We start from the raw sequence: 72089 nt of genomic DNA, 5'->3' as shown, positions 1-72089 counted from the left end.
ATCATCAATCGTCAGAATCGTCGGTCATTGCGTCAATCAACCATTGACAGTTTTTTCAGGCCCGTGACCCCCGCTGTGCCCAGCCCTGGCTCCACTCCGTTGCCTCCCCAAGACAGGCCCTCATGCTCCAAGTCACAGCCCAGCACATCAGCCACAGTGGAGTCACCGCTCGACGTGAGTTTGCGGCTGTCTTCAGAGTCGTCTGCAGTGGGTACGCCATCACCACAACCCAGCGATGCACCCCTAGGTCACCTGCCAGTGATACTCTCGAACTCTGACAGTGAATAAACAGCAAGAACTTCTCCACTAGACCACACGGGAATTTAGAGTGTTGTGCAGTGAAAAAAACAGTGTGTTGTGTTGAGGATTTAAAGTTGTGAGAGAAAAGACTCAATAGAAAAAAAATTTAACGTAAATAGACTTGTTTGTTTTGGCTTTGGAAAATTATATGAATGGGAAAAGTTAAAGTGCAACACTTAGCAAGTTACAATGGAGCATTATTTAAACAAGAGTGCACACTGTGAAGAGAACGGACTTCTGTGTGTGATTGACTAAGTTCAGTGCAAGACTTCAGGAACAGTGTACTGCAAGTGCTTCAGGAAATCCTTCTTACTGTCAGAGTCCGAGAGGAAGCGGTTATTCATCAAGGTGGCCAGGGACTTGCTGTAAGTAGGCAGAATGTTTCATACTGTACTTTTTTCCATACTATACTTACCTCATTTCACTCTTTAACCCCTTAAACGCGGCTGTGTACAGTCGTTCCCCCCCGAGTGGCGGGGTTGTATTGTGGTCTGAGTACCTGTAGGAAAATATTCGCCAAAAATCAGAGATTAACCCTAGAACATTATACTTGGTATGGCAGATAGTACTTACATTCAGCTTTCTCCAGAGACAGGTGTTGAGCCTTCGTGGACTACCCAAGGACTTGTGGAGACTTGCAAAGTTCGGTAACCAAATCTTCACTTTCACACCTCCAGCAACCCGGTTTCCCCTCTACCACAGCCTCATTCTGTCACAGTAAACTTTATACTACAACGTAAAGGTAGTTAGGAATCCGTATTTGTACAATAAGCACTGAAAATAAGGCTAAAATCAACGGAGCGTATGGCCGACATGCACTGTGGCGGCGGTCTTCCCGTCACTCAACAAACATTTCCATTTTCACAGCTAAAAACATGTATACTACATTATTTTCAATCACATTACTTCCCAAAAGATCACCACGGCGCACTTTTTATTCTGCCTTACGTCCGCCACTTTATTCTCGTTCCTGTCGGCTGCTTGCACTGACTGGAAAGAGCTAGAACTTGCCATAATCTCACTTTGAAAGCCTGCAGTAAACTGACGCTAAACAGGGGCAAACCGTGAGAAAAAAAGCTAGTGTTACAACTGGGGAAACAAGCGTTTCCTAGTAGCATAAACTGCTTGTGAGAGGAGAGCGCAGATTTACAGTTTTGAGCGCTCAGAGCGCTGCCATGTATCACAGCCAGGCTGGCCGGGCCGTGGTGGGGGGGGGGGACGGGGGGAAAACGCGATATTTGGCAACAACTGAGGTCAGTAGTACAAAGGTAAAGTATGCTAGTTGTAGCTAGAGGGTGGTGGTACTGATAGACAATACCAGCTGGAGCCTGCTTGCCCGCGGTTATTCAATATTTACTCAAATCGCAAACGCGACGATCCACCGTTATGTCCTTTGGGCCGACCGTTGCAAATGCGACGATCCGCGTTTAAGTGGTTAATGTCCTTTATTGGTGTGAATAGGGTGTTAGTAGCTATGCATGTGCAGTAGGAATGTGTTTTTCTAAGTTAGGCTAGGTTAGGGTCCATAAGTACCAGAATGTTTATTAATGTATGAACATACTTCTAAACCCTCATTTTATGTTTCTTTTGCATTTATTTCAGTCATTTATGTGCCTTATTGGTGTGATTTGGGTCTTAAATAGGTGCTATGCATGTCCAGAGGGAGTTGTATAGGTGTTTCTCTGAGTTAGGGTCCATAAGTACAAGTCCATAAGCTGGGGCCCAATATCTGGACAAAACCAATAACCGGACCTAACTATGGCTCTATTACGTCGGATATTGGAGTGATTACTGTGTATATATATATATATGTATATATATATATATATATATATATATATATATATATATATAGTAATCCCTCCACTATCCGATGTAATAGAGCCAAAAGCACGTCCGGAAAGTGGTCCTGTCCGGATAGTGGGCACCAGCCTCCTGGACTGGTACTTATAGACCCTAACCCAGCCTAACTTTGAAAGCCACCTAAATAACTCCCTACCGGACATGCATAGCACCTATTTAAACCTATTTAAGACCCTACTCACACCAATAATGGACATAAAGCATGAAATAAATGAAAAGGAACCAAAGAATGAGGAATTAGAAGTGACTGTACCTCAGCCAGGGTACTTACATCACGTTTGTGGCTGCCTTTCAAAGGTTTTGGTAATGGTGAAAATGCTCTTGAAGCATGTACAGTAATCCAGTGTTCTGCTGCACTTAATTCTTTGCACTGTGAGTTATAATTGTTTAACACTGCACATTGTTCTCAACTGCACCACTGCAGTTCTAACTGCAAGATAAACTGCCAATTTGCACTCCACAGTTGATCCTTTGCACTCTAAGTTCAAATTTCTTAACACTGCACAACACTGTAAATTCCCATGTGGCCTAGAGGCGAGGTATTGCAGTATATTCACTGTTTATTCACAAAAAACGAGCACGTGTGGCTTCCAGTGTCTATTCACAATCGAAGTTATAGAGTAACTGTTGATGTCGGAGAAACAGAGTTGCCAGATCGCAACGGCCACATTACCAATCTCCTCAACTTTCATTACCAAATTTAACTTTTCATTACCAAATTTGTAAAGCCAGCATTTATTCTTCACTAATTATATATATAAGTGGAAATACATGTAATCACTCTCCTTATAATTAACACCATGTTGATTATTTTCATGCTATGTAGGGTAGCAGATTAATCGGAGAGAGCAAACAATCCACCATCTCCATCCTGTGTATCCTCATACATGTGAAAAATCTGTTTGGTAATGGGGGGTTTTCAAGAATTCTCCCCCAGTATCCCTGCTTGTCGTATGAGGTGACTAAAAGGGTTGGTGGTGGGTTAGTGCCCCACCCAGTAAGTAGAACTAACTAAAAAAGCGAATAAAGCGCCTCGGACCCGGACGGACCATACGTTGACGACTAAGGAACGGACAAAGGACATTCTTAGGGTGGGAACATGGAATGTGAGAGGAGTGAATGATGAAGTGAAAGAGAGAGAGATTGTTCAGGTGCTTGATGATGCAAAAGTGGATATATGTGGATTGACTGAAACTAAATGGATAGGTGAAAGGGTGAGAGAATGGGAATATGGTGTAGGTATATGTGCGGGAGTCAGTGAGAATGAGAGGGCAAGAGAAGGAGTATGTCTGATGATAAGCAAGAAGTGGAAGGAGAATATAAGAGAGTATGGAACAGTGGGTGCAAGGATTGTATGGGTGAGTACGAAAGTAGGTATACAAGCATGGGCGATTGTATGTGTGTATGCTCCAACAGAGGATCGAGTGGCAAGAGTGAAAGATGAGTTTTGGGCAAGAGTAGAAGCATGTATGGACAAGTTTGAGAGGGGCGAGAGAGTGCTGTTGATTGGAGACAAGAATGGCAAAGTTGGGAATGTACGAGTGGATGGAGTGGTTGGTCAGTGGGGTGTGCCGGCTGAAGTAGATGGGAATGGTAGTGCTTTGGTGGACATCTGTGCTTGTAAGGGGTTGGCAATAGCCAGCACCTACTTTCGTCATAAGATGATCCACCGGTATACATGAAGAGTAATGAGGAGGATGGATGGTGAACTTGTTGAACGAAAGCCAATGATAGACGACGTGTGTGTGGATGAGCGAATGAGAAGACAAGTGTTGGATGCAAGAGTGTGGAGAGGGTGGGGGAATGGAGTCTCGGACCATCACTTAGTGATGGCCAAGGTAGAGCTGCAAAGAAAGTGGTTGAGGAGACGAAGGGGAAGACAGGAGGAAGCAGCTCCTGTGAGAAGAGTGGAGAAATTGCAAGATAGTGAGAAAATGACAGAGTATAAGAGCATAGTGGAAGAAAGATTGGGAAGGTATGAGCTAGAGCAGATGGAAGGGGTGGAAGACGTATGTAAGATATTCACGGAAGAGATAGGCGCAGCGTGTGAGGCGGTTTGTGGAGTGAGGAGGAGATGCAAGGGTGTGCAAGGGACAGCATAGTGGAATGATGAGGTGAAATGAGCTGTGGAACAAAAGAAGAAGGCATATGGTGAATGGTTGGCGAGTAGAGGTAGGGGAGAAGATGACAGAGAGAAGAGAGAAGTATATGTGAGCAGGAGAAGGCAGGTTAAGAGACTGGTGAAGGAGAGTAAGAAGAAAGTGGATGAAGAGTTTGGGAGGAATCTGAGTATGAAATGGAGGGAGAGTAAGGAATTGTTTTGGAAGGAGGTAAAGAAAGTAAGGCAGTGTGAAAGGGGAAATAGTAGGGGAGTGAAAGATAGGAATAATAGATTGTTGGTGGAGAAGAGAGAGAAATTGAGGAGATGGAAGGAGCACTTTGAGGATTTGTTGAATGTAGAGAGTGAGAGCAGTGTGAGTATAAGTGGTTGGGGAATGGCTGGGAGAAGAAGAGATGAGAGGAGGGAGGAAGAGATCAGCAGAGCGGAAGTAGTGGAAGCGACGAAGAAGATTAAGCTGGGAAAGGCCCCAGGAATTGATGGAGTGTGTGGTGAAATGCTTAGGTATGGAGGTGAGATTGTTGTGGAGTGGATATGGAAGTTGTGTAGATTGGCTTGGGAAGAGGGAAGGGTTCCAGAGGACTGGAAATCAGGTATAATTGTTCCTCTGTACAAAGGAAAAGGGGAAAGAGAAGTATGTGGTAACCATAGGGGTATTTGCCTTCTTAGTGTGACTGGTAAAATATATGGTAGAATACTCATTGATAGGGTTAGGCATATGACAGAGGAGCTACTGTAGTTGGAGAAGAACAAGGGGGATTTAGGAAGGGAAAAGGGTGTGTAGATCAGATATTTGTTCTAAGATGTTTAGTGGAGAAGTATCTAGAGAAGGGAAGGAAAGTGTATGCTGCCTTCATGGACTTGGAGAAAGCTTATGACAGAATAGACAGGCAAGGTATGTGGAAATTATTAAGAATATATGGAGTGGAGGGGAAATTGTTGAGTGCTGTGAAGAGTATGTACGAGGGAGCTAGGGCTTCGGTGCGAGTGGATGGTGAGCTGAGTGAGTTCTTTGATCTCAATGTGGGACTGAAACAGGGGTGTGTGATGTCTCCATGGCTGTTTAATATATATATGGATGGGGTTGTAAAGAAGGTGCAAGGTAAGGCAGTGGATGTGGGGCTGGCCCTAATGAATGAGGGTGAGATTTGGAAGCTTCTGGTGTTGCTGTTTGCTGATGATACAGTATTGTTGAGTGAAGATGAATGGGAGTTGCAAGGTTTGGTGAATGAATTTGGGACAGTGTGTAGGAGGAGGAAGCTGAAAGTTAGTGTAAACAAAAGTAAAGTTATGGTGTTTGAGAGGAATGAAGTCACAGAGTGTGCAGTGAGGTTGGATGGTGAGGATATGGAGAATGTGAGTGCATTCAAGTACTTGGGTAGTGTGATGAGTAAGGATGGAACTTTGGGGGATGAAGTACGTGAGAGGGTACAGCAGGGAAGGAAGGTTGTTGGTACACTGAAAGCAGTGATGAGAAATAGGGAGGTGAGTATGGAAGTTAAGAAGTCACTGCATGATGGTATTGTGATCCCTACCCTGACGTATGGAAGCGAGGCGTGGACCTTGCAAGAGGGGAACAAATCAAGAGTGAGAGCAGTGGAAATGAGTTACTTGAGAGGAGCATGTGGAGTGACGTGGAGGGACAGGTTGACGAATGAAGAAGTGAAGGAACGTTGTGGGGTAGATGTGGATGTGGTTGAGAAGATTAGGAGAAATACACTGAGGTGGTTTGGACATGTGGAGAGAATGGAGAATGAAAGACTGACTAAGAGGGTGTATGTAGGTGAGGTGGAGGGAGGGAGAGGGAGGGGTAGACCGAGGATGAGGTGGAGGGATGGAGTTGAGAGGTATATGAGGGAGGGGGGGGGTGAGTTGGGGGAAGAGTAGTCAAATGGTGGGTGACAGAGTGACTTGGAGGCGTTTTGTCTGCGGCCACCCTTTGCGGGATTAGGGCATCAGGCTATAGATAGATAGATAGATAGATAGATTACGAAACAAATTTTTCATTACCAAATTGGCCCACATTTGGTAATGAAAAATAACAAATGGCAACCCTGACAGGGAAGGGGGGATGGGGGAGGAAGGAAGGGGTGAAGGGGCCATGGTGTAAGCAGCTGTTTGGCGCCGCGCGGCAATTTCAAATTACGGGTGGGAAAAAATTCGGATTTTGGGGGGATTTTTTTCTTTTTTTCGGCCATTCTCGGTTCCAATGGTCCAGGCCCACAATGTCCGGTAAGTGGGGATGTCCGGAAAGTGGGCGTCCGGAAAGTAGAGGGATTACTGTATGTATATATATACAGTATATATATATATATATATATATATATATATATATATATATATATACAGGAAACTCGCACGGAACACGTGGGTTTCGTTCCTACCGTGCCGTGTTAGGTGCGAAATCGCGTATATTTAAACTACTTCGTATTTTGCTCCCTAGACCCTCCAAATGTGTTGTTTTGCTGTTATCTGTCACTGGTAATCACTAGAAAGCACTTTAAGTGGTTAGAAGGTTTATTTAATGTTATAACTCACAAATACAGTACTCCACAGCAAAACTTCAACACACAAATACTGTACGTAAACACAGGGAAACATTCTGATGCCGATCATTGGTAATCATATAAATCAGGTTAACTGGTACCAGGGCGCTATTTAATGCTTTATCTTTTTTGAGTGCTTTAACTTACAAGTACATACCAGAACAGTACATATTTAACTTAGAAATGCAGTACTCTGGAAAAGCTGTACAGCAAGTCTTTAACGAACAAACAAAAGAGGCAATATTCCGAAGCCGATCATGGGTAATCATATATATCAGGCTTTTCGTCTCATTAACTCTCCTCCTCTTACTGACTCCCTTCAACCTCTGTCTCTTCGCCGCACTGTTGCATCTTTATCTCTTATCTATCGCTACTTTAATGGTCACTGCTCCTCTGAACTGTCTGCTTGCATTTCTCCACCTCTACAACGGGCGCGTAGCACACGTCTGGCAGCAAACTCTCATCCTTTTTCTGTCCAACTCTCTAATGCAAGAGTTAACCGTTACTCCCAGTCTTTCATTTATGCAACAGGTCAGCTCTGGAACTGTCTCCCTCTGTCTGTATTTCCTGCTGCCTATGATCTCCAGTCTTTCAAACGCAGTGTGTCCAGGCATCTCAAAATGATCGGATCTTGAATTTGGCTCTATATTGTATTTTGTTTTTCTCTTGGGGGGAACTGTTACTGCGGGCTCATGGCCTTTGGTTCCTTCTTCCTCGCATAAAAAAAAAAAAAAAAAAAAACTGGTTACAAGGCTTTATTTAATGCTTTAATTGCTTACAAGTATATACCAGAACAGTAAATATTTAACTTACAAATACAGTACTGTAGAAAAGCAGTACAGTAAGAGTTTAACGAACAAACAAAAAAGGCAATATTCTGACGCCGATCATGGGTAATCATATAATTCAGGTTAACTGGTTACAAGGCTTTATTTAATGATTTAACTTTATTTAAGTGCTTACAAGTACAGTACATACGAGAACAGTAAATATTTAACTTACAAATACTGTACAGTACTGTGGAAAAAAACGAACATATAAAAAAGGCAATATTCTGACGCCTATCAGGTAAACTGGTTATAAGACTTTATTTCTTGCTTTAACATTATTTAATAGTACTTTAAGTTGCACATAAACTTACCAGAACAGTACAGTACTGTAAATATTTAACTTACAAATACTGTGCTACTGTACTTGGGAATGTCTCACTCACTGAATAATTTCCTCCCTAGATCGTCATGTAATCAAAACAAACCGCACGCTGCGGTGACGTTCGAGGATTTGATCTTTCAAAGGCCTCTCCTGCTTTAATTTGTAGTTTTCATAATGGTTCTTTAATCTTACGTTGTCTTATATGTTTCCCAGCCCTTACCGTGTATAATTGCGAGCGCGTTCCGTGAGATCGTGTTCCGTGCGAGTTTCCTGTATATATATATATATATATATATATATGAGGCGTCTAGAGCCAAAGGGGCATCCCCACCAATATACTGGTTTTGAGTTAGGTATGGGAGACAACAGGCTTAACCCTCTTCTCAGTGACAGCACTGGTTGCCATACAAGATTCGGCCTTCTGGACAGTGGTAGAGGGGCTCAAAGTCACGTGGGTTTGTCCGTGCTGCCGGGCGAACAAATCAGAGCAGGCAGGCATCTAAGCCACACAGCCCAAACCAATCAGCATTCTCACTCTCTGCCACTCCCCCAGAGCAGCCAATCAGCAAGCATGTGGCCCGCCCGTTGTGACGGTGAGGCTTCCCTCCCGTGTTCACTGAGGTGTATAATTATTACGTATTGGATTTTTACCCCGTTTATCGTGGATTATTGGTGACAAGATGAGCTGTTGTTATTGGGGTTTAAGGGGGGGTGACAAGATGAGTTCATCACATAGTTACAGTGAGGAGGTGGTGCCTATAACCTCTCGTAAGTGTCAGAAGTGTGTGGAGAAGTGGAAAAAGGTAGAAAGGAAGAGGAAAAGAGAATGGTGAGGGGAGACAGTGGGAGAGGGCGTGGCACCAAGGAGGCAGAGTTGGATGTCGTTCTCCTAGATGACGACCCCACCATTTAACCCCCCACTACCCCTTCTCAATTTACTTAAGCACTACACTACTTTTTTTTTTTAGTGTTATTATTTCAATCTATAATGGTAGAGGAAAAATAATAACTGCATTGATTTCAGTTTTAGTTGTCAAAAACGTGAAATTACAGTAATAATTATTCGTTTATTAATATTAAGTGAACTGGAATCTTCAGTTAATAAAGTTTTGTACATTAATACATTCGTTGATGTTTTTTCTGCTATGGTTTTAAATCCCTACAATATGTTATTATGCCCACTTATAAATTGGGGGTTTGGTTTACTGCCTATTTTGTGGTTACGGTTATTATTGTTTTGTTTTTTTGGCTTTACATGTAGAGCATAGGCGCTGATGATCATTTTGATGTATAAAAGGTATGTTTATTGCCTTCTGGCTATGACGTTGCCATAAACACAACTTTAAAGCATCATAACTCGAAAGTACATTTTGGCGCCGATGCCCCTTTGGTTCTAGACGCCTCATATATCTATATATATATATATATATATATATATATATATATATATATATATACAGTAATCTCTCAAATAACGCGAGGGTTAGGTTCCTGGAGAGGTCACGTTAGTTAAAAACGCATTTTTTTTAAACATAATTTTCCTATAAGAAACAATGGTAATATTGGGGGATACATTCCTGGACTCTGGGAGAATCTACCCATTTGGGGAGTTATGCTACTCTAAACTTAACCCGCCGCGTCCCGGAGACGTGAATTCACGTCCTCACATGATGTACACTCATATCCCGGAGACATGAATTAACGCGGCAACATTGCAAGGTCCCTAATTTGCACAATTTTCAATTTTCGCAAGTGATTTCGCGAGTGATTTTTGGCACGTATACACGGGACACCTTCCTCTATTCCTCTACAAGATGCCAAGCAGGGACAATGCCTTACACCACATAACCTCCCCCCCCCCCCGCACGCCATTGTCTCGGCAATTCACCTGTTACCAGTGACCCGGCCAATAAAGACATTCAGGGCCAGAGTGATTCCCCAATCGATGACAATGTGGAGGACAAAGTTTACATAGCATTAGAGGAAGAAACAGTCAGAAATGATGATCAGGTAATGTGGGAAAAAAGGTCATGAATGGTGATGAGTGAGTGAGTGAAACAATGCTTATAATGCCTATATTACTGTTTGAAAACCAATATACTCTTGTACTACATATAAATTCGTACCAAGTAAATAAATAAATACTGTTTATGAGTGGATAAAATAGTTACCCTCCCATAGAACTCGTTTTCTTTGGTGCCAGCCTGTTAGAAAACCCAGTCAGGTAAGGAGGTACTCGTACCTAGATCGAGTATTTTAAACCTCAGGTGAGTGATTCCTCTATGAATTTTCAATGTTTCTCACCAAAAGCGGATGTTTGAGCCCCCCCCCCAAAAAAAAAGGTCCAAAAATGTCGGGACTGGGGCGTACCACTGCCCAGAAAACGTCGGGATGGGGCGGGTTAAAAGCAACAATATTAATTTGAAGGAAAATCCACGTAAAAAACAAAAACAGTATATCTAGGGAAAAATAAACAACATTTGAGCCCTAGTTGGGCCGAAACATTGTTTACTTCTCCTCAAATACATACTGTTCTCATTTTCTACGTGGATCCTCTTTCAATTCTGCTTCATTCATGGCACTGTGAGAGTTCCTCAACATTATTAATGCATTAGTAGGTCTAAAAACACTACAGTAAAAGCAACATTTTCATTACAGTAAGTAGGTCACAAACATTAACAACACAGCCTCACTTCATCTATGCATCACTCGTTGTCTGCTGCTGTCTCTCCTTACCCCTCTACCCTACCTCCCGCCGCTCCCCACCCTAAATTTGTTCTCTCTCCTCGCTCTGCTGTCCTTCCTCTTCCTCTCCCTTTGACTCCCGTGCTACTGGTGATGAAGATAACTCTCTTAAGTTTTCTGTCTTCTTCATAAAGAACTGCTCTATCTTGGTCTGAGTGGTTTTCTTCTTTCTGTTCTGCATCATCAAGTTGTAACAATTTAGATCTACCATCACTTTCCTGGTCAAATTTTGTCTGAAGATGAGCCAAACTGCTAAGAATGGGGCCAAACTTCATTTTCGAATATTATAGTTTGAATAAAACCAGTTTTGAGTATACCGCTTCCCGTCCGATCAGCGAAGTTAAGCAACGTTGGGTCTGGTTAATACTTGGATGGGTGACCGCCTGGGAACACCAGATGCTGTTGGCATCCCTACGTGTCAAGTGGGGTTGGTGGAGGATTAGTGCCCCTCCCTGTAAAACAATTAACTCTAAGCCCTTGGCCACCCCATTTGGGATACATGGCATCTGGCGATGAATGAATGAATGAAAACCAGTTTAAGCAACAAATAAAAAATTGTATTTAAGCATAAACTGCCACACACGGTCAATTAGCTCGGGACTGTCCAAGGCGCGCGCGGCTAATCTGAAACCATCACGTACGTGTAAAGTCCCATTAAATCGAGAAACCCTTGTTAGTTAAACATATCTCCTTAAATATTTGCTCGTGTTAAAACGAAAAAGCGTTTTTTAAACTAGTGTTACTTGAGAGGTAACTGTATGTATATATATATATATATATATATATATATATATATATACAGTAATCCCTCCACTATCCGATGTAATAGAGCCAAAGGTATGTCCGGAAAGCGGGCACCTGCCTGCTGGACTGGCACTTAAGGTCCCTAACCCAGCCTAACTTTGAAAGCCACCTAAATAACTCCATACCGGACATGCATAGCACCTATTTAAACCTATTTAAGACCCTGTTCACACCAATAATGGACCTAAAGCATGAAATAAATGAAAACGAACCAAAGAACGGCGAATCAGAAGTGACTGTACTTCAGCCAGGGTACTTACAGCACGTCTGTGGCTGCCTTCTTAAGGCTTTGGCAGCGGTGAAAATGCTCTTGAAGCAAGTACAGTAATCTAGTGTTGTGCTGCACTTACAGTAATTCATTGCTGTGGGAGTTATAATTGTTTAACACTGCACATTGTTAATTGCACCATGCCAATTTCAACCGCCAGTTTGCAATCCACAATTAATCCTTTTCACTCTAAATTCTGATCTCTTAACACTGCACAACACTGTAAATTCCGTGTGGTCTACTGGCGAGGTATTGCAGTTTATTCACAAAAAAATGAGCACGTGTGGCATCCACTGCGATAAGCATCCACTCGCGATCAAAGTTAAGCAGTAACTGTTCAAGTGTTGGTGACGGGGAAGCAGGGTTGCCAGATTGCAACAGCCACATTACCAAACTCCTCAATTTTCATTACCAAATTTAACTTTTCATTACCAATGTCCTGAAACTAGCATTTATTCTTCACTAATTATATATGCAAGTGGAAATACATGTAATCACTATCCTTATAATTAACAGCATGTTGATTATTTTCATGCTATGTAGGCTAGCAAATTAATCAGAGACAGCAGACAATCCACCATCTCCATCATGTGTATCCTCATACATGTGAAAAATCCATTTGGTAATGCATTATTCTAATTCATTATCAAACGAATTTTTCACTACCAAATCGGCCCACATTTGGTAATGAAAATACCAAATGGCAACCCTGACAGGGGAGGGGGGAAGGGGGGAGGAAGGAAGGGGTAAATGGGCCATGGTGTAAACAGCTGTTTGGTGCTGCGCAGCAATTTCAAATTACGGGAGAGGAAAAAATAGTTTTTGAGGAGATTTTTCTTTTTTTGGTCAGTTTTGAGATCTGAAGGTCCAGGTCCACAATGTCCGATAAGTGGGGTGTCCACGAAGTGGGCGGCCGGATAGTATAGGCATTACTGTATAAATAAATATATATATATTGATATATATATTGAAAGTAGGGAAGAGTAAAGTGATGGTCTTTGAGAGAGGTGAAGTCAGTGAATGTACAGCGAGGTTGGATGGTGAGGAGTTGGAAAATGTGAGTGCGTTTAAGTACTTGGGTAGTGTGATGAGTAAGGATGGAGGTTTGGAGGGTGAAGTGCTTGAAAGGGTACAGCAGGGAAGAAAGGTTGCTGGTTCTTTGAAAGCAGTGATAAGAAACAGGGAAGTGAGCATGGAAGTGAAAAAGTTACTACATGACAGTATTGTGATACCAACTCTATCGTATGGAAGTGAAGCTTGGACGTCGTTGGAAGGACACAAGTCAAGAGTGAGCGCAGTGGAAATGAGTTATTTAAGAGGAGCCTGTGGAGTCACATGGAGAGACAGGCTGACAAATGAGGATATAAAGGAACGTTGTGGTGTGGATATGGATGTGATAGGAAGCGTTAGGAGGAATACACTGAGGTGGTTTGGCCATGTGGAGAGGATGGAGGGTGAGAGACTGATGAGGAGAGTGTGTGAGTGAGGTGGAGGGGGGAAGAGGGAGGGGGAGGCCGAGGATGTGATGGAGAGGTATATGAGAGAGGGGGGTGTGAGTTGGGAGGAGGGCAGTGAAATGGCAGGGGACAGGGCCATGTGGAGGCGATATGTTTGTGGCCACCTCAAACGGGATTGAGGCATCTGGCAATAGACAGACAGATATTTAATATCATTTTACTGTGACATTCACGATCAACACCTCTTTAACCCTTCAAATGTGATATTCCACCCATACATAATGATCAAGTTGCTGCTATATTGCTTTTGGAATGTATTTAGAACTTCCTGCCAGGTCATTATTGTACATTAGAGACATGAATAACATCAATGGTGGCACAGTTTTACAGTAAGCCATAGGGTACTGCTTTTGAAGTAACCAACGTTACCGATTTTCATTATAATATGTCCCTGAACTATTCTTACTAAGACTTACCTTTTAAGCCTAGTTCGAGTTGGGGGAGCGAATTTTGTAAGGGTAGTCATGTAGTGACAGGTTAGGCTAACGCCTAGTAGCAGATGAATGTTGCGCCATATTGGCTGGTGCAGGCGTGTGCACTCGGTCTATGTCGGCTGGACTCAAGTGTACTTGGCTGGTACTTTCGTTTGCATGTCAGTTTTAAAAACAGCCAATCAGGCATTTCCGAGCAAAAGGGACTTTTGAAACCAGCCAGTCACAACAGTCGTAAGTAAAGCCAGCCAATCATCTCAGAGTATTTGTGGGTGACGCAGGGACGCCCAAGATTTGAAAGTCAGTCATGGTCATGGCCTTCGGTGGTGAAGAACGTGTTGTTGATTTCCAAGCTTGTATCAGTTGTAGCAAGGATTACTGGCAGATTATCAAGGACTACAACAGTAATAACGAAGCATCTACTGAACTACTAAGGGTATTATTTCGTATTTACACCCAACTCACTGACAAGAAAATGGGCTAACTCAAATCTTATACTTTACGCAGTTCTAAGCCTCTTCTCTTCTATGGCACTGTTGTTGTAAATCAACTGTAGATGAGTTATGCTATTTATATTATTATTATTTTCAATGGGAGAGAGCCATCTTTCCCCTGCAATGGTCGGACAGTCGTGTGTGTTTGTTTGTGCGTGTTATGTGTGTGGGTGGATAAAGCGCATGCGTCGCATATGATTCTGCCAGCCACAAAGTAGGATTTCAAATGCCCCACACTAGGGCCCGCAGGATTTGAAAGTCAGTTAGTCTCCAGACATGACCTGTGAAGGCTGCAAAATTAACTACTTCAGTGCTATTTCACAGGTCTATCAGCAAGAAGATAAAGCTGTAGCCTTTGTGCGATTGCATGGTATTTTACCATCAACAGCACCGAAGTGCCCAACTCATGCGAAAAGTCTTTTTTGTGAGGATCAAAAAGTGTGGCGGAGTCGCCATACACATGTACTAAGAAAGACAAAAAAACGCCGCGAGTGTGGATATTCGGTGTCTGATTTTAAGGGCTCATTTCTAAAAAATGTACGGCTACCTTTGTGGAAAATTGTTTTTTTTGTGACCCACTTTCTCAGCAAGGACTGGGATCATGCAACTTTTTTTTTTTTTTTTTTTAATGCAAGGAAGATGGAACCAAAGGCCATGAGCTCGCAATAAGAGTTCCCTCCAAGAGAAAAACAAAATACAAGAGAGAGCCAAATTCAAGATCCATTCATTTCGAGATGCCTGGACACACTGCGTTTGAAACACTGGAGATCATAGGCAGCAGGAAATACAGACAGAGGGAGACAGTTCCACAGTTGACCTGTTGCATAAATGAAGGACTGGGAGTAACGGTTAACTCTTGCATTAGAGAGCTGGATAGAAAAGGGATGAGAGTTTGCTGCTAGACGGATGCTACGCGCCTGTCGTAGAGGTGGAGGAATGCATGCAGACAGTTCAGAGGAGCAGTGACCATTAAAGTAGTGACAGAAAAGAGATAAAGATGCAACAGTGCGGCAAAGAGACAGAGGTTGAAGGGAGTCAGTAAGAGGAGGAGAGTTAATGAGACGAAAAGCCTTTGACTCCACCCTATTGAGAAGAGCTGTATGTGGGGAGCCTCCCCACACATGAGAGTTGTACTCCTCACAGGGGCAGATAAAACCCCTGTATAGAGTCAACAATTGTGCAGGGGTAAAGAAAGAACGGAGTCGGCTTAGCACACCCAATCTCTTGGAAGCAGATTTTACAAGAGATGTAATATGATCTTTCCAAGATAAGTCCCGAGTAAATGAAACCCCAACCATGTTCAAGGATGATGCAGGATCAAGCTGAATATTATTAAACATTAGTGGGTATACCTGTGGAATATTTTGACGGCTTGATAGGTGTAAGAACTGAGTCTTAGATGCATTAAAAACAACAAGATTATTTTTACCCCAGTCAGAGATACGAGCCAAGTCAGACATTAGGTGTGCCATTGCCTCATCCCTTGTTTGTTGAAGTAACTGCTGAGATGGGCGTTGCGGGAACTGAATGGAAATGTGAAGGGTGGAGTCATCAGCATATGAGTGGATAGGGTTAGATGTACAGCTTAGAAGATCATTGATGAATAAAAGGAAGAGAGTTGGAGATAGGACAGAGCCCTGAGAAACACCACTGTTGACAGATCTAGGAGAAGAACGATGGCCGTCTACAACAGCGGCTATAGAACGACCAGAAAGGAAGCTAGCGATGAAGGCACAGATAGAAGGATAGAAACCGTAAGAGGGCAGTTTGGAAATTAAAGATTTATGCCAGACTCGATCGAACGCCTTTGAGATGTCAAGTGCAATGGCAAAGCTTTCGCGAAAGTCCCGAAAGGAGGATGACCAGGAGTTTGAAAGGTAGGTGAGAAGATCGCCAGTGGAGCGTTTCTGACGGAACCCGTACTGACGATCAGAAAGAAGGTTGTGACAGGAAAGATGCCTTAAAAGTTTTCTATTGATAACTGACACGAAAACTTTTGAAATACCGGTACAGGACATTAAAGCAATTGGACGATAGTTGGAGGGCTGGGAGTGGTCACCCTTCTTTGGGACTGGCTGAATGAGAGCAAACTTCCAGCAAGAAGGAAAGGTACAAGTTGACAGACAAAGGCAAAAGAGTTTGTATAGGCAGGGTGTAAGCACAGAAGCACAGTTCTTGAGAACAACAGGAGAGACTCCATCAGGCCCATATGCCTTGTTAGTATTGAGGCCATTGACGGCAGAAAATACATCAGCTGAAGAAATTTTAATGTCAGCCATGAGGAAGTCAGAGGCGGGAAGTGATGGAGGAACAGCACCGGAATCATCTAAGGTGGAATTGGAGAAAGTCTGTGCGATGAGATCTGCTTTATCAGTAGTGATCTGCTTTATCAGTAGAAGAAACAGCTACAGAACCATGAGAGTAGAAAAAAGGAGGGAAGGATGATGAGGGAAAGTTGTTAGAAAGGTTTTTGGTGAGGTGCCAGAAGGAGCAGGCAGAATTCGAGTTGGAGAGTTGAGAGCATTTAGTACGGATGAAATTATTTTTAGCAGCGCGAAGAACAGACTCAGCACGATTCCGGGCAGAAATGTAAAGATGATGTGATTCAGGGGTGGGTTGGCTCCGGTACCTTTTGTAGGCCCTCTCCTTGTTGCAGACAGCATTAGAACAAGCGTGCTTGAGTATTTCTCGAGGAATATCAGTGGATTGGCAGTCTTTTTGCAGTGAAGGAACGGACAATTGGTTTTTAAACCAGCAGGCGATCGGTGGTGAGAATGTGATCATCAAGATTGACAAAACCCTGTAGTGCAGGGGAAATATGGCCGGGGAAGACAACTGTCGCAAATTTGGTTGTTCGGTGGTGTGGAACAGTTACCGGTATTAAGGAAGCGGTTTGTCGTGCCACTTTATGGACCAGTAGGGGAGAATAGAGACAAGGGAGCATTACTTCCTCTCATACGGCAATATATTCTACCTGGCAGTATAATTATTAGTGACAAATGGGGTGCCTACTGGGGATTAAAGAGCCTTGGTTACCAGCATTTCATGATTAATCACAGTGAAAACTTCATGGCGCCAGACAACTTGAACATTCATACATAGAACAACGAGAGTTTGTGGCGTGATCTGAAAGAGTGGGTCAAGAGACCAGGTATCAGGGCAATGTTCTTGTACCAGTACATCACTAGGTACCTTTTCATCCAGGCTTACCCACGTGAGAAGTTGCTTCACCACTTCTTCGTTCAAGCAGGACAACTTTACCCGCCGTTGGGAGACCACGTGTGACACCCGTCACCAGTTACCGTTACAACTACAGACGACTCTTCAGATGAAAATGAGGAACTGTAAACTGGTAGGTAAAGGCATTATTTCATATTTACACCCGGTTAGGTTAGGTTAGATGAGGTTTGGTTAGTGTCAGGGGGGGTCTGGTGGGCAAAGCCCCCCAGTTAGAAAGCATGGTCAGGGCTGGGAGGACTGGGGGGCGAAGCCCCCCAATTAGGAAACATGAATTCCCTAAGAAGCTTGAAATTATATTTTTCTGAAGGATTTTAGTGTTTTTCGTTTGAATTTGATACCAGTTTCTGTCAGAAATCACTCATTTTTGCGTGTTTCCCCCACCCTAAACCCCTCTTTCCCACAGGTCCCCCATTATTCTTGGGGGGTAGGGACCGCAAAAATAAGTGATTTCCAACAGAAATGATTATCAGATTCAAATGAAAAACACTAAAATCCTATGGAAAAATTTAATTTTAAGCTTCTTTGGGAGTTGGGTGAAAATAGGAAAATTTACCCTACTAAGAAAACATGGGGTTTTGCTAAGTGAAGTACAGTGTAAAGAGTGTAATTTGCCCTGCAAAGATCGGGAAGGTAGACATCAGTGGTACTGCAGCCAGTGGAAGAAAAGTCGGAAGAGTAAGGGGAAGATCCAGTGCAAATTCACCGTTTCCGATTATAAAGGAACAATTCTACACCCTTAAATATTGATGAGCTATATTTTACATCCATTTCATGTATTTGTCCATCAAAACAATAATAAATATGTTCTGGGAAACATGTAACGATTCTCCATAAGAATTATTAGCTTGGCACGGTTGAACACCGTAGGTTACGATCGCAAACAATAACAGACTCACGTGTGTCTGCTGCCCCGGTGGACCTGCTGTACAAAGATAGTGGAAAACCGTTGCACAGAAAAATGGACAGTGTCTAGACTGAAGTTTTTCCTGATGTCTAGAGGAATACCGTGTTCAAGGTACACCACCGCAGTGTTGTGTTGACTTCTTGTACGGTATTTTGGAGCCCTCGGCATCGTTGGATTTCGGCCGGCGGTCTCGTCTCTGCACGTTTCCGGCTTCAAACATTGTACGATTATCATATGAAAAACTGTGCAGATTTTCTTCACTATTTTGGAGATGAAGCATTGTTCTTCTAGAAAACTAAATTATATGGGTTTCAAACAAAAGGTGCAGCTAGAGACTTGTATGTGATGAATGCTGTCACACCCGTTGTGCTTTCACGGCTTCTGTACTAACGTTTTCCTGCATTTATCACATTAAAGCATATCTAGGAAATTAGTGTAACAACTAAAGAATAATATCATGAAGAACTTACGTACGGTATATCAATAACTATCACGGGAGAGAATATTAAAGATATTCGACTTCTGTGGTCTCTGCATGAGTAGCCCGACTTCCATATTGAACTAGCTGGCAATCTGTGGCAACTCTTGAGTTAGTGAAGGTGCAGTAGAATCTCCTAAATTACAGTCTCATGAAACAGGGTACATGCCACAATTTGAAAATTTTGCAATTTAGAATAACTAATCGTATGGGAAAAAATTACTTATACATCTGTCAATTTGGAAAAGTTGCCCCCCTTACTCCCGAACCAATATCAAGCTGGTCACCAGTGAACTCTAACAACATGTAAAAGAAATTAACAGCTTAAATGAACAATACTGTAAGATTCTTGCCTGTATGTCTGAGCTACTGAAGATTTCCATTTTAATCCTCATCTCTACATACTGTATGTAAACACTGAGATAATCGCTGACAAACCAAAACTGTTGGTATTCGAATGGGGGGGGGGGTTGCTGTGTTCATTTACTGGTGTTTTTTTGCCCTTATTAATGGTTAGGTTGTGCTGCATTTGAGTACAATGACACTGATAGCTCTTCTATGCAACTTTTCCTACTCCCTTGTGGTCCACAAAGATGGAAATTATGAGATACTAAGGTGGAGAGAGCAAGCTGATCTGTGAGTGAATGTCATCAGTTTTCCAAGGCAAGTTTTACGTGGCCCACATCCACAATAGGGAGGTAAACCTAGATAATATCAAGATTGTAATGCTAGGTGTTTAATGCTCGACTTTCCGTTCCTAAAACACCTAACGTGTAGCGGGGTCCTCTTTCAAGACCGGGGCTTAGAACAAATAAGAGAGAGACTGGACACAAAAACTCCTGGCAATAACCATTACACGTGTATTACTCAGTCAGACAAGGGACAACAGCAGATATTACAGCACAATATTTGGTCAGTCACAAACACTTCTAGATAATTAGTATCTCACAGGATACTATGGGAGAATGCACTTAAAATAAAACTCGAAGCAGAGTATGCAGAATCAGTAGCCTACAGTCCAAGGTCTCTGAGTGCTGGGATGAGTTGGAGATGAGGCTCACTAGGGGAGGGTGTAAGGCACTGAGGTCTAATTATGATTATGGTAGTATGAGGCGGAGTTTATTGATAGCGTGTTCAATTTACTATTTTCTGAGAGCAAGGGACTTTTGGTTAATTATTAATACAAACTCCACGGCTTGGGTGTTTCTCTTACTATTATATAAAGGGTTTTGCACATGGGTCTTATTCACTATCACTTTGATTCTGCATGGGTTATTCACTGTTCTGCCCTGTCGTATATTAGACCATTATTATTCCAATTCCACTTAAACACTTGGACTGGTACTATGAATGCACTTTATCGCCTCGCCACTGTTATACTACACTAGGGGCGCAGTCACTGTCTCATGGGTCACTGGGCGGCGGGTGCGGCGGGGAGACACGCCGGCTACAGCTTTGCTGGGGCAGGGGCACCGCCAGGGGAGGCCGTGTCGAGAGGGCACGGGATCACGCACAGGGGCGTCTTCTCTCGTCTGGGGCTACAGGTGGCGAAGGGGCCCATGCTTCCCGGGCTGGGGACAGGAGTGTGGCCCTCAGGACTGGGGCCGAACAATTGCCTGAACCTCTCGTTCAGGTTCCTGCCGGAGGTAGAGGTCCTCCGCCGTTGGGGCGTAGAGAGGTCCCGCCCGGGCGTTCTGGGGAGGGCCTGGGGTTCCCAAGGGCTGCGGCCCCAAGAGCTAGGCGGCACCGTCGGGGAGGGTCTGCAGCACCGGTCTGTGTCAGAGTCTGTCAGGTGGGTTTTCTCTAGGGCCAGTCGTAGGGAGCAGAGACTGGGGGAGGCTATAGGGCCTCTCCAGTACTACTCTACGTCCTCTGCGTTGGGGGTCAGGAAACTCGTCTCACGCTGGGGCGGTGGGGCTGCTCTCTGCTGTTTCTGGCCATGGGGCCCTGCTACTGGCCGTGGCTTCCCAGGGGCACAACCACAAGGCGCCGAGGCCCGGCTACTGGCCGTGGCCTGAGAGGGTGAATGGCTACCAGCAAACCCAGGGACACCTTCGGAGCAGCTACCGGCCATCTGATGAAGGCGGGAGCGGCTACAGGCTGACTCCTGCAGGAGGGGTATGGAACGGCTACAGGCCAACTCGAGGGCAACACCTTCGGAGCGGCTACCAGCCGTCTGACGAAGGCGGGAGTGGCTGCAGGTCGACTCCTTCAGCAGGAATGAGGAGCGGCTACAGGACGACTCAGGGGCAACGCCTCCGGAGCAGCTACCGGCCATCTGACGAAGGTGGGAGTGGCTACAGGCCGACTCCTTCAGGAGGGATTGTGGAGCAACTACAGGCCGTCTCCAGAAGGACACCTTCTGACGAAGGCGGGAGCAACTACAGGCCGTCTTCTTATTACCCTCAGGCCGATTCCTCAGAGAGGGGCGGGCGACTACCGGCCATCCCAAGAGGGAAGACACCTTCAGAGAGGCTACTGGCCGACTCCTGAAGAAGGCGGGAGTGGCTACAGGCCAACTCCTTAGGAGCGCTGGTAGGAGCTGGACAGACAGCTCCACCTCGAGATTGGTTAGTGGAAGCTCGCCCAGAAGGTAGTGCAGGATTCCTGCTATGGCGATGACATGCAGGCTCCGAGTCATAGGGCATACGGCCCGGGCTGACTTGGGCCATTGTCGCATCAAGTCTCGGTGCGCTGCTGCTGCTCCTTCATGGGGTCCTTGTGGGGGTATCTGGGAGTTCACGGGGGCACTATGCTGAATTCCTGGTGGAGGTGGTTGGATGTTCCAAGGGACACTATGCTGTATTTCAAAGATGGACACCGCTTTTCCACAGTTATGGATAGCATGAACAACAGTCTTTACTTTCAAGTAAAACTCCATTAGAGTTTTAAAAAACGGGCAAAATAAGTAAACCCGGCTGGTGTAGTAGTAGTAGTTCCCTAGGCAGTTTGGCCGAACAGCCCCAGGTCCCTTAGGAAGGCCATGGCCAAGACCGTGCTCTCCCACAGAACTCTCAAAGAGTGTATGTTGTGTTGTTGGCGTAGGTGATTGTGTACAATGCAGTCTTCCATAATGTGGTTAATAGTATGTTGCATCCTGGACAGGCATCAGCGACGGAGTCATGCAGCCTCTTCTGGTAGCTTAAGAGGGCTGGATGGTGGCCACATCTTAGCCTGGCCAGGTGGACCCTGTCCTCACAAGGGAGATAGGATTCAGAAGGGTGGATATCAGGAGGGCGTGCATGCAGCTGTGTGTTGTCTTTAAGTGACTGAATGGAGCAGCGAGTGATCTGAGTGTGGATATGCTTCTGAAAGCTGGTCTGAGGTGGGCGAGGGGGGAGAGATGACAGTATTTGTGTATGGTATCGTGTGCTGGGTGTTGTTTTGATGTTCCTTAGTGTGGGTGGATGTGCTGCCATGTAATAGAGTGGATGTTGTGGGTTTGTGGAGGCTGCAGCAAGAAACTGGGTGCCTCTCACGTCTAGGTGATCCTTGACTTTGAGGACTTTGGTTTCTTGATGTAGGTGGTCTGTGGGTGTAGTAGCTGTGCAGCCTGTGATTATTTTTAGAGCCTTGTTCTGTATGGTCTGTAGTGTTGTAGTGTGTTTTGGTGAGGTTAGAAGCCCAGGCAGGGCTTGCGTAATTCGTCACTGAACGTATGTATTGTTTGTATACTGTGGTGGTGGTTTCTTTGTTGTGTCCGAATGTTGTATGGGCAAGTGACCTCAAAGTATTGAGGTCACCTATTGTTAATTGATCTGGAATCGTCTGGCAACTCGTCTCGGATCTTTCAAAGCTTCAGAATTAGCATACCTAATACAGAGTAAAATCTCATTTATATACAGCTTTACTTATTAAAAAAACACAATTTGTGCAAACATAGCATAACAGATGTTCAAAAACGCAACGGAAAACCTTCACTTTCGAGGATGCAATCGCGAATTATGTATAATTTTCGCGAATTATTGATATTGCAAACCTGTAACATGATGTTGCTGCATATTATGAATTATATCTATAGTATCTATCTATCTATTGCCAAACGCCTTCATCCTGTAAGGGATGGCCACAAACAAATCGTCTCCATGTTGCCCTGTCCACCACAATTCACTGCCTTGCTCCCAACTCACACCCTCCTCTCTCATATACCTCTCCACTCCATCCCTTCATCTCATCCTTGGCCTCCCCCTCCCTCTCCCCCCCTTCCACCTAACTCACATACACTCCTCGTCAGTCTCTTGCTCTTCATCCTCTCCATATGGCCAAGCCACTTCCATATACTTCTCCTAAAGCTTTCTGTCACATCCATATCCACATCACAGTACTCCTTCACTTCCTCATTTGTCAGTCTGTCTCTCCATGTGACTCCACATACTCGTCTCAAATAACTCATTTCCACTGCTCTCACTCTTGACTTGTGTCCCTCCAACAAGGTCCAAGCTTCACTTCCATAGATTACTGTTGGTAACACCAACACCAAGACTCAATGTCTTAAGGTCACTTGCCCATACAACATTTGGACACAACAGAGAAACCACCACCACAGTATACAGACAATATATACGTTCAGTGATGACTTATGCAAGCCCTGCCTGGGCTTCTAACCTCACCAAAACACAACACTCTACAGACCATACAGAACAAGGCCTTAAAAATAATCACAGGCTGCACAGCAACTATACTCACAGACCACCTACATCTAGAAACCAAAGTCCTAGAAGTCAAGAATCACTTAGACATGAGAGGCACTCAAATTCTCGCTGCAGCCTCCACAAACCCACAACATCAACTACACTACATGGCAGCACATCCACACACACCAAGGAACATCAAAACAACACCCAGCACACGATATCATGCACAATTACTGTCATCTCTCCCCTCTCGCCCTCCTCAGACCAGCTTCCAGAAGCATATCTATACTCAGATCACTCACCGCTCCATTCAGTCACTTAAAGATAAGACACAGCTGCATGCACAGCCTCCTGATATCCACCCTTCTGAATCCCATCTCCCTCATGAGGACAGGGTCCACCTGGCCAGGCTGAGATGTGGACATCATCAAGCCCTCTTAAGTTACCAGAAGAGGCTGGATGACTCCGTCGCTGATGCCTGTCCAGAATGTAACACAGCACTCCATACTATTAAGCACATTATGGAAGACCACTTTGCACACAACCACGTACGCCAACAACACAACATACACTCCTTGAGAGCTCTGTGGGAAAGTCCAGTCTCAGCAATGGCCTTCCTTAGGGAGTTGTGGCTGTTCAGCAAGATTGCCTAGGGAAGAACAACAAAAACAACAGGTGGTATCACAATACTGACATGAAGTGACTTTTTTACATTCATGCTTACTTCCCTGTTTATTATCACCACATCCAAAGAACCAGCAACCTTTCTTCACCCTCTACACTTCCATCCTTGCTCATCACTCTACCCAAATACTTAAACACACCCACATTTTCCATTTCTTCCTCACCAAACCTCACTGTACATTCAGCGACTTCATTTCTCTCAAAGACCATAACTTTACTGTTCCCCACATTCACCTTTTGATTTCTTTTCTTACACACTCTCCCAAACTCATTCACCAAGCCTCGTAGCTCCCTCCTTTTCATTTAACAACACAGTATCATCTGCAAACAATAATACAGGGAGTTTGCAAATACTGCCCTGTCTCATTAGGGTTGCTCCAACATCCTCTTCCCCATCTAGTATCTCTTTTACAACCCCATCCAGATACAGATTGAATGACCATGGAGACATGACACATCCCCGTTTCAATTCAACCTTCAAACATAAAAATTCACTCAGTTTGCCATCCACATGCACTGCAGACTTAGCACCCTCATCCATACTCTTCATGGCATTCAGCAACTTCCCATTTAATCCATACATTCTTAATACTTTTCACATTCTTGTCTATCCACCCTGTCATATTTTTCCTTTCTCTAGAAACTTTTCCAATAACGATCTAAGAATGAATATCTGATCCACACAACCTCTTCCCTTCCTAATTCCTCCCTGTTCTTCTGCAACTAATTCCTTTGTTATTTCCCTAACTCTGTCAATAAGTATCCTACCATATACTTTTCCTGTTACACTGAGAAGACAAATGCCCCTGTGATTACCACACACTTCTTTTTCCTCTCTCCTTGTACAGGGGAATAACTATACCAGGTACCTGACTTCCAATCCTCCAGGACTTTACCTTCCTCCCAGGCCAATCTGAACATCTTCCACATCCATTCTACTATATCTCTCCCCTATGCTTCAGCATTTCACCACACACTCCATCAATTCCTGGGGCTTCCACAACTTCCATTCTACTGATTTCATCTCTTCTCACATCCTTTCTTTTCCCAGCCAATACCCAGCCACTTACAGTATATTTACACTACTTTCATTCTCTATCTTCAACAATTCCTTAACGTGTTCTCTCCATCTGCTCCCTTTTTCTCCATTCTCCACTAGTAATCTACCATTTTTATCTTTCACTCCCCGACTAACTTCTTTATCACCCTGTGTAACTCTCTTTCCTCTTTCCAGAACATTTTCTTACATTCCCTCCACTTTACACTCAAATTCCTTCCAAATTCCTCATTTACTCTCACCTCTCCCTTCCTCACCACATGTAATTCTCTCTTCTGTCTCAACTTCCTCCATGCCCATTTCTCATCAACTCATTACAGTATATGCTTTATTTGTTGCACAGCCACTCTCACCTCTTCATTCCACCATGCTGTTCCTTGCACCCTCTTTCATCTTCTCTTCATCCCATGCACCACCTCACATGCTGCACAGATTTCTTCTGTGAATATCTTGAACACGTCTACGGCCCCCCTCTGTTCCAAAATCATATTTACCCAATTGCTCCTCCACTTCCCTCTTACATTTTCCTTTTTTTCCCATCCTCTTGCAACCTTTCTACCCCTCTTGTATGAACTACTTCCTCCTGTCCTTCTCTTCTTTTATTCCTCCATTTCATTTGAACCTTGACTTTCACCATCAGCAAGTGGTGGAGAGAAAGTCCACTCTCCCAACCTCTATGTGCTCTTGCATCCATTACACACTTTCTCATTCAATCATCCACACACACATAATCAATCATTGCCTTCCATTCATTCAGTGCACCATCCATGCTTCTCATCACTCGCCACATATACCTGTGGATCATTTTGTGTCTGAAAAGGGTACTGGCTATCACCAACCCCCTCCTTGTACAAATGTCCACTAGAGCAGTGCCATTCCCATCCACTTCTGTAGGCACACCCCACTCACCAACTACAGTATACCCTAGATATAACGAACTAATTGGGGGGAGGGGTGGGTCATTATATGCGAAAGTTCGCTATATCCGATGGTAATTATTAACCGAGGGATTAACGATCCAAGGTCGCTATATCCGTGGAGTCGTTCAGTCCTACGTGCACAACCACAACTTACTCTATGAAGTTTCACATGGAGAATTCAATGGTTTGTATAATTATACAGTACAGGTACAGTAAATATCATCCTGTATGAAGTTGTACATATAAATACGATGCCTATAATGAAAGGTAGTACTGCTACAGTACACTTACCATGCCAGGGAACGAATTTCCACGGGATGCTACATCCAGTGAAGTTCACTCTGGAAATGGTGGGTCGTTATATCCGAAGTTCGCTAAGAAAGGGTTTGTTATATTGACGGTTTGCTGTACTCCATCCACCTTCATATTCCCAACTTTTCTCTTTATATCTTCAGGCAAAAACACATTCATTCCTTTCAAACTTTTTCATGCATGGTTCCACATTTGCCCAGAACTCTTCTTCCACTCTACTTGCACGATCTTGCGTTGGCGCATGCACACTCACAATCGTCCGCATTTGTTGTCCAACTTCAATCCTACCCACACAATCCTTGAGCCAACTGAACCATACTCTCTTATACTCTCCTTCCATCTCTTGCACACAACAATGCACACTCTTTTACCCTCTCATTATCATCCACTTCCACTCTGTTGGGGTGGGAACCAAGAGGGAGATAGAAACAGCAAGGCCAGCCTGAGATTTAATTTAATAGGTCCAGGCAAGAGCGCCTCCTCTCTCTAGTGCAGCCTGAGTCAGACTGCTTGCCAAGCCCTAGGTGGGGGGGGTGGGGGGTGGCGGGAAAACTTCCTGCGCAAATGCAGACTCCAACACGTGCATATACCCCATCCTTATTTCTATTCTCTCACACTCTCACCTCTCCATTTAATCTCAGTTATTCCACATACATCCACTTTTGCACCCTCAAGCACCTGGACAATCTCTCTCTCTTTTGCCTTGTCATTCACACCCTTTACATTTCATGTCGCAATCTGTACCATGTGCTTTGTTCGGTCCTTAGTCATCACCTGTTGGTCAGTCCTGGTCCGAGGCTTCTTGTTCATATTTTTAGTTAGGTGTTTTCTGGGGAGAGGCACTAAACCTTCGTCAACCAACTGTTTATGAATATGCGATTTAGGAGAGTCCACTGTACATAATTTAAACAATGACGAAAGGTAGTAGGTGGTGGCAATGATCATCCACTCACTTTTTATCGGCTAAACATCATTTGATGCCGGCAGCCACGGAGGGGTTAACCACAACATATCCTAATGTAACCTACAGTAACCAGTACTTGCTAATCCAAACACACTGAAATCAGGTTAGCTTGGAATAATAATTTTGCATTAAATTATTTATTTCTTTAGTGGAAATACAAGAAATACAAGTCTTTCACCATCGCTTTACATTCAAAGGGATTAGCTGTTTTTTGTTTATGAACTATCAATGGGTCTGGTATGGTACAATACCTCGATCCTCAATGTGTGTGCATATCTAACCCACAAAATGCTTAGTGTACTGTGTATTTATGATAATACATGCTCATCTAAATCCGCATTATTGAAATTTTATTAATAAATAGTAAAGCCATCGAGCGATTTACCAGTACTTTTGACTGTTGGTAGCATTTGTACCAGTCACTTCAACCTGTAGGTCTGTCCCACATCCATGACCTTTGTATGTGTGTGTGTGTATGTGTGTATTTACCTAGTTGTATTTACCTAGTTGTGATATACAGGAAATGAGCTACGCTTGTGGGGTCCCGTCTCATTTTCTCATTAAGTCAAATTTTGCTTTGAACTCGTTTAAGTTTTTAGACTGGACGATCTCTTTGTCCAGGCTGTTCCACAGGTCTATGCATGTATATGGATAGCTATATTTCTTGATATCCTTCAGACAACTTGGCTTTTTCAGTTTCATTCCATGTCCTCTTGTTACTCTCCCATCCCATACAAACAGATAATTTTTATGAATTTTATCTATTCCCATCATGGCCCTGAACACTGCAATCATGTCTCCTCTTTCTCTCCTTTCTTTTAGTGTAGGCAGGTCCAGCTTCTTCAGACTCTCTCCGTAGGACAGATCTGCCAGGCTGGGGACCATCTTGGTTGCTGTTCTTTGTATTCTCTTGATCTTATTTATGTCTTCTTGTGTGGGGACCACACTACTGCCGCATATTCCAACCTGGGGTGGATCATGGCCACTATCAATTTTTTCATTATTTCCTCATCCATGTAGTGAAATGTCACTCGTAGGTTAGTCAAGAGATTGTACGTCTCTCTAACTATCTTGTCAATGTGTTTTTCTGGTGACAAACTATCCTGGATTAGCACTCCCAAATCTTTCTCTTCTCTCACTTTTTTGATTGGTTCATTACCCATCATATAATTCAGTGATGGGCTCTTGATACTCTTACCCATTTCCAATATCTTATATTTTTTTTTGCATTAAATTCCATTTCCTACATCTGGCTCCAAACTTGGATCCTATTCAGGTCTTCCTGCAGCATTTCACAGTCTTCCTCGACTTCTACTCTCCTCAAGATCTTTGCATCATCAGCAAACAGACTTGCGTAACTGTTCACTCCATCTACCATATCATTTACATAAATCAGGAACATTGCTGGCGCTAACACCAAGCCTTTGTTACTTCCCTCCATCCGGACATCTTGTCCTTTATTACTGTCTTAATTTGTCTGTCTCTCAAGAAGTCACACATCCACTCCAGGACGTTTCCCTTCAGTCCTCCTATGTGTTCCAATTTCCACATTAGTCGCTTGTGGGGTACCTTGTCAAAGGCTTTCTCCAGATCTAGATACACAATCCACCCAGCTGTCTCTCTCCTGTAATACGTCAATCACTCTTGAGTAAAAGCTCAACAAGTTGGAAACACATGACCTTCCACTTCTGAATCCAAGCTGGCTCTCAGCCAATATGTTCGTCTCCTCCAGATATTTTATCCATCTGTCTTTCAGGACTCTCGCATAATTTTGCAACTACGCTGGTCAGGGACACTGGGCTATAATTCAGGGGTTCTTCCTTGTTTTCTCCCTTATAAATTGGTACCACATTGGTCCTCTTCCATTCCCGAGGCACTTTCCCTTCTTCCAGAGAACGCACAATTAAATCGTGAATCTTATCTGCCAGTTGTTCTCTGCACTTTTTCGGTACCCAGGTAGAGATTCCATCCGGTCCTGGGGCTTTCCTTACAACTTGAGTTTCCAGTAATTTATACACTTCCTGCACTTGCACTTTAATGTCTCTTATCACTACATTTCTAGTCACACCCTCCCCCTCCACAAAGTCTCTTTCTTTAGTTTAAACCGATTGGAAACATTTGTTCATTATTTCAGCTTGCATTGCCGCGTCTTTATAGACCTCTCCTACTTTCACTTGGGTGATTCCTTCCTTTTGTTTCAATTTGCCATTAACAAATCTATAAAACAATTCGGGTTCTTCCCTACATTTGTCAATTATACCTTTTTCAAAGTTTCTCTCTTCCCCTCTGCGTATTCTTGTATATTCATTTCTAGTTCTTTTATATTCTTCCTTTGATTTATTATTACCTCTCTTTCTTCATTTGTTCCATGCCATGTCCCTTTCTTTTTTCGCAGTCTTGCACCTTCTGTTAAACCAATCCTTTTTCCTGTTTTCTTTCCCACTTACTCTTGGATCATGTTTCTCCACTCCCGAATTATAGATATCTAGAAAGATATCCCACTTCCTCTGCGTCTCTCTTGTTTCTCTAAATATTCTCCAATCCACATTTTCGAAAAATTTCTTCAATCCTGTAAAGTTTGCTTTCCCATAGGTGTATCTTCCCTGTCTATAAAACTCGTCTCTTGGCACCAAGTTCCCTTTTATCATCTGAAACTCAGTGACCACATGATCACTTTTTCCTATAGAACACTGATATTATAAATTTTCAACTACATCAGGTTCTTTAGTTAGTAGCAAATCTAATCTTGCTGGCGTGTCGTCTCCTCTGAATCTAGTCTCCTCTTTGACCCATTGGGTCATTACATTACTCATTGCAATATTTAACAATATAGTGCCCCATGAATCTTCAATGCGTCCCGAATCCCATTCCTCCCAATTCACCTCCTTACAGTTGAAATCCCCCATCATAATAATGTTATTGCTTTTCTCAAAAACTTTCTTGAGATAGATAACCATATGACATCTGATATTCATCGTCCTTCCATGCCCTTGTCTTAGGGGGAATGTATACCACTGCGATGTCTCTCTTGCCAATCTCTCCGGTTTCTAGTTTCATATTTATCGCTTCGGCCTTACCCTCTCCCAGTTACACATTTTCTACACTGATGTTGTTCTTCACTGCTATCATTACTCCTCCCATTTTATCTTTTCTGTCTCTTCTCCTCAATTTGTATTTGCCATCTCCCATATGGATGTCAATATCCTTTCTTAACTTGGTCTCTATAAAGCACATGATACCTGGTTCGTGAATCCTCAAGTACCGTAATCGTTGATTTCTAACCTTGCCGATATTAAACCGATATGTGTGTGTGTGTGTGTTCTTACCTAATTGTTCTTACTTAATTGTATCTTTACAGGAATGAGTCAAGCTCGTACTGTCCCGTGTCTTAAACCATATTTATCGTACATATCCTTAAATTTGTGAATTGTTTTGGCACACACTATTTCATTCGGTAGTGCATTCCATTGATCAATTGCTCTGTTTGGGAAACTGAATTTCCTTACTTCTTTATCACCTCTCTTCTTATGCATTTTTTTGCAGTGTCCTCTTGCTGATGCTTCTCCATATATTAAGTAATCATTTATGTCTATTTTCTCCTTCCCTGATATGCACTTATATAGCATTATCATGTCACCTCTTTTCCTTCTCTCCTGTAGTGTTGGTAGATTCAGTTTATGTAGTCTTTCTTCGTAGCTTAGATCCTTTAAGCTTGGTACCCATCTTGTAGCGGCCCTTTGAACTTTTTCAATCTTGTCTATGTGTTTTTTGAGATGAGGACTCCAGACTACTGATGCATATTGCAGGGTTGGTCTAATGAAAGATGTTATTATCCTTCTTAGCATGTCTTCATTTATGTATGTGAATGCTATTCTCATATTTGCAAGCAGTGTATACATGTTCTGTACCTTCTCGCTGATGTGGTCAGCCGGAGATAGTCTGTTATTGATAATCACACCTAGGTCCTTCTCTCTTTCTGATGTGTGTAGGGTTTTATTTCCTAACTTATAATCCCAATCAGTTTTTTTTTCCACTTTTACCAAACTTGATTACATGACACTTGTCCACATTGAATTCCATTTGCCATGTATTACTCCATTCATGAAGTTTATTTAATTCTTCTTGTAGTGCTTTACAAGAGTCTGTGTTAGTAATTCTCCTTTGTATTTTTGCATCATCTGCAAACATATTCAGATAGCTCTCATTTTCAGTGTTAATGTTTATATCATTTATATACACTAAAAACATGATTGGTGCCAGCACTGAACCCTGTGGTACTCCACTAGTCACTTCTTTCCATGATGAGTAGTTTCCTCTTAGTACTGTTCTCATTTCTCTTTTTATGAGAAAATCTTGCATCCAACAAAACAGTTTGCCTCGAATTCCTCCTTGATGATACAGTTTCCATAAAAGTCTTTGGTGTGGTACTGTGTCAAAAGCTTTCTTGAAATCTAAATAGATACTATCCACCCATCCTTCTCTTTCCTGTATTGTGTTTGTTACTCTGTCATAGTAGCTCAACAGATTAGTAACACATGATTTTCCTTTTCTGAAACCAAACTGTCTTCCTGTTATCATACTGTGTTCTTCTAGATGATTTACCCAAGCTTTTCTTATAAGCTTTTCTAATACCTTGCTTACTACACTGGTCAGTAATACTGGTCGGTAGTTGAGTGGATTTTGTCTATTTCCTTTCGTGAATAAGGGGACAATATTTGCTTTCTTCCAAATATCAGGTAGTTTACCTTGACTCAAGGATTTCTTGAAAGTTAAAAATAATGGTTTACTTAACTCCTTTGCACATTCTCGTAGTACCCAACATGAAATTCATCAGGACCACTTGCTTTTCCTCTGTCTAATTTACTGAACTCCTCCTGTATTACTTTTTCTGATATTTGTATATCTGGTAATATGTGTGGACATGCATGTTCCATATAGTCCCTCTCAAAAATTTTTTCTTCTGTAAAAACTAATTGGAAATTCTTATTTAGTGCTTCACAAATATCTTTCTCTTGCTTATAAGTGATTCCCTCGTCCATAATGGATTGTATTATATCTTTTACTTTGGTTTTGCTTCTGATGTAGCTGTAAAACAGCTTTGGTTGATCACTACTTTTATTTATTATATCCTTCTCAAACTATTTTTGGGCTTCCCTCCTTATTCTTGTTTAATCGTTTCTTGCCTGTTTGTAATTATTATACGCCCTTTCATTATTGTGTCTTCTGTATCTATTCCACAACAAATCTCTTCTTTCTTTTGATTTTTTACATTCTGTATTGAACCATTTCTGTATTTTCATATCTGCTTCTTTGTACTGTGGGATGTACTTCTGGACTCCTATTTCATAAAATTCACATAATTTTTTATATACAGCATTTAAATCTTGTCCTCTAAACTCATTTTCCCAATCAACTTCTAAGAAATACTTCTTTAGGTCTTGATAATTTCCCTTTTTATAGTTTAGGCTCTTTTTGTAACTTTCATTGCTGTTAACTATGTCATATGCTATCCTGAAGTTGTAATATAGTACTGCATGATCGCTTTTGCCGAGTGGAGGGTGATATATTAAACTGTCAATATCATTTTCTTGCCTAGTAAATATTAGATCTAGCACTGAAGGTACAGTCGTCAGCACAAATTCGCTGCAAGCCTGCTTATGTGATGTGGGTAGTTTTGTCTGGCAACGGTGTATGGGAACTAGTTGCCACACAGGCTTTTGTACACTTTAAAGACGTGTTTGTAAGAATTAATACCGGTACTATAAATCACCCAGAATACAATATTCTTTATATCTGATCAGCGTAAAAATGTGCAAAAGACGACAGATGAATGTTGTTGAATGGTGAAACTCCTGTTCTCTCCCTCGTATCTATCTCTTGTCCCTCCCCACGCTCCCCTCCTCCTTCCCTCCCTCCCCACCCTCCCCTCCTCCTTCCCTCTCCCGCTATCCTTCATCTCCACTCCTCTCTCTCTCCGCCCTGTCTACCTTATATCACCCACAACGCTAATCTACGTAATAAACCGCACTCTTCTCTATTCCTGTAACCTTTTTATCATCAACATTCGAAAGTTTCATGCCATGCAACAGTCTCTTTCTCCCACTCGTTACTCCACACATGATGCAGCAGTTCGAAACTTTAGTGTTTCTGATACTGCTTCGTGATTCAGTGAACAGTATGAGGAGAATGGCAACATTTTTCTAGGGAAGAGAGAGGGCGAGAAGTAGGAGGAGTGGGCACAAATGTGTTTAATTTTGCCTACTGATATAATAGGCACAGACTTCCAGGCTCACTCAAACAAATACTAGCAAGGAATACATCACAAAAACGAGACCTCAATGTTCCTGTATCTCCCAGCTGACAAAGGGTGGAGAACAGAAAGACAACTGGAGAGGAGTGGGAAGAAGACGAGGAGGGTAAGAATGGGACTAGAACAGGAAGGAATATTGATAATAAACCTTGGATATAGTTCGTAGTACTGCAAGCAACTGGGAATAAGGCAGACTGGGTTGGAAAACAGTCAAGAGAGATTTGCGATGCGCCAATCGGGTTAGTGCCGTGGATGAATGAATGAAGGTAGAGAGGGTGGGGAGAGCAGACAGTGGAGAGGCATGAAAGTGAGTGGGGAGTAGGAGGGAGAGGGAGGGATGGGGGGGACATCAGGAGGAGTAAGGGGGAGAGATGGGAAGGGAGCTTACAGGGGAAGAGATGAGAAGGGAGCTTACACACTGTTATAATGAAGAATACCAGATTATTACGCTCATACATCATTCAATAACATTCTGTCAACTCTTGCACTTTGTTACGCTAATCAATTACGGTATCCAGAGAACTGTATTCTAGGCAGTCTCTGATACCACTTTTGAAAAACACATCGTTAAAGTGTATGTGGCAACTCATCCCTTTACACTGTTGCCAGACGAAAGGACTCGCATCACACTTGTAGACTTGCAGCGAATTTATGCTGACGACTGTACATCGAGTCCTCTTTTTCTGGTGGTTTCCCTCAAATGTTGCGTTAGGAAAAACTCTTGCACGAGATCCAGGAGCTTTTGGTCCCAACAACTTTCTTGGCTAATTATATCTAGAGTATTCCAATTTATATTTGTATTAAAATCTCCAGTTAGTATAATTCTTTCCGATTTCTCTTCCATCTTATGTAGTAATGATCTTAAACACTGAATTGTACTCTCTGCCAGGTCCTCATATTCGTCTCTTTCCCATGTGTTTGATCTGCGTGGCTACAATTACTTTCCCTTCAGATGTGTTGATCTCTACTGCAGTCAGTTCTACTTGTGATGGTATATCTAGTTTTATTTCATTGACTTTTAAATTTTTCTTAGTTAATATTATAATTCCTCCTCCTTTTTTTAAATTTCTGTCTCTTCTCCATATATTGTATTCCTCTAAGTTTAGTATGTCATTGGATATCCTTGGCGTTAATTTTGTTTCAGTTAGGCATATTATTTGTGGTTCATTTTCTCTGACATAATCATTCATCTCTAGTAATTTAGATACCATTCCATCCACATTTGAGTACATCAACTTTATCATCTTGTTTATATACTTGTCATGACATGGTTTTACTACCTTCCTCCTTTTTATTCCATCCTGTTTGTATACCACTCTCGTACCTGCAATCCTATTACTTTGTAAAAAAATTTGTTCTTCTCCTCTTCTGATCTTCCCACATTTTTTGTTTTTGCTTCCTCCCTCTTCTCTTTCAGTAATTCCATTTCCTCTTGTGTTAGGCATCTTTTTATCCATACATTTTTGAACTCCACTTTTTCCATAAGATCCTTTGCATTTTTTAGTATCTCCTTCACAGTGTTTACACTCTGGAAAGTCACCTTTAGAGGTCTTGTCTTGCTTTACTCGTATTTCCCTAACCTTTTGTGTTCCTCTATGTCTTTACTACAGATTTCCTCTGATACTTCATTCAGTAAGCTCATTACATTTGCCATCTCCTTTTTGTCTCTTGTGATCTTGTTTTTTTACTTCTTCCTCTTCTATACCAGTGATTACTATAGATTTGTTTATATCTACTGAATCTCTGACTAACTTTGGATTGTTTTGGATAATTCTTTTCACTTCCTGTTTAATGCTTTTTTCCTCCACCCTTGTTTCTAAGTCTTTCTTGGCTTTCACCATTTCAGCATACGTGGTTTCCACATCATTTTTATAGCTTTGCACAGCTTCATTCACCTGTGTTATCTTCTCCTCAATATCACTGCTTTGGTCTATCAGACTTCTTACTTGCCTAATTGTCTCTGTATCAATTTTGAACTCTTGCATAACACTCTCGTGATTGACTACTGTACTTGCCATTTCACTCATTTTCTTCCTAGGTGTACTCAATGCCACTGTTAGTTCACTGATGGTTGTGTCTTTCTTGTTGGCCTCCCTTTCTAGTTTTTCAATTTCTTCCTTTTGCAAGTGCATCTGCTTCTTTATTTCATCAATTTCATTTTTGAAAGCCATTTCTAGTATGTGTACACGTTCAACCGGTCTATTGTGAGTCTCCACTTCAATCAGTTCTTGGTAGAAATCATCATCTTGCTTTCTACCTTTGTCCCTTTTGTTTTCGAAATTTGCTTTACTAAAGTATGTCTCCATTTTGCAATACTAAAAGCACAGAGTACAGGTACTTACATTCCCCGTGCACCTGTAGTCTAAACAAACCTCAGCTGACTGAGCGCATTCTCTCGCCTCTTGTTTCTCTTTTCTGTTTGAACAAGTCTTGTTTAAACTTCTTATTATTTTTTTTTCTTTTAATAATGAAAAATCATTTAGTCCAACCTGGTACAGAGCTTGACTCATACAAAGATACTAATTTAGGTAATGCCCCTGGCCGTGCTGGTTTGGTACGGAGCGCCGACGTCGCACGTCTGCTATCTCTGACTCCCACTGTGTGTGTGTGTGTGTGTGTGTGTGTGTGTGTGTGTGTGTGTGTGTGTGTGTGTGTGTGTGCGCGCGTGTGTGTGTTCTTACCTACTGTAATTCTTACCTAATTGTATCTTTATAGGAATGAGTCAAGCTCGTACTGTCCCATGTCTTAAACCATATTTATCGTACATATCCTTAAATTTGTGAATTGTTTTGGCACACACTATCTCAATTGGTAGTGCATTCCACTGATCAATTGCTCTATTTGGGAAACTAAATATCCTTACGTCTTGATCACCTCTCTTTTTATGCAGTTTTTTGCAGTGTCCTCTTGCTGATGCTTCCCCATACGTTAAATAATCATTTATGTCTATTTTCTCCATCCATGATATGCATTTATATAGCATAATCATGTCACCTTTTTTCCTTCTCTCCTGTAATATTGGTGGATGCTGTTTATTTAGTCTTTCTTCGTAGCATACATCCCTTAAGCTTGGTACCCATCTTGTAGCGGCCCTTTGAACTTTTTCAATCTTGTCTATGTGTTTTTTGAGATGAGGACTCCAGACTACTGATGCATACTCTAGGGTTGGTCTGATGAATGATGTTATTATCCTTCTTAGCATGTCTTCATTTATGTATGTGAATGCTATTCTCATATTGGCAAGCAGTGTATACATGTTCCGTACCTTCTCGCTGATGTGGTCAGCCGGAGTTAGTCTGTTATTGACACTCACACCTACGTCCTTCTCTCTTTCTGATGTGTGTAGGGTTTTATTTCCTAATGTATAATCCCAATCAGGTCTTTTTCCACTTTTACCAAACTTGATTACATGATACTTGTCCACATTGAATTCCATTTGCCATGTATTACTCCGTTCATAAGTTTATTTAATTCTTCTTGTAGCTCTTTACAAGAGTCTGTGTTAGTAATTCTCCTTTGTATTTTAGCATCATCTTCAAACATATTTAGATAGCTTTCATTTCCAGTGTTACTGTCTGTATCATTTGTATACACTAAAAACATGTTTGGTGCCAGCACTGAACCCTGTGGTACTCCACTAGTCACTTCTTTCCATGATGAGTAATTTCCCCTTAGTATCTATCTATCTATCTATTGCCAGACGCCTCAATCCCGTTTGGGGTGGCCACAAACAAATCGCCTCCAAGTCGCCCTGTCCCCCGCCATTTCACTGCCCTGCTCCCAACTCACACCCCCCTCTCTCATATACCTCTCCACCCCATCCCTCCATCTCATCCTCGGCCTCCCCCTCTCTCTTCCCCCCTCCACCTCACTCACATACACTCTCTTTGTCAGTCTTTCACCCTCCATCCTCTCCACATGACCAAACCACCTCAGTGTGTTCCTCATAACGCTTCCTATCACATCCACATCCACACCACAACGCTCCTTTATATCCTCATTCGTCAGCCTGTCTCTCCACGTGACTCCACAGGCTCCTCTTAAATAACTCATTTCCACTGCTCTCACTCTTGACTTGTGTCCTTCCAACAATGTCCAAGCTTCACTTCCGTACGTTAGAGTTGGTATCACAATACTGTCATGTAGTAACTTTTTCACTTCCATGCTCACTTCCCTGTTTCTTATCACTGCTTTCAAGGAACCAGCAACCTTTTTTCCCTGCTGTACCCTTTCAAGCACTTCACCCTCCAAACCTCCATCCTTACTCATCACACTACCCAAATACTTAAACGTAGTCACATTTTCCAATTCCTCACCATCCAACCTCGCTGTACATTCACTAACTTCACCTCTCTCAAAGACCATCACTTTACTCTTCCCTACATTCACCTTTAGGTTCCGTTTCTTACACACTCTCTCAAACTCATCCACCAAGCCTTGCAGCTCCCCTTCGTCTTCACTCAACAACACAGTATCATCTGCAAACAACAGTAGAGGGAGTTTCCAAACACTATCCTCTCTCACCAGGGCCACTCCAACATCCACTACCCTACCTTGTACCTCTTTTATTACCCCATCCATGTACAGATTGAACAACCATGGAGACATGACACATCCCTGTTTCAAACCAACTTTCAAAGAGAAAAATTCACTTAGTTCACCATCCACACGCACTGCAGCCTTCGCACCATCGTACATACTCTTCACAGCATTCAACAACTTCCCATCTACTCCATATATTCTTAACACTTTCCACAATCATTGTCTATCCACCCTGTCATATGCTTTCTCCAAATCCATGAAAGCCGCATACAACTTCTTTCCCTTCTCTAGAAACTTTTCCACTAAAGATCTAAGAATGAATATCTGACCTACACAACCTCTTCCCTTCCTAAAGCCTCCCTGTTCTTCTCCAACTAATTTCACTGTTCTTTCTCTAACTCTGTCTATAAGTATCCTACCATACACTTTTCCTATTATACTAAGAAGACAAATGCCCCTATGATTACCACACACTTCTTTTTCCCCTTTTTCTTTGTACAAGGGAATAATTATACCTGACTTCCAATCCTCCGGGTCTCTACCTTCCTCCCAGGCCAATCTGCACATCTTTCACATCCATTCTACTACTATCTCTCCCCCATGCTTCAGCATTTCACCACACACTCCATCAATTCCTGGGGCTTTCCCCGATTTAACTTTCTTCATTGCTTCCACAACTTCTATCCTACTGATTTCTTCCTGTCTTCTCACCTCCCTCCTTCTCCCAGCCATTCCCCAGCCACTTATACTCGCATTACTTCCATCCTCTACGTTCAACAATTCCTTAAAGTGTTCTCTCCATCTGCTCACTTTTTCTCCCTTCTCCACTAGTAATCTACCATTTTTATCTTTCACTCCCCTGCTAACTTCCCTTCCACCCTGTCTTACTCTTTTCACTTCTCTCCAAAACATTTTCTTACAGTCCCTCCACTTTACACTCAAATTCCTTCCAAATTCCTCATCCACTCTCTTCTTACTCTCTCTTACTAATCTTTTCACCTCTCTCTTCCTTTCCACATATAACCCCTTAGTAGTGTTCTCATTATCCTTTTCATGAGAAAATCTTGCATTCAACAATACAGATTGCCTCGAATTCCGCCTTGATGGTACAGTTTCCATAAAAGACTTTGGTGTGGTACTGTCAATTGCATTCTTGAAATCTAAATAGATACTGTCCACTAATCCTTCTCTTTCCTGTAATGTGTCTGTTACTCTGTCATAGTAGCTCAACAGATTAGCAACACTTGATTTTCCTTTTCTGAAACCAAACTGTCTTTCTGTTATCATACTGTGTTCTTCTAGGTGATATACCCAAGCTTTTCTTATAAGCTTTTCTAATACCTTGCTTACAGCACTGGTTGGTGATACTGGTCGGTAGTTAAGTGGATTTTGTTTATTTCCTTTCTTGAATAAGGGAACAATGTTTGAAGAGAGAACCTGTATTTTTTCACAGGAAAAATCATCAGAGAAATTACCAATATGCCGGGAATCGAACCCGGGACCCTCAGGTGAGAGCCAGGCAGCATACCACTACACCACGACCAGGTAAAAACTAACTCACGTTGTCACAATCTTGTAACCAACGTCCCTCCGCCCCCACTGTGGGCATCAAGAGGATGAGTTAACCCCCTGGCACTCGGGTAAGTAGATGCTTTTAATCTATCCCAAACACTTACGGTAAGTCAGAATGAAGAGAGAACCTGTATTTTTTCACAGGAAAAATCATCAGAGAAATTACCAATATGCCGGGAATCGAACCCTAATTAACTTTTACCTGGTCGTGGTGTAGTGGTATGCTGCCTGGCTCTCACCTGAGAGTCCCGGGTTCGATTCCCGGCATATTGGTAATTTCTCTGATGAACAATGTTTGCTTTTTTTCCAAACATCAGGTAGTTTACCTTGACTCAAGGATTTCTTGAAAATTAAAAACAATGGTTTACTTAACTCCTTTGCACATTCACGTAGCACCCAGCATGAAATTTCATCAGGACCATTTGCTTTTCCTTTGTCAGATTTACTTAGCTCCTCCTGTATTTCTTTTTCTGATGTTTGTATATCTGGTAGTATGTGTGGGCATGCATGTTCCACATAATCGCTCTCAAATTTTTTTTCCTCTGTAAAAACTGATTGGAAATTCTTGTTTAGTGCTTCACAAATATCCTTCTCTTGTGTATAGGTGATTCCATCGTCCGTAATGGATTGTATTTTATCTTTTACTTTGGGTTTGCTTCTGATATAGCTGTAAAATAGCTTTGGTAGATCACTACTTTTATTTATGATATCCTCCTCAAACTGTTTTTGGGCTTCCCTCCTTATTCTTGTATAATCGTTTCTTGCCTGTTTGTAATTATTATATGCCCTTTCACTATTGTGTCTTCTGTATCTATTCCACAACAAATCTCTTTTTTCTTTTGATTTTTTACATTCTGTATTGAACCATTTCTTTATTTTCATTTCTGCTCCTTTGTGCTGTGGGATGTACTTCTGGACTCCAATTTCATAAAGTTCACAGAATTTTTCATATATAGCATTTAAATCTTGTCCTCTAAGCTCCTTCTCCCAATCAATTTCTAAGAAGTACTTCTTTATGTCATGATACTTTCCCTTTTTATAGTTTAGGCTCATTTTGTAACTTTCATTGCTATTATCTATGTCATATGCAATCCTGAAACTGCATTTTAGTACTGCATGGTAGCTTTTGCCGAATGGAGGGTGATATATTAATATGTCAATATCGTTTTCTTGCCTAGTAGATATGAGATCTAGCACTGAGAGCACATCGAGTCCTCTTTTTCTGGTGCTTTCCCTTACATGTTGCGTTAGGAAAAACTCTTGCACAAGATCCAGGAGCTTTTGGTCCCAACAGCTTTCTTGGCTTATTATATCTAGAGTATTTCAATTTATATTTGTATTAAAATCTCCACTTAGTATAATTCTTTTCGATTTCTCTTCCATTTTAGGTAGTAATGCTCTTAAACTCTGAATTGCACTCTCCGCCAGTTCCTCATAGTTGTCTCTTTCCTATGTGTTTGATCTGCTTGGCATGTACAAATTGGCTACAAATACTTTCCCTTCAGATGTATTTATCTCTACTGCAATCAGTTCTACTTGTGATGGTATATCTAATTCTGTTTCTTTGACTTTTAGATTTTTCTTAATTAATATTATAATTCCTCCTCCTTTTTTTAAGTTCCTATCTCTTCTCCATATATTATATTCCTCTAAGTCTATGATGTCATTTGATACCCTTGGTGTTAATTTTGTTTCAGTTAGACATATTATATGTGGTTCATTTTCTCTGACATAATCATTCATCTCTAATAATTTAGATACCATTCCATCCACATTTGAGTACATCAACTTAATCATCTTGTTTATATACTTGCCATGATTTGGTTCTACTACCTTCCTCCTTTTTATTCCCTCCTGTTTATGTACCATTTTCGCACCTGCAATCCAATTACCTTGTAAAAAAAAAAATGTATTCTTCTCCTCCTCTGATCTTCCCTCATTTTTTGTTTTTGCTTCCTCCCTCTTCTCTTTCAGTAATTCCAGTTCCTCTTGTGTTAGGCATTTTTTTATCCATACATTTTTGAACTCCTCTTTTTCCATAAGATTCTTTGCATTTTTTTGTGTCTCCTCCACAGTGTTTACACTTTGGAAGGTTACCTTTAGGGGTCTTGACATGCTTTTCTCGTATTTCCCTAACCTTTTGTGTTCCTCTATGTCTTTACTACAGATTTCCTCTGATACTTCTTTCAATATGTCCATTACATTTGCCATCTCCTTTTTGTCTCTTGAGATCTTGTTTTTTACTTCTTCCTCGTCTGTACCAGTGATTACTATAGATTTGTTAATATCCGCTGAATGTCTGACTAACTTAGGATTGTTTTGGATTATTCTTTTCATTTCCTTTTTAATGCTTTTTTCTTCCACCCTTGCTTCCAAGTCTTTCTTTAGTTTCACTACTTCAGCATACGTGGTTTCCACATCATTTTTGTAGCTTTGTACAGCTTCATTCACGTGTGTTATCTTCTCAATATCACTGCTCTGGTCTATCAGACTGCTTACTTGCCTAATTGTCTCTGTATCATTTTTGAACTCTTTCATAATACTCTCGTGGTCGAGTACTGTACTTGCCATTTCACTAATTTTCCTCCTGAGTGTAACCACTTCAATTGCTTGCTCATCTATGATTATGTCTTTCTTGTTGACATCCTTTCCTAATTTTTCTGTTTCTTCCTTTTGCAATTGCATCTGTTTCTTAATTTCATTAATCTCATTTTGAAAACCCGTCTCTATCCTGTGTACTCTTTCTACCAGTTTGTTGTGAGTCTCCATTTCAACCAGTTCTTGGTAGAAATCATCATCATGCTTTCTACCTTTATCCCTTTTCTTTTCCAAATTTGCATTACTAAAGTATGTGGTCATTTTGCAGTACTAAAAGCGCATATAGTATTACATTCCCTGGGGCAGATTGTAGACTAAACAAGATCAGCTGATTGTGTGCATTCTTGCGCCGCTGGTGTGTTTACTTTTCTGTTTGACCAAGTTACTTAAAACTTCTTTTTTATATTAGAACACCATTTAGTCTAACCTTGTACAAAGCATGACTCATATAAAGATACTTATTTAGGTAATGCTGCTGGCCAAGTTGGCCAGGTATAGAGCGGTGGCAACGTGCGTCTGCTTTCTCTCAGTGCCTCGGTGTGTGTGTGTGTGTGTGTAGCCTTGTTTTTAGACGGGGGGGGGGGAAGTGTGCTTTATATGGCTGGAAATACAGTAGGTTGGGTTGTTACGAAAATTTAGTGTCACTTTGCATAAATCAGTATTGACAAGGGGAATTTTGTGCCAAAAACAGCATTCTAAGATGGTTACATCTCTCCTCAGCACAGCATATGATGGTGTCCATCTCTTTGGTGCTGCTTGGAATTGTAAACATAGTGTGCCACTGTCACGAATCAATTCGCGACATTTCCTTTTTGTGAGAAGCCACGAACTATTAGTGGAAAACTCACTGTGTATCGCTCAGTTAACCGTTTCTCTCTCCATTCCGGGGTATACTTTTCAAATAATTCGTCACCGTTTTCAAAAAGTGACCGATTTAATGCACGTCACTAAGTGCGCTACTGAGCGATACAATTATTTCTTTATCGTTTGCCTCTGCTTCCCTCAACCGTTAGCCACGCCTTGCGTCCTGCCCATTCAATGTATTTGAATGCAGTCTTGTGTTTGCTGTGGCGGAGAAAGGTTCTGTGCTCAGAAGTGGAGAGGTCAGCTAGCACCCCAAGCTCCACTAGACAGTTAATCCAGTCCTCCCACCTTAGTGGTGATACATAGCATTCATCGACTGGTATTTCTTTTGTGTATTTTGTAGTTTTAAGAGCTTAGTTAAGGTGTTTTTCCTAGGCGTAAGTATTTAGCTTCTGTGTGAGTGAGCGAGTGCGTCTCATTGATTTGATTTGAAATGTAATGTTAAATTTATTTTTGTAATTAATAAATTTAACAGTTCTATTTCTTGAGCTTAATGTGGAGTAAATCTTGTTTCATTTCTCCATAATTAAGCTTATTTTCCATATAGCTCCTAGCTTGCATAAACATTTACTATTCATAACTGGTACTTAGACCAGTCTTGTTGTATTAACTTAAAATCCGTTGTGCCAGGAGTTAATGCATCAGCAAGAACCTGATGTTATTATTATTAGTATTAGTTATTTATTGTCAGGGGTGATGTAACTTTCTCCAGAGGCTAACAGTACAGTAATTCAGCAATTGTGAGTAATTAGTCTCTGCTGTGTACTGTTGAGAAAGTTTATAAATTCTCGTTCTTAGAGAATCGTGCACAAGCCAGCGTAAAGTAATCGTTGCTTGATGTAGCAAGACAATCATTGTCTCTGCTCTTCAATATTATTGAATATTATTATCAATTTAAATAATATTTAAACCATTTATATCAAAAATTACCGTGATATTATAAAAACCCCGTGACAATTGGCGACCTCATTCCAGGATATTAACTCCTAGCTCTAAAGCTATTCACGAGATAGTGCTCACTCATTCATATTTAGGTATTTATCATTAAAGTTTATAGGCACAAGCTTACTGGTGTTTACCCTTAATTTAGCAAGTGAATTTTGCTTTATTAATCAATAGAATACTTAACTCTAGTTTATTCTTGGTAACGCCAGACGATTTTATTCGCTCCTGGGAAGTCGGCGTACCCATTGTGTTTATTATTGAGTCTTCCCAGTCATTTACATTTTTTATTTATTCTTTGCCAGTTAACTGGATAAGACTGGTCACCACTAGCTTGTGTCTGTACTCTTTACTTTTGTTTATTAGTATTCGTCGCTAAGCAGTCAGTACTCAATTTCGGTTTGCTTAATAAATTAGCGAAATGGCTACTACTGTATTTTTACAGGAAGCCAAAGAAATGGGTCTTTCGGACCCAACCGAAATTAAAGAGTATATACTCTCACGGCATAATCAGGAGCAGCAGCGCGAGAATGATGCCCGTGAAGAGCGTAAGATTCAGCGAATACGAGCGAGAACAGCGCGAATACGAGCGAGAACAGCGCGAACACGAGCAGAAACAACGCGAGCTCGAGTTAGAAAAAGAGCGAGAACAGCGCGAATACGAGCGTGAACAACGCGAGCGAGAACGAGAACATGAACGTGCCGAACGTGAGGCACGAGAAAAACATGAACTTGAAATGATGAAGCTCAAGCGAGATTCCTTGGCTTCAGACACGTCTGGTGCAGTTGGTCAAAGCTCCACGAGCGTTCCCCTGCACATGTCCTGGCGACCCCACGCATCAAGCTTCCTTCATACAAGGAAAGCGAGCGAATCGAGCCGTACATAGCTCGTTTTGAGGACATGGCAGACTTATATCAACTGGATGAGGCAGCTAAGCGGCTTCAGTTTCTTAGTTTATTTGAGGGCCCTGCCCTCGATATTCTCCACAGAATTCGTGGAGACAATCTCACATATGAGATGATGAAAGCTGCACTCATTAAGGCGTATGGTCTCACAGTAGACGACGCCAAAGTTCAGTTCATGCGAGCTCGTCTCCAAGACAAGGAGACAGCTGTTCAGTTCCTTGATCGTCTCACAGCTTACTTAAATGAGTGGATGGAGAAAGATGAAACTCCTTCCACAGCGTGAGGGGATAATTGACCTTATGCTGCGTACACAGCTAGAGAGGTCGTGGCCTGCTGAGCTCATAGCACAGCTTAAGATCTGCCAGGTGAAAGATGCCAGCCAAATGGCAGAGACGGCTGACGCATTCTTTACTGCATACGGGTATCAAGCTCGTAAGCAAAACACCTGGAGCAGAAAAGATACTGCCAAATCTGGGAAGTCGTCTCAGACTGAACCCCAGCAACAAGGCCAGTCTCAGAATAATGGCCAAGGTCCAAAACCGCAGTGGAAGGACCAGGGACAAAACACTCAGAAACCTGAGTGGAAGAGGTACAACAAGTACTCTAACCAACAGCAGTATCAGCCACGCAACCGACCGTCGGGACAAAGTTTTTCACCACCAGCTCAAAAGAGGCAGGAAGCGAATGCAGCCTTCATTCCTCAGCAGCAGCCTGGTGGTCACGTCCCTACCAGTGTGGGTACTTCCCCACAGTTCACTAGTCCCACAGTGACAGTGAACCCCCCTCCACAGATGGCCAATGTTCCATCTTCCCAAGTATGTAATTCTCAAGGCACAATGTTCGCCGCATCAATTCAGCAGCCTCATGAGTGGCTAGCTGCTTCCTCCACAGGCCCTCCCACAGGTGACAGTACCTTCTTTGTTCAGCAAGGGTTTGTGGGAGACATTCCTGTGAAGGTCCTGAGAGACAATGGTTCCTCAGGTTGCTCTGTTAAGCAGAGTTTGGTTCGGCCTGAGCAGTATACAGGTCGACAGATCCATGCAAAGCTTATTGATGGATCAGTGAGATTGTTCCCTGAGGCATGTATCCAGGTGGCATCTCCATTTTATACTGGTACGACACTTGCAGTTGTCATGCCAGAGCCTCTATTTGACTTGATAGTAGGCAATATTCAAGGAGCCAAGGATAGTTGCTCCGATGATGGTGCCACTCAGACTTCGGCTGCTGCGGTAACACGAGCCATGACTGGGGCTCCAGACTGTGTCACCCCAGTGATCATTGAATCGCCGCAAGATCTGATGTGTAGTCAACTTGTTTTACAAGAACAACATTCTGACCCGACACTTGCTACCGTGCGGAACAAACAAAAGGGTCGAGTGATAAAGTGTTCACGGGGAGGTCGAGCCAAGTTCCTTCGTAAACAAGGACGGCTCTACCGTGAGTCACAAACACCCGAGGGCGAGGTTCGACTGCAGTTTGTCGTTCCCGCAAAGTACCGCCTAGCAGTGTTAGAATGGGGTCATTGTTCAGCCTCAGGAGGTCACATGGGCAAAAGGAAGACCCAGGGCCATATCCGAGCTGACTTTTTCTGGCCAGGGATGGGACGGGACATAAATAGTTTTCTCCGTTCCTGCAGTGTGTGCCAAAGTATCGCCACTACTCAGGGACATGCCCTTCCTGTGCCATTTATAACCACACCTGTAATCTCTGAGTCAGTTGAGAGACAGGGTAGTGGTGAAGTGGGTGCAGACCTGACGTCTCGCCCATTGGCCCCACAGGACACATTATGTCCAGGGCCTGTACATACATATTATGTACCGTAAGTTAAGGGGGAAGTTGAGAGGCGACTTGAGGCTATGGAAGACCCAAGTTTGCATAAGGATTTTCAGCTCCCCGATACTAATGTAAGTATAGTATTGTAGGTTAAGGGGGAAGTTCGAGAGAGAACTCCGCAGTGGCGACTTGAGGCTATGGAAGACCCAAGTTTGCATAAGGATTCTCAGCTTCCCGGTACAAGTAAAAGTACTGTAGGTTAAGGGGGAAATACGAGAGAGAACTCCGCAGTGGCGACTTGAGGCTATGGAAGACCCAAGTTTGCATAAGGATTCTCAGCTTCCCGGTACTAATAGAAGTATTGTAGGTTAAGGGGGAAGTTCGAGAGAGAACTCCGCAGAGGCGACTTGAGGCTATGGAAGACCCAAGTTTGCACAAGGATTCTCAGCTCCCCGATACTAATATAAGTACTGTAGGTTAAGGGGGAAGTGAGAACTCTGCAGAGGCGACTTGAGGCTATGGAAGACCCAAGTTTGCACAAGGTTTCTCAGCTCTCCGATATTAATATAAGTACTGTAGGTTGAGGCACAGGTTGAGGACCCGTGTGCGGTTCGAGGCTATGGAAGACCCGAGTTTGCACAGGGATTCTCAACTTGCCGACCCTAATCGTGTGCTATAATTAATGGCGACCTCGAGTGTACTTTTCATAGCATGTACTGACTGCTAGCCAGAGAGAGTAATTGTAACATAATAAGAATTTTGTCTCATTGACACTTTTGATGCTCCACCTTAATTGGTTTTGCAGGTTCAGCAATGGGTGTAGCAGTTTTGCTGTGCGGGCCAGCTGATCGTCTGCCGCACGCTGCCGCCTCTTCTCCTCTGCCTTCGTCGTCGCCATATTATTTACTGTGTCATTTTACACGTAGGTACAGTTACACTACAACTGTCACACCTACACCGTGTATTACATACACCACGCTACACAACAATTAGTTGTCAGTGTAAATGTAGGCGAATTTTCGCTCAGTTTGACCTGAGTACAGGATTTTCACCGTCGTCACGGAGTTTTTCCCTCAAGCTTGCTTCTATTAACGTAAATACGAGGTTTTTTTCACTCACTGGCGACTGCGATTTTCTCCTGTAGCAGGATAGCACACACACCACAGTGTGAATCTTGTGTGACTGAGTTAGGATTTATATGTATGTATATTGAAATCATTCTTCTGAAGGAAGAAAGATTTAATTTTCATGGGGCGTAATGTCACGAATCAATTCGCGACATTTCCTTTTTGTGAGAAGCCACGAACTATTAGTGGAAAACTCACTGTGTATCGCTCAGTTAACCGTTTCTCTCTCCATTCCGGGGTATACTTTTCAAATAATTCGTCACCGTTTTCAAAAAGTGACCGATTTAATGCACGTCACTAAGTGCGCTACTGAGCGATACAATTATTTCTTTATCGTTTGCCTCTGCTTCCCTCAACCGTTAGCCACGCCTTGCATCCTGCCCATTCAATGTATTTGAATGCAGTCTTGTGTTTGCTGTGGCGGAGAAAGGTTCTGTGCTCAGAAGTGGAGAGGTCAGCTAGCACCCCAAGCTCCACTAGACAGTTAATCCAGTCCTCCCACCTTAGTGGTGATACATAGCATTCATCGACTGGTATTTCTTTTGTGTATTTTGTAGTTTTAAGAGCTTAGTTAAGGTGTTTTTCCTAGGCGTAAGTATTTAGCTTCTGTGTGAGTGAGCGAGTGCGTCTCATTGATTTGATTTGAAATGTAATGTTAAATTTATTTTTGTAATTAATAAATTTAACAGTTCTATTTCTTGAGCTTAATGTGGAGTAAATCTTGTTTCATTTCTCCATAATTAAGCTTATTTTCCATATAGCTCCTAGCTTGCATAAACATTTACTATTCATAACTGGTACTTAGACCAGTCTTGTTGTATTAACTTAAAATCCGTTGTGCCAGGAGTTAATGCATCAGCAAGAACCTGATGTTATTATTATTAGTATTAGTTATTTATTGTCAGGGGTGATGTAACTTTCTCCAGAGGCTAACAGTACAGTAATTCAGCAATTGTGAGTAATTAGTCTCTGCTGTGTACTGTTGAGAAAGTTTATAAATTCTCGTTCTTAGAGAATCGTGCACAAGCCAGCGTAAAGTAATCGTTGCTTGATGTAGCAAGACAATCATTGTCTCTGCTCTTCAATATTATTGAATATTATTATCAATTTAAATAATATTTAAACCATTTATATCAAAATTACCGTGATATTATAAAAACCCCGTGACAGCCACCATTGTGACAACTGTTTAACCCGTAAGGTTCAAATGATGGCCACATCCCTCATGAAATAGGTAGCCAAGGCAGCTCAGATGATGGCAACAGGCGCTTTCCATTTCGAACCAGAGTTTGAATTCCTACCCATTTTCTATGGTGCCCAGTGTGCAGCATGGCATATTGAAGGTGGGTGAGCTAATCTACCAGTCTTTCAGGGGAATCCGGAGGGATTGGAACAATGTCCTCAGAATCCACATAGTCTGATTTGCTTGCCACCACTAGCAGCTGTCTGGCCCCTGCCACCTCCATCCCTATCTTGCCTTCCACTCATGCCGGGAAGGGGGTGAGTGATAGTTCAAATTTAGAGCTGACAGTGTCATCATCATTGAGTGGAGGGATGTACCGGCTACTCCTTGTGGACTCCTACCTGTTTTCAATCACTTTTTTGGCCCCTACGCCTCACCACTCTCTCACCACCACCCATATTATCCCAGTCTGACAGTGGGTAAGTGGGGGAGTGTAACATATATAGTGTAAACTTGTATATAAAAATATGAAAGTGGCATAATGAAATAAAGAAAATTTCAGTGATGGGATAAGGGTTTTTGAAAGTAATGACTGATATTCATCTGGTGAATTAAATATTAAAAAAAATATATATATATAGTATGCTATAGAAAATAAGAAAAATTACAAATAAGCATTACAATATCCAACAATTTACAAGGTACTATCCAAAATTTTCTGGACTGGGATCATGACGCCTAAATTGGTTGTAGTAGCATGATGCACCTCTAGGTGGCAGTACTAACATGAATTTTGAGTCAGTGTGCAACACAGTGCCAAGCTAGGCAGACATGGGGATTAGTGACATTCGTTTGTTTCCAGTCATACAAATTTGGCAATTTTTGTGATGGTTATAAAAAAAAAAAAAAAAACACCATATTTGCATCAAATTTTGTGTGAATCTCTGGAAAAATGCAACAAAAACCTTGGCAATGATTCAAAAAGTGTTTGGTGGGCAATCACTTGGCCAGACACAGGTGTTTCAGTGGCATACGCAGTTCAAGGCCGGTTGAACACCAGTTGATGACGACGACCCCACAGGGAGGCCCTAAGCCAGCACAACTCAAAATGTTTCAGAAATTTAGCAGCTCATCCGTGAAAATCGACGTTGGAGAATTCATGATGTTTGTGAGGAGGTGGGAACTGGTTACGGGACATGTCAGATAATTCTCACTCAGAAATTGAACATGCACCACATCACAGCCAAATCTTTTCCCAGGCTCCTGACAGCTGACCAAATGCAGCAACGTGTTGATGTCTGCACTGAGTTTCTTGGACTCGCCTCAGAAGATGAAACCTTGTTCGGCCCCCCTGTGATTCCTTTCTGTTCCCCAAAATGAAGATCAAGCTGATACCATCGAGGACATCCAGACGGAAGAACATGCGGTGCTCGACGCTCTTGTCGAAAATTACTTCCAGGGAGTGTTCCAGCAATAGTGGAAGTGCTGGGACCAGTGTATCAATGCACAAGGGAACTACAATGCTCCCTTAACATTCAAGGGGGGTTGGTAACAGAGACACCAGTGTATGTTAAAAATCCGCGGATATCTGCTGCCCCCCCTTAAAAACACCCCTTGACCCCCCTTAACCCTTTGGCTGCAGCGGCTGTGATGACAACGTACTGACTGCTCATTGCAGATAAAGAGGAAAAAAAATTGTGTGTTTTCAACTCGTGTTATTTACCCACTTATCATCAATCTTGAGAGCTAAAATTTTTGTCAGACAAACATCAATCTTTGTACTACCGTTTGCAACAAACTGCATGTCTGTAGGCACTCCAAGCATGGAGAACGATTTAAGAGAATACAAGATGTGTTTTGACTCTGACACAGGGAGGTGGAAATTTCCACCAAACTACAAGATTTTTTCCACACAAAATAGGATTACAGGCATGTTACCTCATCATAGTAATTGCAATAATTGTTACGAGGGGTGTTTTTAGTTCGATCTCTCGTCCTAAAAACGTCCGCGACTGAGCTGGGTCCTCTTTCCGGACCGGAAATAAAGCACCCACAAAGGAACAGGGCATAAAAACTCGGCAGTACACCTTAACACATCCATTGTCTTAGCTCAACACACCTTACAATATAAGAACAAAGAGACACTGGATATGGAATAGACAGGATAACGGAGGTGGCTTCCCAATACAAACATACACAAATACATCAAGGGCAGAGCATGGCGATATTCAGATATACACGGATTGCTAGTCACTAGAGCACAACACCAGTATTATAGTTTGGGCATAATTGTCATTTATTATTCTGGACCGGATGTACTACAGGCGGATGGAATAAAGGGTCAGGTTGGTTAATATTACTATACACTTGTTATGGCGCGAATCGCAGCATACAGGATTGTCACTTAGCTGGGTGACATTATTTCACTGGCAATGTTTCCTTATATCCGATCGTTTTAATGCCTGTACTTACTAACTCTTACTTTTTGCCTGGGCATTCATGTATCTGTGTATCACTTTATATTATTGCCCTCACTGTTCCACTGTCACTTTCACTCCTGTCTCTGTGGTTAAGACTTAGGCGCGACGTAGGAGAGGCATTGAAGTCGCCACTATGCCCTTGGTTCCTGGGCTAACAGAGGTGGCACCCGGGCGTGGGAGGGGGCCCTACTCGGGAGCCCTCCTGCAGAAGGCAATGAACCACCCACAGGGGCATTGTCGCCCGGGGCTGCTTCATCAGGGGGGTACAGGGAGGCCTTCCCATCCAGGGGCCTCGACCTGATAGGTGGCCCTTGTGCTGGGGCCTCGTCGGTGGGGTGCAGGGAGGCCCTCCTGTCTGGGCCCCTTGACCTGATAGGTGGCCCTCGGGGCTGGGGCCAAACAACTCCAGGAGACGGGCCTGCCGCCTTTTACTCCAGGCAGCGGGCCGTGGGGGAGTGGGGCCCAAGTGGCCCTGCTCTGGGGCCTGCTGGCCAGTCTTGGGAGTCTGGGTGCTGCGGCCGCCTACAGGGCAGGGCACCGTCAGGAGTGAACTGTGGCACCTCCTCTGCCGGGCGTCTGTCAGGGGCCGGGGCCGTCCAGGGGTAGGTTGCAAGACAGGGTCAGGACCACGCCACCAATCTGGGAATGGCAGCATCTCCAGAGAACCACATCCGGAGGGAGAGAGAGAGAAGGGCGTCCCATGCAGCCAACAGGTGGAGGACCGGCCATGCAAGGAACCTTCTCCTCCGGGAGAACCCCAGGAACCATGGATGAAGGGCATACAGTGGCCGCTCCTTCCCCCACATGTACAATGGCCGTTGTGGCGGTTCCGCAGTTCCTAAGGGCTGCAGCTGAAGGGCGTACAGTGGCCGCTCCTTCCCCCACACGTACAGTGGCTGTTGTGGCGGTGCTGCTCCCGAAGGAGGAAGAGGCAGATGAGGGGCGTACAGTGGCCGCTCCCTCCCAGTTACGTAAAGTGGCCATTACCGCGGCTCTGCCTGCCCAACAGGAAGTAACTGAAGGGTGTACAGTGGCCGCTCCTTCCCCGGCACGTACAGTGGCCGTTACCGCAGTGTTACTCCCGTAGGAGGAGGAGGAAGTGGATGAGGGGTGTACAGTGGCCGCTCCCTCCCCGACATGTACAGTGGCCATTATCATGGCTCCACTTCTTCCTTTGCCAGTCAGAGCGCGCTCAATAGCTAACGCTCCGAGGCTGTCTCCAGATGTGGCTGTAGCTGAAGGGCGTACGGTGGCTGCTCCTTCCCCCCACATGTACAGTGGCTGTTGTGGCGGGGCTACAGGGGGAACAACTAAGGGGCATACAGTGGCTGCTCCCTCCCTGGCACGTACAGTGGCCATTACCGGGGTGTTGTTTGGGACTGAATCTGGAGCAGTCCCACTCCAAACCTGGTGAAGGCTGCTCCACCCGCATGGTCGTCTCTTCCTCCTGCATGGTTGTTGTTGGGTCGGTTGGGCGGAAGAGAGACTTAAGGTAGAGAAGCCCTGGCGCCCTTCTCGCTCTGGGTTAGTCTCACCCTGACCCGGCCTGCTGTGGTGTCCTCCTGGGGTGGTAGTGGGGCTGCGGCTCGGCGGTGGGGTGGGGGGTGGCGGGGTGGTCGGTCCGGCGGCGGCAGAGGTGTGTATTTTACCACCTTCCATGGTCGAGAAGTCATGGCCCCGTGACTGGAGGTGGTATGTGCTGGTGGTGGACGTCTGGTGGGCCGGATTGATGTGCTGGAGGAGGGTGGTCCAGAGGTAGGTTGAGGTGTTTGGTTCCTGGTGGGGGTTGAGGGTGAGCCGGAGCAACGAAGATTGTGTGGTGTGGTGTAGGAGAAGGAGCTGGTGGGTTGCCCGTAGTCTGACGGCAGGACGGTCATGGAGGCGCCATAGTACCCATTCGATTCACATCTCCGGTGGTGGTGCTTGGTGCAGAGATAGAGGCTGTATGCTGGCGAGAGACGAGGTCTTGGGCTTTTTATGAGGGAGGATTTGGTGGGAGGAGCATTGTCCTTTGGGGAATTGGGAATTGGAAACTTTCCACCTTGCTTGATGGAGGGGGAGCATGATGGGGGTGGTGTTGGGGGTATGGGTGGTATGTGTTGGGGAATGTGGGGCAGTAGGGGGGGTAGAGGTATCTAGATGGTGGGCAGGAGAGGTGTCCTGATCTGGTGGTAGTGGTGGTGAGGGTGGGTGTTGGTGGTGAATGTGGGTAGACATGTGATGGTGTTGGAGTTCTACTGTGGTTGGGGGCGGTTGTGGGTGGCAGTTTGGAGTGTCGTGTGTAGTGAGAATGGTTGGTAGGTAAGGGGAGGGTAGGAGTGGGTGCTGCAGGTGGCAGGTGGAGTGGGTGCATGTGGTGGGTCGGTGGGTGGTGTGGTGCATGAGGTGGTGCGTGGAGGGGTGTGGGAGGGGTGGGCGGGTGGTTGTGGTGGTGTTGGGTGTGGTTTTCGTCTGTTGGTGGGGTTTGGGGTGGGCGGTGGGCGCCGCGGGTGGTGATTGAGAGTGGTGTGGAGGAGACAATGGGGTGGGCGTAGGAGACTCATGGATGATTGGAGGTGGTGAGGGGTCAGGATCGGAGAGAGGCAGTGGTGGGTTGAGGGTGGGCATAGGGGGTGGTGATGTGACAGTGGGTGAGGTGGAGGGGGGGGTCAGAAGGAGTAGGCATATGAATCGGGGGAGTAATTCTCGGAAGACGCTGAGGTGGGTGGTGCGCGGCGGGAGGTGTGCAGCTCACGGTTCAGTGTGGGGTCATTGTTGGAGGGTTGGAAGGGACGCATGTGTCTGTTGCGGTATGTGCGTGTTTATCCCTGGTGATCGTTAGTGACCTGGTAGGGGTTAGGGACTCTGATGATGGTGAAGGGACCATCGAATCGAGGAGAAGTTTTGGTTGGGGTTGGCGGACATGCCACGACGACGGAATCTCCTGGTTTATAGGGTTTGGAGGGGATTGTGTTGGGTTGTAGGTCTTGTTGTGCTTGGAGGTGGTGGAGACGCCTTTTGAGGTGGTGTAGGGGGTCGGTGGTGGAGGGTAGGGTGGGGGGTTGGAGGTGTTGACGGAGGGGTAGGAGGAGTGGGGCTTCTCCGAATACTCGCTCGTGGGGGGTTATGCCGTCATCTTTGGGACATGTGTTTAGGCCCCACTGCACAATTTTGACGTGGGCTGGCCAATCGTTGTTGCCCGTTTGCACAGTTCTGGTTCTCACCTGGTATAGGAGGGATCTATGACTTCTTTTGCAGACACTATTTCCCTGTGGCCAGTATGGAGATGAGTGAGAAATATGGTAACCAAAGATTGTTGCGAGTTTCTCCCAGATCTTGTCCATGAATTCTGGGGCGTTATCTGAATGTAGGGCTTGGGGAATTCTGAAGTAGGGAAAGATGTGGTAGACTAAAGCGTCGGCGGCTGTGACGGCATTGTGGTCTTTGGTGGGGCAGACGATGATGAATTTTGAATAAACATCAACGAAGGTGATGATGTATATGTATCCCGCTTTGGGTGTGAGAGGGCCGACAACATCAACTAAGAGTAGCTGCCATGGTTTTTGTGCAGACAGTTTCCCTGATGGGCCAGGTGTGCGTGTGATGTCCTTGCCTAAAGCACAGGCTCGGCATGCTTGAATTATGTTTTTGGCGATGGTGGAGGGGTTTGGTGTCCAATATATGTCATTGAAGACTTGTTGAAGCTTCTTTGTGCCAAGGTGGATGCCATTGTCGGTGTGAAGGTGTAACATGGCATTGTGTGCGGTGCAAGGGTCAAGGATGATGTGGCTGTCTGGGTTGAATAGATGATCGCCGTGTTGGTGTAGTTTGGCAGAGGTGCGTGGCAGAATCCAGGTGGGGCATTGCTTATCTCGCCACATTTGAAGTAGGTCAGGTTTGGGGCGAATGGCGTTGATGGGGAGGTGGGAAAGGGCATCAGCATTGGTGTGTAATTTTCCGGGCCGGTAGGATATTTCAAAATCGAATTCCTCTAAAGCCTCTCGACATCGAATGAGTTGGGCGTTGGTGGTGTTGGATTGACGTAGCCACTGAAGTGATTGGTGATCCGTGATGATGATGATGTGGGTGCCGGAGATGTACGAACGGAAATAGTCCAACGCCCAGATGATTCCGAGGCACTCGCGCTTGGTGGCAGCGTAATTTCGTTCAGCTTGATTGATGGTGCGGCTGGTGCAGGCGATGATGTGTTTGCGCCCATCCTGCACCTGAGCAAGTACAGCCCCTATGGCAATAAGGGAGACATCGATGTAAAGACGGAAGGGGAGGTTGTAGTCTGGGAAGGCTACAATGGGGGCTGAGATGAGCTTTGATTTGAGGGTGTCGAATGCTGCTTTTCTTGCGTCTGTCCACACGAACGGTTCGCTCTTCTTTGTGAGGTCGTGTAGTGGTTTGGCAATATCGGTGAAGCCTTTGACAAAATGCCGGTAGTATGAGGTTAGGCCTAGGAAGGCTCGTGTTTCGTGGACATCCTTAGGTAGAGGGAGGTTGGCTATGGTGTGGAGTTTGTTGGGACTGGGAGAGATGCCCTCAGCTCCGATCACATGTCCTAGGAAGGAGACGGATCTCTCAGCTAGGACGCATTTGGAGGGTTTTAGTTTAAGTCCGGCCTGGCGTATGTGTATGAAGACTTATTTGAGGTGGTCGGCCCAGGTATGGCTGAATACTATGACGTCATCGAGATACGCCAGGCAGATCTCCCAGGTCAGACCGCTCAGGACGGATTCCATGAGACGGGAGAATGTAGCTGGGGCATTGCAAAGTCTGAAGGGGAGGACGTTGAACTCGTAGTGTCTGCCGTTTGAGGTTGAAAAAGCCGTTTTTTGTTTGTCTTCTGGGTGAACGGGGACTTGCCTGTAATCCGATTGCAGGTCTAGTGTGGAAAACCATGATGAGCCATGTAGTGAGTCGAGGGAATCATCGATTCTTGGTAGGGGCGTGGCGTCCTTGGTGGTGACATCGTTGAGTTTGCGGTAATCCACACAGAACCACATGGTGCCATCCTTCTTTCTAACCAGCATGACGGGGGAGGACCACGGGCGTGGAGTTAGAAATAATGCCGGCATTAAGCATGTCCTGGACCTGCCGGTTTTCCTCTGCGCGTTGTTTGGGGTTTTTGCGGCGTGAGGGTTGGCGGATGGGTGGGCCAGTTGTGTGGATTTCGTGGTTGAGGTAGGTAGTGTGGCCGATGTCTGCTGGGCCAGATGAGAAAAGGTCTTGGAAGTCCAGGAGTAATTGTCGAAGGCTGTTAGTTTGGGAGGTGGATAGGTGGGAAGGTAGAGTAGGTAGAGTGGGATGGTTGGAGGCAGGTGTTTCACAGAGCTCGGCCTCCTCCATGTCGCCTATGATCAACCCTTGTGGTAGGGTAAGTGGTGTGGCGGCGAGGTTCGCGATGTGGACCGCGTGGACATGAGGAGGGAGGAAGGTTGGGGACACTAAACATGACGGCAGGGGTCCGGTTGGTAGGGCTGGGGAGAAGAGGACAGAGGTACCGGAGGGTCTGTTTAGTTGTAACCAAGCCTCGTGGTGGGGTGGAATGGTGATAGCAGAAGCAATGGTGGCGGGAAAAGTTGGAGGGGAAGGTGGTATAGGTGAGGGGGAGTGTGAGGGGTGTGGGTGAGGAGATGAGGTGCTGGGTGATGGGAAAGTTGGGTTGCATGTGCAGATTGGTTGGGGAAGACGACTTTTGGGTGGTGATGGTGTGTTAGTGTTGCGTGAAGGGTTATTGTTTTTTTTTGTTTGTTTGGGGGGATGTTGGGGGCTGGACAGAAGTGGAGGAATGGTGGTTGATGGCTCCGTAGTAGGTTAGGTGGGCGGCGTCCTCGCCTTGGGTGTTGGGGCCTTGGTTGTAGGGAATTTGCTCACAGCGTAGATAGGCTGGGGCGTGGGGCGGGCGGCGAGGAGGTGTCGGATGAGTTGTAAGTCACGATCCATGTTGCCTGAGGGATCATAGATAGTGAAATGCTCCCTGACTGTGCTTGGGAGGATTCTCAGCAGGGTGTTGAGGGTATGTTGATCCCGAGTGGCTGTGGTTGCTTCGGGATAGGCGGCGGTGACGAGGTGCCGTGCCTGGACATAAGTGTCGTCTAGGCTGCCATCGTAGGTGAGGGCATTGAGTTGTGAGAGGTCGACAGCTCTGCCCAGTGAAGGCGTGACAACCTGTTTCACGATGTGTGAGAATTGGTCCCATGTTATCTCAGGGACAATTTTTGTGGCGACAGTAGCGATTATTTTGCCCAGGTTGGGTAGTGTGACTGCTATTTTCTCTCTGTCGGTGTCAAGCCCAATATCCAAGAGAGGTTTCACCATATCCAAGTAGATGTCAATGTCATATTACTCAGGGTTGAACCTTGGCAACTGGATGTAAGGCTTGGCTGCCATTGTGCAAGTTTCCCATATTGTGTTCCTCCGTGCTTTAATCAGATCCAGAACCACCACTTGCCACCAGTGTTATGCGAGGTGTTTTTAGTTCGACCTCTCTTCCTAAAAATGCCCGCGACTGAGCAGGGTCCTCTTTCCGGACCGGATATAAAGCACCCACAAAGGAACAGGGCATAAAAACTCGGCAGTACACCTTAACACATCTATTGTCTTAGCTCAACACACCTTACAATATAAGAACAAAGAGACACTGGATATGGAATAGACAGGATAACTGAGTTGGCTTCCCAATACAAACATACACAAATACGTCAAGGGCAGAGCATGGCGATATTCAGATATACACGGATTGCTAGTCACTAGAGCACAACACCAGTATTATAGTTTGGGCATAATTGTATTTAATATTCTGTACCGGATGTACTATAGGCAGATGGAGTAAAGGGTCAGGTTGGTTAATATTACTATACACTTGCTATGGCGCGAGTCGCAGCATCCGGGATTGTCACTTAGCTGGGTGACATTATTTCACTGGTTTCTGTCCCTTCTCGGCGCGCCACTGGTATAGACAATGTTTCCTTATATCTGATCGTTTTAATGCCTGTACTTGCTAACTCATACTTTCTGCCTGGGCATTCATGTATCTGTGTATCACTTTATATTATTGCCCTCACTGTTCCACTGTCACTTTCACTCCTGTCTCTGTGGTTAAGACTTAGGCGCAACATAAGAGAGGCGTTGAAGTCGCCACTATGCTCTTGGTTCCTGGGCTAACAGGTGGCGCCCGGGCGTGGGAGGGGGCCCTACTGGGGAGCCCTCCTGCAGGAGGCAATGAACCACCCGCAGGGGCGTCATCACCCGGGGCTGCTTCGTCAAGGGGGTACAGGGAGGCCCTCCCGTCTGGGGGCCTCGACCTGATAGGTGGCCCTCGTGCTGGGGCCTCATCGGTGGGGTGCAGGGAGGCCATCCTGTCTGGGGGCCTCGACCTGATATGTGGCCCTCAGGGCTGGGGCCAAACAACTCCAGATGGGCCTGCTGCCTCTTACTCGGGGTGGAGGGCCGTGGGGGAGTGGGGCCCAAGTGGCCCTGCTCTGGGGCCTGCTGGCCAGTCCTGGGAGTCCGTGTGCTGCAGCCGCCTACAGGGCGGGGTGCCATCAGGAGTGAACTGCGGCACCTCCTCTGCCTGGCATCCGTCAAGGGCTGGGGTCGTCAAGGGCTGGGGTCGTCAAGGGCTGGGGTCGTCAAGGGCTGGGGTCGTCCAGGGGTAGGTTGCAGGACCGGGACAGGACCACGCCACTACTTTGGGAACAGCAGCACCTCCGGGGAACCACACCTGGAGGGAGAGAGAGAAGGGCGTCCCACGCAGCCGAGAGGTGGAGGGCCAGCCGTGCAAGGAACTTTCTCCTCCAGGAGAACCCCAGGAACCACGGATGAAGGGCGTACAGTGGCCACTCTTTCCCCCACACATACAATGGCCGTTGTGGCGGTTCCACAGTTCCTAAGGGCGGCAGCTGAAGGGCGTACAGTGGCCGCTCCTTCCCCCACACGTACAGTGGCCGTTGTGGCGGTGCTGCTCCCGAAGGAGGAAGAGGCAGATGAGGGGCGTACAGTGGCCGCTCCCTCCCAGGTACGTAAAGTGGCCATTACTGCAGCTCTGCCTGCCCAACGGGAAGTAACTGAAGGGTGTACAGTGGCCGCTCCTTCCCCTGCATGTACAGTGGCTGTTACCATGGTGTTACTCCTGTAGGAGGAGGAAATGGATGAGGGGCGTACAGTGGCCGCTCCCTCCCCGACACGTACAGTGACTGTTATTGCAGCTCCACTTCTCCTTCCCATGCTAGTCGGAGTGCGCTCACTAGTTAATGCTCCGAGGCTGTCTGCAGATGTGGCTGTAGCTTAAGGGCGTTCAGTGGCTGCTTCTTCCCCCACACATACAGTGGCCGTTGTGCCGGCGCTACAGGGGGAAACAACTGAGGGGCGTACAGTGGCTGCTCCCTCCCCAGCATGTACAGTGGCTGTTACCGCGGTGTTGTTTGGGACTGAATCTGGAGCAGTACCACCCTGAAACTGGTGAAGGCTGCTCCGCCCGCCGGGTCATCTCTTCCTCCTGTGTGGTTGTTGTTGGGTCAGTTGGGCGGAAGAGGAACTTAAGGTAGGGGAGCCCCAGCGCCCTTCTCGCTCTGGGTCAGTCTCACCTTGACCCAGCCTGCCGTGGTATCCTTCTAGGGTGGTAGTGGGGTTGCGGCTCGGCAGTGGGTTGGGGGGTGGCGGGGTGGTCGGTCCGGCAGCGGTGGATGTGTATTTTAATAATAATAAAAGTAAATCACTTCTAGCCAATCTCCTATGATTTTGTTACGATACTCCAGTGTTTATGTTAGACTTTAGCAGAACAGTAACGATGTGAGGAAAATCATTACAAACTTTATCAGACTCCAAGAAAGACTTTTATTACCACTTACTTTTATAAAGCTTATTGATATAATGTCATGAGTCATTTTATAGCACTGCTGCAGAGTTTGCAACCGCAAAAATGTTTGCTAACAAATGCGTTTAGCATCACGATTTCTCTGATTATCGCAAAAATATCACTAAATCACTTGTATTTTATAACAGTAACTCACAATATAAAATAACACTTTCTGCCACTTGTATGATTTCAGTGCGACTTGGGTATGTATAGCTTGGTATTATGAAGGGGGGGAGGGTAGGACACCGGTTTAGACCAGCTCATCGAGGGGTGCGAAGGGGGGGGGGGAGGGCAGCGAACCAGTTTAGACCAGCTCATAGAGGGTACATGGAAGAAAATACTCCCACCCCATCCTAACTTTTCCCCTGATGAATTAATGGCATTAATAAATGAAGTGGCCAAAAGGAAGAGTGTTATATTTGATTCACTGGATAATGCCATCACCAAAACAGCCATGAACTGTGCCTGGGATGATGTTACATTTGCAGTGAACAGTGTCAGCAGAGTTCAACAAGATAAAATGCCTCAGTGAATCCAGCCCCAGTACTGTATCCATCTGCGGATATTTAAAACCGTGTATGTTATATCCACCCGCGGATATTTAAAACCGTGTATGTTAAGAATGCGGATGTTAAGAGATGACTACTTCGAGGGTGATGGCAGTCAATAGGAGCTATGGTGAGTTATCAGTTTTATACAGCAATAGTCTGGAAAATGTTGGATAGCACCTCGCATATGTTTGTGATAAGCCTGGTGAGAAGTAAGACATTAGCTAAAGAACTGCTTTAAAAAATAAAGAAAAGTATGGATGTAAGAATAAAAAGATCTCAGGGATAACTTATGTGATCTTACACAACATGAGAAAACTTACTCACAGGAAAGTAAAAGTGGTCTTTTGACACACAAGAGGTGGTGATTCATTCATGGGACTGTGTCAGAGGGTAGTGGATGGGAGTGTAAAGTCAAAGTGGGACAAAGGGGAGCGTGAGCAAGTGCAAGCAGGGAATCCCCGCCTGACCTAGGTAGGCATGCAGCCTGCAAGCTGTAGTGATCAAGTTAAGACCTCATATGAACACGGCCTTCTGCGGCCCTCCAATTGCCTCCATTCATCACCTCCTACCTCTTCAAGCTTCCACCTAGAGACCTGGGGTCACTTGCAAAGGAGAGATAAAGGATTGGTGAGTATACTCTTTAACCCCTAAAGACTGCAAATTTCTCAGAGCACCTATCCCCTGGACCGCAATTAGGGTCCGATTTTTGACTTTCTCGAATTGTAATTTTTTTCTTAAAAATTTCAAGAGCTTGAATTTACAAACCTAAAAATGTATATCTCATGCTCATATATCCAATGATTACTGTAATAGCGACTGTCAAAAAAAAAAAAAAAAAAAAAAAAGTCTATCCTTGAACCTGCCAGAGAATGGCTAATGACAATACAAATATAACTGTAAACAATATCATATACAGTATATCCCCACGGATAAAACAAGGTGAAATAATGATCATGGAAGGAAAATAAAGATTATAGTGGTGCATAGCAGGGGAAAACCCCACGTGCCTGGAAACAATGGGAAAGGATGAAGGTGGAGAGAATGGAGTGGGGATGGAGGGAGGAAGGTGATGGGGATTAGGAGTGGAGGAAGGGAGGAAGTATGCTTGCTACGCACATCAGCTACGGTATTCATGGGGTATATGGGGGTATGAGTGGTTCTGAGGCCATAATGAGGAGAGGGCCCAGTGGGGCAGAGGTACTCAGAGAGATGGAGGGGGGGTTACTCCCCCCTGTAGAGGCCCAATCCAGCCATACCCCACCAGATACTGTGGTTGCCATTGGCTTGGTCTGATATATGTCATAAAAGATGTGGTGCTACTTACCGCCAGTTTTTTGGTAGGCTCTGTACCACTGACAGACATAGGATTTTATGCTACATTTTCCACAACTATCGTTAAGCAGGCACAGGTCTTTAGGGATGAATTGAAAGTTCTATGTGCTGCAGTTATGAGACTATAACTGCTTGAATTAGTTTCCCTTAAAAAGAAAAAAAAAAAGGGGGGGGAGGGGTCAGTGCTTGGCTTGTAAAATTCTAAAACTCTGGGGGTTAATAACACCGCAATAATAATAAAAAAATATATAGAAAACAAACTTTAATATGTGTAAAAAGTGAACTAGCAAGGCCTTGCTGCTGCTTAAACTTTAACAACTCAATAATAATCAGAAATATAGACAATAAACTTTAAGAATACGTGTACAGAGAAAACTGGCAAGACCTTGCTGCTGCTTAAACTAAATCATACACTTACCACGAGTCAACAGTTAGGTGCAAGGCTAATGGCTGGTCATGGGGTTCAATGAGGTATGTGTATGCAGAAACATATTAAATACTCACCATTACTATGCCCTTGTGATCATTTTCTCTTAACCTAACCATGTCTACGTGTATTTCTTGTACATACCACAACAGGGTGTATGTATTTAGTGGGTCTAAACCACTGGCTCTCAAAGTGGGAGCCATGTCACCCAAGGGGGCCACAGCAAGATTTTAGATGGGCCACGGCAGGCTAGCGTAGGCAGTAAATCGATGTGTCGGTGAAAATGCACTTAGAGTCCTCTTGCCATTTTCCACAGCATATTTTTGTGAATCTGGCTTCTCCACCCTCCTACACATAAAAAGTAAAAGCTGAAACCGGTTGGATGTGGACTCAATTATGAGATGTGCATTAGCAGTGACAACTTTGAATCAATCAGCTGACTGAAAGCAAAGTCATCCATCCCATTGATATGTAACAAGATATTAATTCTGATCGACAGCTGTAAGCATAAAAATAAATGGAGAGCACCAAATCTGTTTTTTTTTTTTTTTTTCATCATTATTTTCCAGGTCAGACATTGTTCTGGTACTGGTACCATGTAATCGAACATTACCTGTGTCATGGCCGTATTGTCGGCGACTAAACCAGCGACCCACTGGTCTAGGACAATGAGGAGGGTAAATAGACACCCTCCAGGATGAAAAACAAGATCTGTCAAAGGGCAGTTGAGCAACCATCTAGTAGGGTAGGTGAAGGACAATGAGGAGGGTGACTAAACACCCTGAAGGATGAAAAACAAGATCTGTCAAATGGGCAGATGAGCAATCTTTGCCAATGGCCATCTAGTAGGGTAGGTGGAGTGCATGAGCCTTGGTTGGCAGTCCACTTAGGAGAAGGAAAACTCTGAGGTAAAACCTGGATAGCCATGGCCAAGGATTCCACGCCCCTGTCCATAAGCTAGTGGTGAGCCCTCTCCTGACCTGGGAGGTTTGGGTGGGGTTTGCGTCCCCTCCCTGCAAAAAACAACCCTGCGTGAAATAAGAGAAGAAAGAGGGATAGACTGATTGATTGACTGAAAATAATTAAAATCTGGCGGCGCAACTGCCAGGGTCATATGCCGCCGGACAACAAGGTAAAAGACCCAGCAAAATAAAAAATGCAAATTTAAAATAAAGTTAGCATCTGTTAGTAAGAAGAAAACACTGAAAATAATAAAAGAATAGTTTATAAAATATCAATTACATATAAAAGTGGAAAGAGGCCCGCCTCCTGAAGAAAACTAAAAACATCAGTAAAATCGCTAGACGCCTCACCGAGCATCGAGGACAAAAAGTAGGCACCATCTGCCCCTTATGCCTATGGAGGAATCTCTGACGTACGTCCCCCGGACTTGGACACTCGACTGACAAGTGACGGACAGTAAGGGGAACAAGGCAGTCATCACAGTACGGTTGAGTATCACCACCCATGAGGAACCCACGTGTAAGCCGAGAGTGCCCATTGTGAAGCCTAAGCCTAGCAAGAGCCATCTCCAATCGCCGAGACATGGAGGGAAGAACCCTTGGCACAACCACTCTCTGAAAGATTTCTTTTAGTTTATTGTAAGAAACAACATCCAAGTGTCTCTGCCAACACGTACGAATTGCGTACCACAAGTAAGGTGTTACATCCGAAGCAGGAAGTGGGTGGTCGGTTGAGAGCCATTGAGAAGACGCAGCTTTAGCTAAAGTATCTGCCCTCTCATTGCCCACCACACCAACATGTGTAGGAACCCAACAGAAGTCCACATGTTGGCCACGATGGCCAAGAAGAAAAAGCCACTCTAAAATTGACAAAACCAATGGATGGGATGCATTAAAAGACTCCAGTGCAAATAAAGCAGTATGCGATTCACTAAAAATCATAAAAACGGATTGAGGGAGAGTAGATATGATTTTAAGAGCATATAAAATTGCAGTCAGTTCTGCCATATACACAGAAGTAATGCCAGGAAGGCTACCGCCCCTGCTAAAGGAAGGGAAGACAACACCAAATCCTACTCCAGTATCAGTCTTAGACCCATCAGTATAGATGGGGACAGAACCCTCATGAGTGGAGGCATGTTCTAAAAAGAGAGAGAGGGACACCTGAGAGGGAAGTGAGCCCTTTTTTTCAACAACGGACCTACAAAATGTCAAATGAGAAAGTAGCCAAGAACCCATCCTTGGGATCTAATGTGGACAAATTGCCAGTCTCAGAACAGAGAGGGCTAACATAACAGACCAGACCCTGTAATCAAATGGCTTTGGGAAATTACAACGGGTGTCATAAACAGAAGACCAGGAATCCTGGGAGACGATGGCACAAGAAAATGAGTCTGGAATGCGGTGAAGACAATACCAACACCTTATCATTAGCAACTGGTGTCGCAAATCCAAGGGGAGTACACCAGCATCCACCAACATACGTGGAATTGGGGATGATCTGAATGCCCCAGTTGCCAGACGTACACCAGCATGATGCACAGAATTCAACAACTGGAAATGGGCATCTGTTGCAGAGGAGTAGACCTTACATCCATAATCAAGTTTAGGAAGAATAAGAGACCTATGCAACAGGAGGAGGGTCTGGCAGTCACCACCCCAAGAGGTATGAGCTAAAACCTTCAAAGCTTTAAGACAAGCCGCCTTAACAGAACGAATATGAGGAACCCAGGTTAGTCGTCTATCAAATAGAAAACCCAGAAACTGCATCTCTTCCACACAGGATATTCTCCTACCATAGAGATAGATACAGGTCAGGGTCTGGGTGAACCCCTCAAAGACGACAAAAATGCATAGCCACACTCTTTGTTGAAGAAAAATGGAAACTGCGAGAGTCTGCCCAATCAGAAATTCTATTGAGAGCCAGCTGTAACATCATCTTTATCAGAGACATTTTAGACACGGTGAAGGAAATCGAGAGATAATCGACATATAGTGATCCTCGTACACCATCAGGAAGTACATTGATGACACTTAATGGCTACACCAGAGTAACACCAAGGATACTCCTCTGTGGCACTCTATCTTCTAGTGCTCGGGCATTAGAAAGCACTCCTCCCACTCGCACCCTTAAAATTCGGTTAGATAAAAACTGTTGATTAAAAATTGGCAAGCGCCCATGGAGACCAGACTCATGAAGAGAGAGTAAAATGCCATGACGCCAGGCAGTGTCATATACCTTCTCCAGATTGAAGAAGATTGTGACCTGTTGTTGGTTAGTGGAGAAAGCCTCACAGACAGATGATTCCAAGGACAGTAGTGCATCAGAGGTAGATCGCATTTTTTGAAAACCATACCGGGCAGGAGATAAGAAGTCACCTCTCTCTAAAAACCACAATGACTATCTTTTTCAAAACTTTACATATACAAGACATCAAAGAAATAGGCCGATAATTCGTCGCCTGTAGGTGGTCCTTATCTGGTTTGGGGATGGGGATAACTACAGCAACACCCCAACAAGCTGGAAACACCCCAGAACACCAGATCTTATTAAACAGTGAAAGCAAAAACAACAGGGAATAATCAGACAGGTGGCGTAAAAAGGCATAAGGAATATCATAACCAAGAGAGGAATCATGGCACTGTGACAGAGCCGCCTGGAGTTCAGAAACTGAAAATGGAACATTGTAAGGCTCTCCCCCAGCAGAGGCAAAACTGAGACCACGAGACTTTAGGCGCTGATGGTGGCAAGCCGAAGGGTTATCTGCATCCTTATTTGACATACTGACAAAATGATCAGCAAGCAACTCTGCAACAGCAAATGGATCAGCCACAGTTCCCCCTGCTAGAGATAAAACAGGAGGAGAGGGAACAGTAAATTTTCATGATATCTTCCTTACCCGGTTCCACACGTGGGTGATGGAAGTCCTCGAAATGATGGAGGAAACAAAACCCTTCCAGGATGAACGCCTGGCCTCCTTTAACCCGCCCCATCCCGACATTTTCTGGGCAGTGGTACGCCCCAGTCCCGACATTTTTGGACCTTTTTTTTGGGGGGCTCAAACATCCGCTTTTGGTGAGAAACATCGAAAATTCATAGAGAAATCGCTCACCTGAGGTTTAAAATACTCGATTTAGGTACAAGTACTTCCTTACCTGACTGGGATTTCTAACAGGCTGGCACCAAAGAAAACGAGTTCTATGGGAGGGTAACTATTTTATCCACTCATAAACAGTATTTATTTATTTACTTTGTACGAATTTATATGTAGTACAAGAGTATATTGGTTTTCAAACAGTAATATAGGCATTATAAGCATTGTTTCACTCACTAACTCATCACCATTCATGACCTTTTTTTTCCCACATTACCTGATCATCATTTCTGACTGTTTCTTCCTCTAATGCTATGTAAACTCTGTCCTCCACATTGTCATCGATTGGGGAATCACTCTGGCCCTGAATGTCTTTATTGGCCAGGTCACTGGTAACAGGTGAATTGCTGAGACAATGGCGTGCAGGGGGGGGGAGAGGTTATGGGGTGTAAGGCATTGTCCCTGCTTGGCATCTTGTAGAGGAATAGAGGAAGGTGTCCCGTGTATACGTGCCAAAAATCACTCTCGAAATCACTCGCGAAAATTGAAAATTGTGCAAATTAGGGACCTTGCAATGTTGCCACATTAATTCACATCGCCAGGACATGAGTGCACATCATGTGCGGACGTTAATTCACGTCACCGGGACTGCGCGGGTTAAAACCCGCCTGATATGAGCTCGTGCCCTCTGGTACACCACCAAATACCGAGGATCCTCACGGTGACGAAGTCGAGAGAAGGTGACTTGTTTGTCTCTCACTATGGAACCGCACTCAGAGTTCCACCAAGAAACCGGACATTTAGGAAACTGACCCTTTGTTTCTGGAATAGATATTAGGGCTGCTGAGTGCAACACGGTATTGAAATATGACACTGCCTCAGTAAGACAGCCAAACTTGACAGAAAGGGAAATAGAACTTAATCCCCTGAAACGTGGCCAGTCAGCCTTATCCAGAAACCAGTGAGGAAGACGTGGCTGAGGTCCACCTGCACTAGCAGTTAAGAGTAACAGAAAATGGTCACTGCCATATGGGTCTGGCAACACATCCCAGTTAAAATCTAAAACAGCATCAGTTGAATGGACGAATCAATGGCAGTAAAAGTTCCTGTCTGGCTATGGAAATAAGTCATTATATTGGAGTTCAAAATGCCTAACTCCTCATCTTCCACTAAAGAGGCCAGCATAACACCCCGAGGGTTGGCCTCACTTTCCCCATAGTGGATGGTGGCCATTCATATCTCCCAGTAAGAGAAAGGGACCATCCGGACAGTGACAGCCTACAGGAGAGTAGAGATGTCCAGATGACTGTATGGAATATCCTTGCAGAGGAAGATAGCAGCACCTCCACGATGATCTTGGCCAGGCACAGGATCAGAATAAAAGGCATTGTAGCCAGAAGAACCGAAAGGAACAGCATCACCTACCATGGTCTCCTGGATGCACATGCACAGAAGAGTAAATTGAGAAACAAGATGACACAGCTCCTCATAGTTAGCACATAAATCCTGACAATTCCACTAGATAATAGAACCCATAATGGAGGAATGATGATTAAGTGCGGGACTGTACACCTAACAAGCGAGCAGGTTTGGACTGATGCTTATGGAAGCCCTTTGGAGGAGCTTGCCCAGCACCAGAAGCCCCCACCCTCTGTTTAACATCCAAAGGCAAACGTGAGGATGAGGAAGTTAGTTTTACAACACTCCTTCTTGAAGTAGGCACACCAGTTTGTTTGGATGGCGGCTTGGGGGCTGCCTTTGGAGATGCAGGACGGCCAGTGCCGTCACCAGAAGGCCCAGAAGTGGATGTGGAGTCAACAGGACTTGAATCATTTGTGGAGGCCATCTTATGCTTCAGATCTGAAGCATCAACGAGCTGTCCAACAACTTCCCCAGATGGGGACTGGACCAGAGCTGAACCGTCAGTTTCAACTGTCACCTGGCTAGATCCCTCAGCCTGCTGGACAGAGAGAACAGGAGAGATGTCGACAGCAGTGTCAACAATGGAGACCTTAGGTGGACGGTCTTCATGTCCAAAGGAACCTGATGAACAACGGTGATGTTTGCCAGGTACAGATGGAGGCTTGGCCATACTGGGTAATACAGGAGAAGGAGTCAGGTCAACTTGGACATCTGCGACCACCACAGAAGTGTGGAAGTCGTCAGCCACCGAAGTGGGGGCGGAAACAGTCACAGTAGCAGTCGGGCAAACATCATTCTCACCAGCAGTACTAACCATGGGGACAGCATTCTGCATATCACAGGTTGAAGGAGTGGGTACTGGAATGGGTCGAGGCTGCCTCTGAGACACAGGGCGATGCACTGGTGTTCTAGAAAGGACAGAAGCATAAGTAACCCCTGCCTGAAAGAAAAGAGTCTGGGCTCTCCTTTTTGCGTCATTAAATGGAACCGTCTCACATGTACGAATTGACAGTATCTCCTTTTCCAGGCAGTATCTTGGACAGTTTTTAGAGGAGTCAGCATGGAGGCCTCCACAGTGATAGCATTTAAGGGGTCCTGTACAATCACTGGTATGGCTTGGTCTGCCACAGAAGACACAGACACCAGGAAGTCCAGCTTGGGAATGGCAGCAAAATCTACTAACAAGGCCATAGCCCTGACAGTGAAAACATCCCTTTGGGGATGGAATGTAGGGCTTCACTGGATGAGATAACCAAGCAAGTTTCACAGAATCAGGCAACATTAATCGGTCAAAGGTCAGGAAAAGCATCGGAGTTGGTGTCAGAACACCTTCAATCTTTTTTCTGCACCCTGTAAATGTTGACAACACCCGAAGACCTTAGTTCCTCCAACAACTGAGTTTCTGGGTATTGAAGGAGTTCTTGGGAGTAAATGACTCCCTTACACTGGTTAAAGGTGGCATGGGGTACACAAGTCATGTTGGTACCAGGTACGGAGGTCAGTGATTGAAGACGGGAACTCTCTTCTGGGGAGAACACCTCGATAAGGAGGCTACCATCCCCTTGGAACAAGACCACAGGTTCTCGGCCACAGGTAGAAACCATGGCACTGTGCAAGTCGAAAATATAAGTATCTAACACTGAGCCACCCACAGACGGTTTCAGCACTACATACTTTGAAAAATTGACTTGCACTGTGCTTTCCGGGCTGACCCCAAGAACCGAACCAGCCCGATGTGAATTCCCCCTTGTCCCAGTTAAACACTGGGGCAGAGGAGCAAAGTCCCTAGGGGCCTGGAAAGGCTCTAGAGTGGCAATGAGGGAGCAGGATCCATGAGAGTGTCCAGGGACAGGTGTCACGTCATTAACATTATTATTAAAAGATGCCATTAATGCAAAAAACAACTTCATTCCCCCACCCCTCCACCCACCACAGAGCTGAACGATGGAAGATCGTATGCCAGGGACAACACCACTGGCGACCCCAGAGGTAGCGGGAGAGTATATGCAGGTAACCACTGGGGAACCTGGGCAAGGGTGACTCCAGGACGACAGGAGCCACCAGGCCCCCCAGTGCTCACTTGACCCTAGTCAAAGCATGACCAGCCGATTGACCTAGTCGGGCTCAACCAGGCTGCCCATCTAGCTGGAATAAGGGATCAAAGAGGTGTATTGCTAGCTGCAGGGTGCATCGTGCAGCATCAATCAACCCCAGGACTTCCGTCTCCCAGCATTACGGGATGCGGCGCAGGGCAAACACGTGGGGAACCAATAGTCCTGCCCTAAATGGCAAATGGGCACAGACTATCATCACCAGCAGGCCTCCTCCACCAGTGACATAGGGGGTGCTTGGTCCACATGGCTCACAAATGACGAACCCTACAAATGTAGGCATGCCTCCAAAGTAGGTGGCAGAGCCAACCACGTTTCAAGCCCTGCCAGGCCAAGTGCCTGAAGAAGGACCCCCTGCAGTGGGGAGGAAGAGGGATAGGGGTCAGTGCATATTGCCTGACTCTGACCCAGTTTTGCTGGGGGGTCCTCCTTCAGGCGCTAGCCTAGCAGGGCTTTTTGGTCCCTGTCATGCTGGCGCCCCTCCTAGTGGTTGCTGGGTAAAGCCTTCAAGACTCCAGCAACCGAATAATGAAGAGGGACCCCCAAGCCCAGACCCTCCTTTTGATTCATGTCGTGGTGGTGCAAAGGATGCGCGAGCCCTAGGTTCCAAGCACGAGTTTAACCTTCGGAAGGCTCTGCTGGTGGGGCTTGGATCATTCTAAGCCTTTCAAGGGATGACTGACTGCCTTTGTTGTCACGAGAGTTGGGGCATCTGGGGGTCGGCATAGCTGCACTCTCTGAAGTGAGGCGACCCGGGCATGGTGAGAATAGTAACAATGGTTACACTTACTACTGGTCTGGTTGTGATGATGGTACCCATCTTAGGGGTGTTGCCATGGCAATTGCGCTCACTTTGCCTCTTGTGTCAACAGGGCTAATCTGGTCGAAGAGCATATAATGCCGGTGAGATTGAAGCACTCCTTGGGCTTCATCTCTCTCATTTCAGTGTATGCTCCAACTGAGAGCAGTGATCCTTAAGAGAAAGAGCTATTGTACACAAAACTTGACTCTGTTGTAGAACAATGCCCCTCGTGGGATACACTCCTGGTCTTGGGCAACTTAATGCAGTTACTGGCACTGACTGGGAGGGCTTCAGAGATTGCATAGGTCCCCATGGCTCTGGATCCAGGAACTCCAATAGTTCTTACCTTCTGGATTTCGCAAAATCCTTCAAGTTAAGAATTGCTGGATCCTGGTTCCAGCGGCCAAATCTTCACCGATGGACTTGGTATCCCAATACCGGAGGGGTTGCTAAGTAGATTGATCACATTCTTGTTAGTACTCACTGGAGGATCCTTCAGTACTGCAGGGTTTTCAGGAGTGCATAGTTTTTTGCTACTGATCACAGACTTGTTGCTACTCTGAGGCTACAAATCAAACCTGAGAGATTCTCAAGATGCCACCAAACAAGTTTCCATCTTGAGAACTCAGGGATGAGGAGTGTGCACGTCAGTATGCAGTGGCAATCTCAAATAGGTTTGCAGTGCTCAGTGCTGTTGAGGATCCTGTTGGATGATGGAATACCTTCAAGTGTGCTACCCTGGCAGCAGCTGATGAATATACTGCAGACAACCTAAGAACAAGGAGGAGATTCATCTCGCAGGGGACGCTGACC

This window comes from Coenobita brevimanus, chromosome 73 (assembly GCF_032717465.1).
Source record: "Coenobita brevimanus isolate Jiangsu-jjx chromosome 73, ASM3271746v2, whole genome shotgun sequence".
In the NCBI taxonomy this organism is placed as follows: domain Eukaryota; kingdom Metazoa; phylum Arthropoda; class Malacostraca; order Decapoda; family Coenobitidae; genus Coenobita; species Coenobita brevimanus.
The sequence above is the reverse complement of the archived record's forward strand: the minus strand, read 5'-3'. Positions refer to the sequence as shown.